Source organism: Vanellus vanellus, assembly GCF_965231255.1.
Source record: "Vanellus vanellus genome assembly, chromosome: 10".
Classification (NCBI taxonomy): Eukaryota; Metazoa; Chordata; class Aves; order Charadriiformes; family Charadriidae; genus Vanellus; species Vanellus vanellus.
In genome coordinates, this window is record NC_138915.1 from 7792747 (window position 1) to 7864457 (window position 71711).

The 71711-nt window shown below is 44.0% G+C and overlaps 4 protein-coding genes across 4 annotated transcripts; 1 reads left to right on the top strand and 3 right to left on the bottom strand.

The window, feature by feature from the left end:
* Positions 1-5393: 5393 nt before the first annotated feature.
* On the bottom strand, positions 5394-7301 carry SLC25A5 (solute carrier family 25 member 5; the record flags this gene model as incomplete). Its single annotated transcript, XM_082488444.1, has 4 exons — positions 5394-5754; positions 6347-6487; positions 6604-7090; positions 7191-7301. 4 exons carry the CDS (start codon positions 7299-7301, stop codon positions 5597-5599), a joined length of 897 nt encoding a protein of 298 aa, XP_082344570.1. The 3' UTR covers positions 5394-5596.
* A 587-nt stretch (positions 7302-7888) lies between these two features.
* SLC25A43 (solute carrier family 25 member 43) lies at positions 7889-28262 on the bottom strand (the record flags this gene model as incomplete). Its single annotated transcript, XM_082488278.1, has 5 exons — positions 7889-10220; positions 11300-11434; positions 23620-23792; positions 24762-25003; positions 27991-28262. The coding sequence occupies 5 exons, from the start codon at positions 28260-28262 to the stop codon at positions 10017-10019; spliced, it is 1026 nt and encodes a 341-aa protein (XP_082344404.1). The 3' UTR covers positions 7889-10016.
* An 11654-nt stretch (positions 28263-39916) lies between these two features.
* On the top strand, positions 39917-45766 carry LOC309676003 (A-kinase anchor protein 17B-like; the record flags this gene model as incomplete). The annotated part of the gene is given in 5 exon segments (XM_082488445.1): positions 39917-40011; positions 40208-40227; positions 40230-40444; positions 41730-43248; positions 43808-45766. Coding segments are annotated over 5 exon segments (1986 nt in total). The 3' UTR covers positions 43945-45766.
* A 2791-nt stretch (positions 45767-48557) lies between these two features.
* Positions 48558-53707, bottom strand: PGRMC1 (progesterone receptor membrane component 1). Its single transcript, XM_082488346.1, has 3 exons — positions 53301-53707; positions 51198-51353; positions 48558-49677 (listed from the first exon to the last, which is right to left on the bottom strand). Exons 1-3 carry the CDS (start codon positions 53626-53628, stop codon positions 49577-49579), a joined length of 585 nt encoding a protein of 194 aa, XP_082344472.1. The 5' UTR covers positions 53629-53707; the 3' UTR covers positions 48558-49576.
* Positions 53708-71711: the final 18004 nt, after the last annotated feature.

Sequence of the window (71711 nt, forward strand, 5' to 3'; positions counted from 1 at the left end):
GCAACAGGAAGCAGGGGCACCTAGTTCAAATGCTTGATTAAATGTCTTATTATAATAGATAAAACTAGCCATTCTGCAGAGTTTCCCACACCCTAGTAGCAACTGGGTAATCTGCAGCGGTGTCCAGACCAAAGAAAAGTCAGATTTTGTGTTCCCATAAAAGCCAACATCAGTTTTTATAAATCTGTAAATTTATTGTTTGTTTAACTGAGCATATTGTACATAAGAACTTGTCCAGATGCAGAGGTGTTGCAAAGCAAAGTAGCATGTGAAATAAAAGTGGAGGAGAGGATCTATTAAAAAAAAATGCCACACATGGCAAGACTTACTTCAGTCCAGTTTCCAAGCACCTTTGCTAGAAACTTGTCTGAATTACCATGTCAGAATAGCTTGGTATGTAGCAATGCTGCCTTATTCCTTATAACTTGTAAAAAAAAAAAAAAAAGAAAAAAGAAAAAAAAAAAAAACCAACACAAAAACCACCATGCAGTTTGTAAACACTGAAGAGAAGCAGTAATGGTGAATCTGACCTTGTGGGTGTTAATCGCAGCTGTACCTGGGGAGCAACATGGGGTTCTCCCCACACACAGCTGGTGCCATCACAGGAGCTCCAGGGTGCTGGATAACAGTGAGGCTTGTTCAGAAGCTGGTATACAGTTTTATTGGCATTTATCTGCCTGGGCTCCAGGCAGGTTAATAGCTCAGAGGGAGCTGGGCCCTGGGAGCCCAATAAGGGCTGTGTCCCAGGGCAGGGTTGCAGGGTGTTTTGGGGAGCCCTGCAGAGCTGCTTGGCCTTGCTGTCCTGGCTCCGTGCTTCCATGGCACGAGGAAGATGTTAGCACAGCTGCAGCAGGCAGAAAGCTGCCTTCAAGGGAGGAAGTACTGATGGTCCCCTTGGCTTTGCACCCATGACCAGTGCCTCATGCGCTGGGATGTGCTGTGGGGAGCCATGCAGGGCACTGTGCCCACCGCCCCGCAGCTAAGGTCTGCCTGCGGGGCATGGCAGCAGCGAGCATCAGCTGGGATGCTCTCAGCTCCCCAGTTCCACATGCATCCCCATGGGGTGATGGCACCATGGTGCCCGGCAGTGACCAGGTGGCTGGACCATGTGCAGAGCTCAGCCTCGAAACCTGAAGGCAAATATTTCTGGTCAGCTATTACAGCTCTCCTTGGGCTGTGCTCTGTGTTTCTGCTATTTAACCTGCTAGACTGATGTACAGATGGTTCGCTCTGACTCCCTAGACTATTGCAATTAATATTAATAAGTGCACACTTTTTTTTTTTTTGGTGTATGACAATGTGATCAGCTTGGGAACAGCACTGACTGATCAGCCTAAATCAAACCAGACTCAGCTTTTGCCGGTGTTATCCTGAAGAGCCCTAGAGGTCCATGGGGCACTGCCACATCCAGGCATTTAAAAATATAAAATACAAATTATGGGCTTGTTTAAAAGGCTGCAGGGGTGTGCTCTGAGGGGTGGGGGAAGAAGCTTTGTAGCACTCTGCCGGGGAGATCTTATGAACCTAGCTGGCCACAGCATGCTGGATTTTGGGGTGGATTTCAAAGCTCAAGTGGCCAATCTCTCCTTGTTTGTCAGCCAGAAAAATGTCGCGCCATCCTTGCAGACAAGGCTGTCACTCCATCCTTGCAGCCAGGGCTGTCACTCCTGTTGACCCCAGCAGGATCAGACAGCGGCAACCAGCAAACCCCTCGTGGGACAACACGTCCCAGAACCTCCCTGATGCTGCAGGTCTTTGTGTGGGTCTTGGCAGCTACTGAAGGCTCAGTGTCCCCAAAACCGCTCCCCCCACAGCAGCTCCATACGGTATCAGGGCGTGCAGAAACGGGGCTGTGTCCCTGCAGGCACACCAGCTTTAGCTCCTGCCCCACAGCCCGACCCACGTGCTTTGGGCAGCTGGTGGGAACCCTCGCATGGCCAGGCAGCAGCAGGATCAGTCCTGCAGGTGGTTTCAACACACCCACCCCACTGGGAAGAACCCATTTTACCTTGTGCGACCCAAAGCATCGCATCTTCTGGAGCAGTGCAGGCAGCACATGGAGGATGCCGGGGCCATGCCTGGCCCATGGTGACAAGAACACGGGGGCAGGGGGACTCCTGGCTCCATTCAGAGTCCAGAGACACAGCCCAGGGTGGCCCAACGCCTGCTGAAGGGGTGAGCTGGCACTGCGCCAGCCTTTTGTGGGTCAGGTCTTTGAGGTGGGACACTCTCCATTGCAAGGCCTGGTGAGATTCAGGTGCCAGCCCTGCAGCGAGAGGTGCAGCGTGTGCACTGGAGGAAGCTTTCAGACAAGCCCCTGTTTCCTCAGGAGCAGGTTTTCTCCATGCAACACAACCAGTTTCTGCTGCTCCTCCTCCAGCCGCGGTGTCTTGGCCCCGGGGCTCAGCTTTGCCATTCTCAGACCCTACGCCGAGCTGTGCCAAGCACTGGGCATGGCTTGGAGGGGGTCAGGCTTCAGCGGCACTTCAAAGGCAGAGATGTGAAGGTGGACACACCAGGTAGAAAGGTGGCCTCATGCAGGCAGAGCGAGCCTGGGGCTGCTGGCTGAGGCAAACTCCGAGCTTCTGCTCCCTCCTGCCCACATGTGCCTGCTCACCCCTGTTACCCTGCCACTCCGGGACATCCCAGGGTGACAGACCCTGTAGTCTCCACATCTCAGCCTGGATGTGGGTGAGATGATGGCTGGGGGACACTGCTGTCCTCCCCAGTCACTGCCTGGCCCTGCACCCATCTCCAGCAGAGACAGCAGGGAAGCTCAGCCATCACACCTCCCTCCTGCAGCCCGGGCTGAGCCCCAGAGCCCCACTCCTACCTCTGCTGCCATTACTGCCTCCCAAATTCCCCTAGGAAGAGGGCAGCTGCCCCTGCCTTGCCTTGCCCGGCACCCAAACTCCAGGAAAAGGTTGTTCCCCACAGCCTCCAGCCCAGCTGGCGAGGTCCCAGCCCTGCAGACCCAGCGGGGGACAAGGGCAGCCCCATCCTGCCGCCCCCCGGCACCATGGCCGGCCCAGCCCGGGGGGGCTGGTGTGCACTGAGCCACGCCAAACCTCCATCACTGCTCGCCACCTGCCCCAGCCGCTGACAAGTGCTTCATACCACCCCGCACAGCCGTACCGTGTCAACAGCTCCTAAGCCTGGGATTTATGGCCACCCGGCCGAGGCGAGAGCGGCGTTACAGGTGCTCGCCCACCCCTCCCCGCCAGCAAAGGGGCAGATACGCCGGGCTGGGCACCGCTCCCGAGGAGGAAATTGTGGGACGAAAGGTGTTGGGTACTCCCCATGGGAGAATCGTGTTTAAAAGGAAAATCCCTCCCTGCCCCTGCCATCCTCAGGGCAGCAGCGCCTGGTGGGCAAAACGCCGGTGTTGGAGGGACGGTGCTCAGCTGACTGCCTCGCCGCTGGCTGCCCGCAGCCCCTCTCCCGTGCCTCAGTTTCCTGGCAAGACCAAAGCCCTTAATCCCTCTGTAACGTGCTCCCGTGGCAGGCAAAAGGAGCCGCTGAACCCCCCAACCCGCTTCCCCAGGTAAAGCTGCTCCCGGGGAGCTGCCAGGAGGGGGAGGTTAAATTCCTGGGGACCCCAGGCCAGAGGGGGCTGCCAGCCCGTGTTCCCTAGTGGTGGAGCGCAGAGAAAACCCGTTGAGGGCTCTGCCCTGCATCGCCCATGCACCGGAGCTAAAAAACAGCTGCAAAACACGTGCTTGTTTCCTGAGTCCCAAAGGCAGTAACTAGCACAGGTAGCTACAACGCATTTCGCCCTGTGTGAAACGCTGTAGGTCTAAGGACCTACAGGTCCCACCACTCGGCTCCTGGGCAGCCAGGCACCACAGCCTGGCTCAGCACCTCTGTCACCACCACTATGTGGAGGGACAAATACCTCACTTATGTCCCCGTGCTGACGGCCTGGCCACGTGTCCCCTGCGGAGGAAAGCAGAGGAAAGGATGGCCCAAGCACACCAACCAGCAGCATTTCAGAACGGACCTTGAAATCCAGGAGAGCTCAGCAGCAGGAGGCAATACAAACCACGGGCCCTTAATGAATTAGCTTGCATTTGTGCCACAGGAGAGGGCTCCCTGGTAAGTCTGCCCCGTGGTGCAGCCCCCTGCCAGGCTGCCGGGTCCCCCCAGCGTGCTTCCTGCACCTTGTGCCATTGCTCTGTGTCTTACGGGGAAACTTTCAGCCCCTTGTGTTTCCAGGCCAGGCATCACAGGGACCTGACACCACGGGAGCCCAGGGGCAGTGGGAATGCACCAGCTCTTGCCTCAATAGCACGGCACTAGACCAGCTCCCATCACGAACTCACACACCCATTCACAGGGACCCAAGCGTGCTGATGCCGGCTGTGGTGGGACGGTGCTGCGCTTTCACGCCCAGCTGCCCCACTTAGATTTCAGCAATAAAACCAACTACTGCCCTTTGCAACACAGGGGCTTGTCAATCCACCTCGGACAGTGGTTGAGATTGGTTTCAGTGATTGAGATCAACTGCTTTGAGCAGGCCTGGGCAGCCAGAAAGGACCAAAGGCATGGGGGCAGTGAGGAAGGACTCGCTAATGAGGACAGAGGACCAGGAGAGCATCCACTCATCACCACAGCTCCCTGGGCAGAAACCAGACAGCTTCACTGGGGTGGCTCACAGACCCACAGAGATGTCTGGGTAGAGGCCAAGCCACATGCATTGCCCAGTCTTGCAGTGTTTTCCCCAAATTGCCCCAGCAGCATGAAGGAATTTCCCCCTTCCCCCAGAATTTGGGGTTGGGACAAGCTTAGCTTCCAGCGGTAAGGGAATGAGCCTGGGGATGCAGGTCCCTCCCTGGCACCAGGGCCAACTGTCTTTGCTCAGCTACTGCCTCCCCACAGCACAACGCCTCCTGTGAGGGCCAGGCTAGCCAGGGGCCCTACACAAGAGCAGCAATTACCTGCACTTATGTTCTCTGGTTGGGTTTTAACCTGCCTGAGCAGGCAGCTGTTCCTAACCCAGAGTATGTGATGCCAGCTCTGCTCCTCTGGCCAGCAGCAAATACCCCTTAGACACTTCTCCATCCTCCCAGGCATTCAGCGCCATGGGGAGGGCTGTGTTTTGCAGAAGGGTTGGGCACTTGGCACTTTAGAAAGTCCTTCAGAGCTGCCAGTCCCCATTCCAGCCCACACTGCTGGCCCCCACTGGGGAGGAAACACTATCCAGCTTCCTCAGCAGCCCGCACTGTGTTTACTTGCCTGTGACTGCAGGTAGTTAGCAAGGTAACAAGGTGCGTTGGATGGAGACAGTTCATCTTCCCCCTCCTCTACAATCACTGTGCAGAGACCCCCACCCCCTCACACCGCAGCGAGAACAAACGTGAGACAAGGAAAGTTGGTTTTAGATTTTTATTTCTTCGTACACTTTAAGCAGAAGTGACTGAAATACAAACCATGTTTGAGTCCCATTAGGGGGAATGACTTAAAGACAGGGCAGGCAGTTACCCCTGCCCCATGCCAACCTGTATAAATAACAACCGTCACTTTTTAGTAACTAGACGGTTTTCATACAAGTCCACAATTACATATTACAACATGCCAGTTCACAACGGGAAATAACTTATGTGTACTTCTTTATTTCATCATACAGGACTAAGACAAAAGCACCACCCATTCCTCGGAGTACATTCGACCATGCACCTTTGAAAAACGCCTTGGAGCCCTCGTCCCGGGCAATCTTCCGCCAGCAGTCAATAGTGCCAGTGTACATTATGTCAGCTGCAGGAGACAGACAGCATTAGTAATCAGATGCCCATGACCCCCAACATTCAGGTCAGAAATGGCCCAACGTATCTGCCAGCTTCATCACCTCAAGTGCAGCCCATTTCTTGGCTGACTTTCTCCACTATTGGACAAGATCGCCCAGGAGATAGGCTGCTCCTGCTGCATTACCCCTAAGAGACACTGGAAGGACCGGTTCGAGCAGAAGGCAGCTACTGTTTGCTTTCACACCAACACTTCCAGACCCAAAAGCTATTGCACAGCCAGCCAGGCCGTGCCTGCTACCAGGGACGCCTCTTCTTGGCCCAGGGAATCTCGTTTGCAACATCCTTGGGCAAGTTCTGTTGTTCCTACCTACTGACAGGTATCTGACTTGTGCACGCCACCTTACAGGGATGCTGCAGAGACTGCCCCCCACCTGACATCAGCTTCTGCAGCCCCTCTCACATCCTGCTGTTTACAAGAGGAGAGAAGAGGATAGCTACATGGCTTGGTGAATGCCAAGCCACTCTGCCTTCACCTCAGCTCCACCACCAACTGTTGATACAGGGATGCCTATCACTTCCCACACGAGGAGCTAGAAACTTACTTCCTTTACGGCCAGACTGCATCATCATGCGACGACGAACCGTATCAAAAGGGTAGGAGGTCAAACCGGCAACAGCGGTAACGGTCTGAGCGATCATCCAGCTGACAACGATGTGGGTGTTCTTTGGGTCCGGAAGCATTCCTGCAGAAGAGAGGTTTTGAGGGGAATGGCAGGTGAGCCACCAGCATCTGCCAAAATAGGCTATGGGCCTGCTGCAGCCCAGCATCTCCCTTTTAGTGCCATTTTGGTCAACCTACCCTTTGCAGTGTCATAGATGCCGAAGTAGGCGGCTCTGTAGATGATGATGCCCTGGACAGAGACATTGAAGCCCTGGTACAGGCCCCTGAGGCCATCCGACCGGAAGATTTTGACCAGGCAGTCACCGAGCCCGCTGAACTCCCGGTCAGCTCCGGCTTTACCCACGTCTGCTGCCAGGCGGGTTCGGGCAAAGTCAAGGGGGTAGACGAAGCACAGAGAGGTAGCGCCGGCAGCACCCCCGGACGCCAGGTTACCGGCGAAGTACCGCCAGAACTGGGTTCGCTTGTCCACGCCACCCAGGAAGATCTGCTTGTACTTATCCTTGAAGGCGAAGTTGAGGGCCTGGGTGGGGAAGTACCGGATCACGTTGGCCAGGTTGCCGCGCCAGAAGGAGAGGACGCCCTGCTCCCGGGGGATGCGCACCACGCAGTCGATGATGCCCTTGTACTGCTTGTCGGCGGCGATCTGCTTGCTGGCGTGCTGCACCTGCGGGGGCCGAGACGCTGCCATCAGCCCCGCGACCCCCGGGCCCGCCGCTCCCCCCCTCCCCCCTTTGCGGCGACCTTGCGGCGGCACCGGCGCTCACCTGCAGCAGCAGCTTCACCCTCTCGATGGGGGCGACGGCGGTCTTGGAGATGGCGGCCGCCACCCCACCGGCGAGGAAATCCTTGGCGAAGGACACGGCCGCATCGGTCATGGCGGGAGGCGGCGGCGGGAGAGACGATGCGAGGCGAGGCCGGGCGAGGTAACGCGAAGCGGGAGGCGGCGCTGCGGGCGGCGGGGCGGGCGGCTGAAATGGCCGCCTTATATAGGGGCGGTGGCGGGCACGTGGGCGGGGGCGCGCCGCGCCGCCGCGTCCCGCTCGCCCATTGGCTGAGGGATGGAGGGGGCGTGGCCGCCGCAAGGGGACGGGGCCGCCGCGGCAGCCGGCGGGGGGCACATGGCCGGCGCGGCGTCCCCGGCCAGAGCGGGGGGCGGACAGGATCACACGCAGCCAAGCACACTCCGTCGCGTCCCCGGGGTGGGGGGGTACCCCGCCGGCCCCACGCTTCCTACCCCCGCCCTATGGCGGGGGGGGGCTTCCGTCCATCCAAAAATGTCACCTAAGTTACAGCTCACCCACCTAAGAGCCGCCCCTGCGATGGTTCTTCAGGATCACACACCATTTTACATGTTAGTGGCCCACTGCTGAAGCACTCCGGTTAAATATTTTAGCGTTCCCTTTTGGGGGATTCCTCACGCATAGACTGGATTACGCAAAGGAGAGGCTCGGTTGATAAGAGGTTCGTTAAGCGATTTATAGGTCGTAGGAGTACATTACAATACAAATACAAAGGTGTTAAGAGTTAAGTTTTTGACTCACTTGACTCTTAACAGGTTTGAAGAGCTGATCAAACATTCCAAATGCACCCATCACTCAATCTTAAAATCTATTTAGAAATACAACATTGGTAAAAAACATACATGGTATGCTTGGACAAGGTAAGGGCACTCTTTAGAAATCCATTCCTCCCCAATGCAGTCATAAGTCACCTCTCCTTATTCACACATCTCAAATGAGTCTCAGCATTATTACCTGCACTGTGTGGATGGGGAAACTGAGGCATGGAGAAACACGTTCACTAGGCAGGTTGATTAGAGAGTCAAAAGCACTTACAGCCTCAGTGTGATGCATGAGCCACCAGATCTGCTCTCTGACATCTTAATTTTTGCTATCAAAGCTTGCGTTTCTTCCCTGAGAAGAAAACCAGGATGAAGCACCACTGCAGCAGAACCAAGCAAGCCCATTAAGAGAGATGCTGCAAGACCTCAGCTGTGGGGCACACCAGTGCTGAGTTCTAGGTGCAAGGAAGGCCTTACAGTTATCCCAAATCTTTCTGCAAATCTCTCTCCATAGTCACAGACTGTTCCTGCATCAACCTGCCATTCCCTCATCCCGCCGTGACCCGGCCTAACCAAGCAGTTTCTGAGATTTCCTTATTTCCACCCAGCAGGGACATAAACGGTACAAAAACCACACACAAAAAGCTGTGTAAACCAGGAGGCAAATCCCATGCACAGCCCCAGGCCGCTGCAGCTAGGGCAGGTGCATGGCTGGTGTGCGCTTCACACGTGGCCACGGCCTGAGGCTGGTGGGACATGCCGCAGAGGGCAAAGCAGCCTTCCCACAGGGACGCGGAGTTTAAGGTTTTCTGTCAGAAGGCACTAGGATAGGGCTGTTCCACAGCTGTACTTCTACAAATGAACTGGAGCAATACTGCAGCTCCTCAGGTGTAATACCAAGATGATCTTTCATTGCCGAAAAGGTCCCTAGACTGGTCCGAAGCTTGTCGATTGCATCGGCACTGGCAATAACCTAGAGGTCTCGCAGAGAAAGTACCTGTGGCTCCTGGATTGCGGTGGTTAAAGTGGAAAAATCATAAGTTGTGTGCACAGTGCTATTCTCCTGGCAAGTTCTGAGCAGCACAGTGCAGGGTCTGTGCACAGCAACTAAACGGTAGTTTAGTATAAAAAATAGCTTTAAGAATACCAAAACAACACGAGAAGGCCTGTGGCTCTGAAATATCTAACACATTTAAGAACTGCATTTTTCAGGAAATATTTCAGTTAGAGAACTTCAGGAAAACTATTTTTCAAAGCCTGAAATAATTCACATACACATAGTAACAACACAGGAGAAAGGAGGGAAGATTTTCTAGTACGCATCTAAGTTTGCAAGATTGTCATTCCAGTGTATTACAGTTCATTTTGCACATTACAATTCTCTCTTAGCAAAAGCACAGTTGCAGCAGCATATTTTCATCTTTACGCTGAGGATTTGTACAAAATTATTATTCTCAAGTAAGCCTCAAAAGCTGAAGAGTGGATTCTGGAGTGTGATTGAACTGAGACTAATTCTGCATCTGCAGAATGCCACGTCCACACAGTATCACTAAAACAAAAAAAAGATATTTCAGTAGAAATTCTTGCACGTCATATGTATGCTAGTCTGTTTATAATTTTTGGCTGACTTGGTATCTCAGATTACTTAAAAAAAATCCATTTCAATTTTCTTAATATTTTTGAAGATACAATTTATATTCTCATCTGAGTTCCCTTGCCTCTCTGCAAGTGCTCTTATCTCAAAATGGTTATTCAGTATTGAAAAGCACCTAGAATAATGTAATTTCAAGTTCCAATAGCATAGTGTTTTCAAACTAATTGCATCTCTCCTCTTCAGCATATGCTTGCTATTCACATTGTTTATATCCATTCAGAAAATGAGATACAAGCTTTATTCATTCCTGGAACTGGTGTCTCTCACTACTAAACCCATGCAATCCGCTGAGACGCTGGTACCTGTACGTCAGCGTGTTTTTCTTGAAAAGTTCCTTAAGAAAGGTATTGTGTATATCTGCAACGGACACTGACATCAGTTTTCAAGAGCCGATTTCCTTGGCTCAAAATTTTCCCTTCGGAGGAGCTTTAATTCTCTCAGTTCTTGTGGCTGTAAACTCTGGTCCACCCCAGGAGTCAGCTTGTAATTTAAAGGAGATTCAATATAACCATTTCTGTACAGACAGACCCGCTTGCAGAATTCAAAGGTGGTAAACATAACACCGAAGTATGGAACAATCTGATAAAATAGAAAAAAAAAAGGCAACATAAGATTAAAAAGCAGTATTAGACTCACTAGTAGCATTTTTAGCTTACAGGTTTTAAAAAAGGAGACATCTAGGACTTCAAATCTGATCTGCTAATAGAGCTGTGCTCATTGATATAAAATCAGAGTCTCACCTCCAACTAGGCTGGCACCTGCAGCATGCTAAAAGTAGGAATTTATTATTGGTACATAACTAATTATAACAATATTGTGAGGAACAAGATCTGTACTAGCCTATAGATGATCACAACTTGCCAAATACCTAAGCAAATCCTAAGTAACCTCAGCAAATCCCAGTGAGAAACGTGGGATTTATTTGACATACAGCAGAGTGACTGAACAATTTTCTTCTCTTGCCCCATACAGAATCAGCAGCTCTGCCGCCATGTGGCTTTATACTCGCCAAGGCAGGGCCAGGCGCAGGCAAGCCATCGCAATCAATCACATTGTCACTCAATTACCACTCATTAGCTGACTTGTAGTACTCCATGTAGGTAATCCTCACTGCAGCACTATAAAATGTATTTATGTAAACCAAATTACCTTCTGTTTAAGCTACCATGCTTTATTTCATGCTTTCCATTCATCAAGGGCTGTAGTAACCAATATGCACGCATTAAACAGCCAGTCGAAAGCACTACTTTTGACTTCTGGGGAAATGGCTTATACAAGTGCAATTTTCTTTACAGCTCGCTACAACCTGTCAAATTACTGCAGCTCAGCTGAGACACAGAACTTGTTTAGCTCTTATAGGTGGATCACCCCGTCCTGGTTTCTCTGTTAGCAGCGCTCCCTGCTCTAGGGACATTCAAATCAACTTGAAGGTAGTGACGTCTAGAAGCCAAGCTCACATTTGGGGAAATACGACCAAACCAAGTTCCAAAGCCAGTTTAAAACTTGCCTGAGGCTATACCTGTTCTGTCACAGACTCTGTCATCTATAATCTGCTAATGAGTATGAAGGCATGTCATAAGCTTTATAACCCCAACTGTCCCAAAGTGTGTCTTGATTACTTCAGGATAGTCTTTGACTGGATGAAAGCAAAAGCTCACCTTGAGCAGACTGGGTGTGAGTCCACTCCAAAGTCCGAGCACACCTTTGTTCTTCACGGTTTGCCGGAAACAGTCAGCCATGCCAGTAAAATGGACATCAACTGCTCCATAGTGGGGAAGCCAAGGACTCTGGGCCTGTTCAAGAGACAGCCAGTAGGATTTAGAACAAGCAAAGGAAAACCAAAGTAATGAAAGATAATTATTTTCTCCATTATGGTACATAAGGAACACTTAATGCCAGGTTTCAACAGACTGATCTGGATTCTTCCGTCAACTCAAAAGAATCAGCTATTTTGCCTTGAAATACAAACTAAAAAGGAAGGGAATTCACTCTCTGATAGGTGCGAAAGAGAGCAGTAACGCAGTAATTTCACACAGCACTTGCTTTTGTGCGATGTCACTACTAGAAATAAATCCCACCCTTGTGAAGAAAAAAACATCTGAACCAGAGGTACATAATGCATCAGCCCCACGCCTGCCAGCTGCTCGGGTTGAGGGAGAGGTGTTTCACATCACTGGCAGCGCAGCACCTAAGAGAGGGATGCTCAGGGTTGGCCCCAGATGCCACATTGCCGTCCTGTAATTCTGATCAAAGAGAAGAGTGCGCTGACTTGACTCCGGCTGCTGAGGCTGCATCCACACTGTGGTGAGAAGGGCGAATGGTACCACAGGCTGAGTAGCAAGAGCACAGCAGAAACACAGAAGAACAGAGATTTCAGCCCAGGCTGTACAAGCCCACCAGGGGCTGTAGGTGAGCAGTTGGTGTCCATGCTCCCCTGTCTTTGCTACGTGGTCGGTTGATCTGGAGTGGTTAAAGTTAGCTTGGAAGCATCCTGCAGCTACATTTCCAACTGCCGTATAGACAGTGTCTGTTCCCATGGAAGAAGTGTAGTGCGTCATTTTTAACAGCAAAATCCTTCCTTCATTAATCTCCTACTGCGTTAGCACAGACAGGATAACCCGACCTTGAATAATCCCATCCTCATCCTCATCCATCTGTGCACATACAGCCATGGGTTTATTTTGCATCGGCAAATCAGGGTTTCACTCATACACACGGCAAGTGACACTTCTCAGTCGGGAGTGTGTGGGGACTCCAGGACACAGGTTGATGACTTGCGTGAGCAAGCTGACCACCACAGGGCAGAAGTTTGATAAAAGTGGGACTTGTACAGTTAATTGATTGGTGAATATGGATATCATTATCCCCTCATTGATCTGAACCACCATGCGGTGTAGAGCTGCTAAGCCTGTGACAAGCTTCTCATCAACTGAGAAGTGGTGATGACATTTTCTAGATGCCTCAGCTATAGCATTTCAAATACTTGGCAACTTAGACGCTGGGAATGGAAACAGATCAAAATTCACACTCCAGGTATGTAAGAGAAGTTGCTAATCAAATAGTTTTAATGCTGTTGCATTTCCTTGCAAGTCTACCACTAAAATTTAGAAGCTAACAAAAAAACCCTAATCACCCTCCCAACTGCATAGTCTTTATCTACAAAAGATCACATATCATAATTTTTTTCTGGCTTTTTTTTTTTTGTGTATGATTGAAACGCACGTGAAATACTTCTTCAGGTAGGTAACAGGTAAAAAACATAGTTTCCTTTTGACAGGGCTTTGGGAGGCAATTTTCGAAAGCAGCTGTCTGCACTGAGAAAGATAGCAATAGGCTTCCACCACATCCTGATTTGTTATCTTCTCGATCTGTACTGGCTCTTTTAGCCGAGATCAGAGTAGGGCTGATGATTTAATCCATGGTCTTTTATGCTTTAAGGAGGAGACAAAAGAAGCATTTGCTTCTCTCTGAACTTTCTCAACAGTGTACCTGATTTGTAAGAGAGGGATCACACTTGGGGGAGAGGAAGAAAGTATTTCAACTGTTCTAATTGCTTGTCCCCTTTATATCTACATTGGCCTTGCTAACTCCATGGGGCTACAGCTGTTTCCATAATTCCTAACTCTGGTGCAAGCTCCCACAGCTTCCTGTTTTAGGACTCAGAGGCAGGCGTTGTGGGATTTAACTGCTGTGATTTTGTCGTATTACCAGCCCTGCCTTTGCAGGCAGTTCAAGTTAATGGAGCTAGTCTGGTAGCCAAGGGTCATACACATGGTCACTTATGCTCATTTGCTACAAGGAAGCTCAGCTGTCTGCTTGGCTTTGTTACTTAAGGGGTGTTAAGAGTTTAAAAAGCAATACCTAAATCCAGTAGTGAGAAAGAGAGGAATAACTTTTCAAGCATTAATCCACAGTACCAGAGAAACTTCTGCAGACTCCCATGACTGTGCTGTAGAAGATACTGGGTGCTGCAACTGAGACTCCAGGGACCAGTTCCATCAGGAATGGTGATATTAGCACCAGGGATGCTTAGAAGAGCACCCAAATGATGTAAGTATCCTTAAAAATGCAACAGCAGTCATAGGAGAGCTGGATTCAAAACCCTGTTCTGCTTTCCGGACTGTCAGCCAGTTTCCACCAGTTTTTTTGGTAAAGGAAGTCACAGGCAGCCAAGCAGTGAAGAGGGACTGGTTTCTTAAACGCTTCAGGAAAGCAGGAATGCTGCTAACGTGATTCCTTTCCTTTTTAAGTCCCTCTATGGAAGGCAGGGCATGACCTGCCAGAATTAACTACATGAGTTTGATTTAATCACCTTCATTACTGTATACATTGCTAAGGCACACATCAACAGGTTTTGATTACAGTACTGCCAAGACAGGTGACAAGCACACTGCAGGTTTCAATGATTCTGCACACAGTAAACACATCCAGAAGACAGTTAAAAAGGAACAGGTAAGTCAAACCCCCAGACTTCTAATTTGCCCACAGACATAGACCTCTTAAGAGATTTACTGAAAGACTACTTATAGTAACATTCACCGCTACTACAGCCATTTTCAAGATTTCAGTCTGTGGGGTGAAGTACGCTTTGCCAGTCTCTCTGCTTTACAGGAGCAGTATGTTTCTAGGACCCTGACACAGTATTTAAATAAGAATTGTCCACAGAATCTCAGAATCACCCACTGCAAAAGAAAAACTAAAAACTGTATCAGTATGTAGTTAAAACTTCAGTATTTTGGAACATAGGTAAACAAACTTAAAATGTATTAATAAAAGAAAATAATTAGGAAGGCATTTCATTTAGCACTGCTTTAACAGAAAAAAATAGATGTGGGTTTTAGGTGGTTCTGCATCATCTCAGTATGTTTACAACATTGCAATCCTTGCAACCGCCCTATGGCACCAGAGCCAGAAAATTGAAGTAACCAAACAGATCGAACTAGTTTCTCTACCTTTTCTGCAGAAACCTACTATGACATACAAATCAAACAGCTAATCTCATACCAAAAAGATCAGGTTTACGACAGGGACGTTTCACGCCATGCACTTCAAAGCAGCTTGAACTGCTTTCTTTTGACACCCCTTGAAACTATGGGCTGCCGCATGGAAACCTGTTTGTTATGAACATTTTTAAAGACTTCATTCCCCGCCAATTACAGCTGTCTCATACTGCAGAAGGCTGGAGATACAGTACAGAGCATGGCGCTGATAACAGAGTGCCAAGGTGTTAGTCATAGTCGTAGCGGGGCTAAGTTGCTAATCTTTTTACCTCTGATGGATGATGGGTTCTCTAAATGACTAAAGCACATCAAATGCAGAATTGGCTCCATTTGCTTTCTCACAAACACAGTCTTTTAGTAACCAGAGGCAACCAAGTCTACTAAGTCACCGTGATATATCCCCAAAGTTAACACTCTCTTCTGTTTTGACAACCTAAACCCAAGGGAGCGAGACGTATAAAAAGAACCCAAAACACCAACTACCTGCACTCACATTTTTTTTATATAAACAAAATCTTTAAATAAGGGTGAAGTATCTCAGTGAACTCAAGTTAATTGTTAAAATTAATTGTTACCTGAAGACTCTTCAGACACCATCTCTCCCACTGTCTGCATCACAAGGTGACTGCCAGAACAACACAGTCCTATTTTGGGAACTAATCTCACAGACCCTTATAAAGATTTCCCCTCTCCTCTTCCTCTCTTCCTCTTGGGATTGAAGGATGGGTGTAATTCACCACAGCTGCAGTGGGAGCTGAGCCCATCAAAAGATCAGTCACTTGAATCTTCCCAAGGCTCACGGTAGCCACTCATAATAGCCACATGTGGACCAGGTAGAGACCACTGAGTCAGGGAATGGCAGATGCGGTGGTCAGGCCACTTGAGCCTGCGCCCAGAGCTGTGCAGATACAAAATTCCCACTTGCCCTTCAGGACATTTTGGTTTGCAGCTATCTGAATTTACATCTATCAGAGATCATTTGGAAATACTTCCCTCTCAATTCATATACTTTTTTCCTCCCTTCTCTGTTCATAAAGTTTGTTGGTACAAAGATTTGCTATTTTTTTTTTTTTGAGTACACAAAACTGTTGTTTTGTGTACTGTTGGCACAGAGTATGAAAGAGCAACCAACAGTAAATAGCTGCCATAGGTGGTATGCTATCCTGATGGCAGATACAGTAAAATTGCTTGTTATTTATATATTTTCAACAGATTCAGGTGTCCTACACTTCTGGCCAATAAATAAATAAAAAAAAAAAAACAGGAAGGCACTTCACAACACAGCTCAAGAGTTCACACTCTTAATCTGCAAGCTAAAATAAGAAGTCTTTGCCGTCTGGGCTAATAAGGACACATGCAACAGGCAAGTATAACTGTAGTTCAAAGGAAACTGAAGGACAAAGATTGCAGTTTTAATTCAAGCTAATGCCACTACAGCCAACAGAAATTTCACTCGAGAAGGCTGAATGCTTGAAAGATTATTTCACTCCACTGAAATAAGAAAGAATTGAAATGTAAGTAAGTACCAATACTGGAGAAAAAAGCATGCATTTTCTTGGGCTAATCAGTCCTTTCTCCTGGAGGACAGCCTTACTCTGTGTCAGAAGTTTGGTAACACTGACTTACCCCTGGCTAAAGTCCACCAAAGGTATTCAGGCATGTAGGAAGGTAAAGGATGACAAGCTATCAGGAGGCGATTGGTTCCAGAGCCGCAGAGCAGAGCAGCTGACCTCCAGCCTCCTGCACTCTAGGAACATGTTGTCCTTTCCTCTGTAACCTGAACTGGAGCCAAACCATCTTGCCTTTCTGAGATCAATGGCACCGATCGAGGAAAACAGTTTTACGCTTGCTCAGAAGTTTGACTGTTACCTTTAAATACATTATCGCCAGGCCTGTTGTACCGTGAGGCTTCACGGCTTGTTGCAGAATCCCTCCTTTGCTACTGAACCTAAGCTTTCTCTGCTCTTAAAACCTGCGGGATGAAGAAATCTTTGATATGGAATACAGAGGTCTTTTTCCTCAAGGCAGTGCAAAGCTCTTGCATGGACACCTCTGAGTGGTTTCCAAATGCCTCCTTAGAGCTCAATCCTTACAAATCGGTACACCATTTTCGTGCACGTTGTCACTAGTTTATTTAATGGTGCAAACCCTCAGGCAGATTAGCTTCATCCCACACTTCACACTAGCAGCACTAGTTCCCACATCTCCTGCTGTCTATGTAGGAACTGAGGAGAAAGTTAACATCTTACAGGATTGGGGCTTTACAGAGGACATATTTCCATTGGCTTCATGTGGACGAAGTAAGGAATTACACCAAATCAAAATAAATCAGATATAAAAGAAGCGAGTGTCCACAACATTTTCACTCCTGTTTATGGAGTATTTTGCATAATTAAGCACCTTACATGTCACAGACACATCAGTCTAAGCACAGACGAACGGATACAAGGGTCTCCTGTATAACTGATGCAGAAGTACTCGTGTTAGGGGTCACAGTGACAGCTGTCACTCCAGAGGCATTCCTGTCTCTCCACTGAAATTTATGGCTCTAGTAGTTGTGTGAGCACAGCAGCACACCCTAACCCATGTCAGGCACCGTCTGCTGGGTGAGCTTATCGAGGTTAAAAAGGTGGGCTGAGTTAACCCATCTATGTGCCCCAAAGCAGATTAAAGGGCTCTGGCTTGTACCACACCACTCACAGAACTGCGGAGGCTGTAAGAGGCCGGCGGCCACGCTCAGCTGGCACTATCAAATCTCAGACTGGGAGTGTGACGGACACTTCAGCATTTGGGAAAACCATCTGAAGAGAACTGCATTCTGCCCTCCCTCAGGCCTCCTGCATATCAAATGGGTACAGTGTGTTTTCCTGCTTTTCTTCACCAGACCACTGTGCTGCAGCGCTAAGCTACTGCTGTAATCCACCTCAGAGTGAGTATTACATACTCATCACACCACAGTTCCTTGGATGAACAGCGTTAAAGACCACTAGACGTAGCACGAGTTGTCACAAGGCAGACCTGACTGTTAAATCAGCCCAGCCCTGCTTCTGATTCCTGATTTATGATTTCTCCCTCTTATCCAGTTTCAATTTCACAGGCGTCAGTCTTCACAATTCTCTCCTCTGAAGTCTGGGGATCTAACAGAAAGGCTTCTGAGGTTTGTTCGGATGCACAAAAACTGATATAGGCTGTTACAGAAGGCAGAGCTCATGTTAGGCACAGCAGCTTTTTTCAGGTATTGCTGCAGCCATTTACTGGACCAAGTACTTCCCAAAGCTGTAAGGCACTATTCTGTAATAGCCTCAGAGAAAGTGGTATAAAATATCTTTATAGCAACATCAACAAAACAATAAAAAATGCTGGTAGCTCAAAGCATTTAGACATAGGGAAAAAGACAAGGAAAGAAGGGATTTTACCAAAACCACAATTTGACATCTAATACCTATGTGCTAATAATCAGAGGAGCCAGGCTGGTCCCAAGTTCAAGTACCACCTAGGACCCCAGCAGCAAGAAGAAGGGGAGCTGACATTATAGGGAGAAGTAAGAAAAGTAAGAACTCACACTGTAGCCTCCCGCTCAGGTGAAATATTTTTGGAGTTTCCTCTCTATCTGTGCACTTGTTTTCACAAAGCTTGAAGGAAGTTAATATCTCTGAAACCTCCACTCCTCTTTCAAGTTTAGTTGAACTTGGACAGCAGAATCAAAAGTTTTCGGGGGCAAGGACAGACAGCTGACAACCACATAAGACTTACTTCCACAGTAAATCAGACTAAAAGTAGTAATATTGCTCCTTATTTGCTTCCACACTATGGAATTTGCCACTCTGTGTGGTCAAAAGGCTCCATCTTTGAAAATTTTCAAGGCTCAGGCTCCTGTGCTGCTCACTATAAAAGGGTCTCCCTGCATGAAGTCTCAGAGCACGTATGCTTTTGAGATGTCGTGTGAACCACATGACCCAAAAAGGATTTCTTATTTTTAAACTGGGTCATGACTCCAATAACTTTCATATATTCCCAGCTGACAAGAACACAGATCTCAAAAGCAGCAGGGACACCACAGCCTGAGAGCTTTCAGAGGCTGCCCTGCCAGCACCAGTGACCCTCTCCAATGACAGAGCGCTCTTTGCAAGTTACTCATATTTAAGCAATGCAGGAGCACTGTGTCTCCTCACTTCAGCAAGGAGAGGGTGCTTTTCTAACAAACATCAAACATTTATAATTTTCTTTTGCAAAGCTTTGTTTATAACCCAGCCACCGGGTTCTTGCTAGACTGACTTTTACCATGCAAGGAACATAGGTAGGGGACTCTTTTTAAATAAATACTTAAATTAAAAGTACTACTTTTAAAGAGAGCCTTCAGTATCTCCTTTAACTGACTTCAGACTAGAAATGTGCCAACAGGGCACAAGGTTGCATTTACTTTAAACAGGCTACCTCACAAAGGGAATGACTGCTTAGTTTTCTCCAGGTTAGTAAGAATTCATAGCATTTATATAATTTACAAAAGATTTCACACTTGCAGAGCATCTTGTGTTTCAAAGAACAAAAAAAAAAAAACCACCATAAAAAAAACCCAAAACACATTGCAGATTTATAGGCAGCCAAGGCCTAATTGATTCACTTCTGTGACTTGACAAGAGGCCACTCCTTGGGTGATGCATGGCAACAGTCAACACTAACCAAGAACAGTGAGCCTGTTTGTTTATGGCAATGGAGGGAATTCAAAGCCTGGATTTTAAAACAGAAGGGTGACTACTGAACAACGCTTTCCCCAGAGAGATGTCCTTACAACTTGAGGATGCTGTACAGTCAACACCAAAAACGTGCTGAATCCTGCAGTATACTAGAAGTAGACTTTTTCTATATTACAAGGATTTAATGGTAAATCTATCCTTGAGTAGCACTTACTGGCAAAGGACATTTCAAACAAGTTTTAGTCACAGAAATGAAAACAAATTATACCAGAAAAATATGGGGACAGGACTGAGTTTCTGCAAACTATGCAAAGTTTGTCCATGTAAGCAGGGGTGTGGAGTAACTGTACAGTCGATGGAGTATCTGTGAAACTTTAGGGTCATCTTTGTGCATTTTGCTTAAACAAGACTACCAAAGTCACAGGTCAATTTGGAATGAAGGCTGAGGAGTGCCAGCCAGGGGTATCTGAGCCTACCTCTGAGGGTCATGTGCACATAGGGAAGTGCCAAACTTGGGTATTAGGTTTGTGCTGACCATTTGCATGTTTGCATATTTTCAGTTCTACACATAGCCTAGGATTGGTGTCATTCTAATAATAATCTTCTGTATGGCATATAATAGCTCTGAATTTATCTGCCCTTACTGAAATGCCAGAGCTCAGTCCAATAGGCACTTATGAAGGTCATCATAGGCAAAAAAGATGATGTGGGGAAGTGGAAACATATTACCAGTGCCTCCCTTAGACCCAGACTCACTCATAGGCAGGTATTTCCCTACTTAAGGTAAAAAAAAAAAAAAGAAAAAGAAAAAAAAGTGTTCTTGTATGCAAGTCTGCACGGTAAAAGTCTGCACTTGAATATCACTTAGATACTGGATTTAACAAAGAACATGATATTGTGAGGTCAGGAAGGAAAGCCAAGAATAACAGTCTCATTATTCTTTATAGTCTTTATATCAGAAGGATATAAAGATCAGTAAGTTTTTGTTCAGAAACTGATACAGCATAAAAGTGAGTCAGGAAAGCATTTGATATAGAACGCCCCTTTGAACAACCCTCTCCTTCGTTAATCCCCTTCTATGGATGCACAACAAAAAAATGTATTTCCATGCCGAAACATGCATACAGTACCTCTTAATTCTCTAACATGCCAATCAGGAGCAAAGTGAAAAAAGGAAGACAAAGGAATAAAATTAGGATAAGCATAACACAGAGGACTCGCATATTCAGTAAGACTCGCTCATATTAATTAACATTTCTTTTAAGAAAAACTTTCAAATATATTTAGCAAACACAGCATCTTTGTAAAAAAAAGTGAACACGATAAAGATAACTAATAGCAGAGGGAGAAGAAGCCATGGTTACAGAGCAAATCTGACATCATAAATTACTAAAACACAGAGGAAGAATTGTTCACTGACAGTCAGCTCCTACTCCCACAGATGTCAGTGACAGAAGCTGCTGACGTCAGAAGTGTAGGATTCAGATAAGTAAAATGAGAAAGGATGAAACAAAATTATTATAACCGAGATTAAAAATAACACCTTATCCTTCCTCCCATAGTAGAATTCATTTTCTAATCTGTGCAAGCAATTCAAGTGTCATCTAGATGAGGAGATGGATGGAGCTAACTCTTCCAAGACTGCCTAGTGTGTCAGGTAAAGATCTGAACTGAATGTTCTGGTCTCAGGCTTGTACTCCATCCCAGAATCAGAGGAGACAGTCTTGTGTCATAGCTTCTCAGTTTTTGAAGCTCCTGAGACTGCCTTACAACTCCCTGGTTCCCCATCACCAGCAGCTTCACTGGAAAAGTCTTCTTTGACTACTCCATCTACTGCTCCATCTGTCAGATCAGTGGGACTGAAGGGAAAGGAAAGAAGAGGATTTGATAATGACCTCCGCAATGTGCTGAACTCCTCTTCACACACACCACCAGTGTTCGTAGCTTCAAAACAAAGCCAGCATTTCCCTTCATGCACTGCAGAGCACTCACACTAGGCATGGGGTAGCTGAAGGCTTTGGTACACCCCTCTTTTTATCAGGTGACTCACTGAACAGAGGCTGATCAGAATATTATGTCTGAGAAAACCTGTGATCAGAAGTATCTGCTTTCCTGTTTTCTACAGAACACTGGAATGTCTTGAAGCTCTGTTTTCTCCTTCTTTGTTTTCCCCTTTTCTAGGTCCCTTTGCATGATACCTTTTCTGGTGCTGTCCTAGACATTCCATTCCTCTCTTCTGACCACCACCCTGCAAACTGAACAGGCCAGCAAGTAAGCACAAAGCAGACCTGGTCCCTGCAAGGCTGGGCCATACCCTGGTGCTAACTGTGAAAACCAAACTTCTTGGATGACCTTACATGAGTTCCAGTGAGCTCTGAGTATCAGCTTGGGTGTGATTTTCAAAAGGTCTCCTTTCTGAACAAGCCTCTGTGATTTACGTCATTTCCAGTACCAAATTATGGGCTTTGCCTTATCCCATGCTTTCAGAATAAATCACCAAACAGGAGGTGTCTCTCTAAGCTTGGGAAATCGCTATTAGTTGTTGCAACGCATCAACGCATCTATGAGGAAAAAAAAAAAAGCTCTATGTTGTTAAGCCTTTTTTCCATCCAAAGTGGTTTTAGCATATGCATTTCCTATATATTTAGGAAATAAATCCAGTTCCCTTCATATTCTAGAAGTGCCAATCAGATGTTTTAAGCATCCCTTTGGTGAAAGAGTACAGCCTAGTGGCAGGAAAATGAAAGATGGGCTTGTTCCACTTCTCTACTTGCCTGTCAAGACAAAGCTGGACACAGAACTAACATCACCCCAGTTACAACTGAAGGTTACTTCTGAACTGGTTACCAAAACAGAATGTTCAATTAGCTGATGTATTGATAGAAAATATTACAGGAGAAACAGCACAGTAAATGCCTTTCTTTTCTTTATTCCTGAGGGCAACAGTATTGCTGTGAGCCTAAGGATGTAAAGAAAAGGAAGACCTGTAAGGAGTAACTGCTTTTCTTAGACTCACTGATACAGCTGGAAAAAATGATCAAGTTTGCATGCTCAGAATCTCTTTCTCACCTGAGACATTTTATGAAATACCTGATGAAAGGCCTCAGCTTAAAGCCTGACTTCTGGACATATCAGCTACGTGAGCTGGTCTAATAAAAGACATTACTTCTGCTGACCTTCTCTGTTACGAGATGGAGAGAGGGCAATGAAGGCTTTTGTAACACCAGATCTGAGCCCTGTCTGAAAAAGGGAACCTGGAGAGCAGGAGAGGGGAATTCACAGTTCCACTAACTTTTTCCTAGCTTGTGACTTATCAACCAGACTGTCACTTGATGAGAGGGACGGGGACATATATAATGCTGCCACACCAAATGACTGCTTTTTTGATAAGATCACAAAAGCTTCCCATAAATCTGCAGTGCTATGAACTGAGCTCAAAGAACACACTCATATGCCACAGCCAGCGACCACCAAATGATAACTATTCACTGTCACTCTACTGATGAAGTTCTAATGAAAAGCTGACACGATCAAATTAATTGTGTCAGTGAGATAGAAGTTGTGAGGTGGTGGTTGTTTTGTTTTGGAGTTTTGTTTTTTTAAATCATTATTTCTAAACTTTCAGGAGAAATTATCAGCAAGATAATATAAAATGATATAGTAACTTGATATAGTAACTCTCGTGTTCCTGATGCTCCACGGAAAGCAGCAGCACCAGCAGCTGGGAAGTCACCTGTTAACCAGAGCAGTCAGAAATAATGAGGATAGTCCTGACCCCTCAGACTTAATACCTGCTGTGCAAGTTCCTTGCGGTTGCCAGTACACAAGGTAGGCATAAATGGCAGATGCACAGGGCTCTGAAAATGGCATGAATCTCATTCATCCTCCCTACCACCAAGGGTACTGAATGCCTGTATTTGACAGAAGGTTTGCCAATTCTGAACTGTGAGAATTTTATGGAATTTCTATGAAAAAGAAAAGAAATAAAACTAAAGACAGAGTCTGAGAGTATACATATATCCCATAATAGTACTTGAACCCACCTTAGATGTGTAACAACATCCTTGTAACAATAATTTTCAGACTTTAAAAAAAAACAAAACAAAACAAAAAAGCCCCTCCAAAACCCCAAAACAAAACGGAAACTGGCCAACCTAAAACAAAGTCTCTGTAGCCTACCGGTAAGAGAACTAAAGTGGCCCTCATGATCACCTGGCTAGTCTCATCCCAAGGTCCTGCAACAAGTGCCTATAACAAAGTACTAACAACATCAATGCTCTGTACCTGCATCTTCCTCTTGACAGTCTCAAAGGGGAAAGAAAGTGTCTGTGCCACACCAGCTGCAACACAGCCATTTATGAAGTTCTGAAGAGGAGTGAAATGAACTATGGGTTCTTGCCAGATTTTGTCCAGATTGATGTAAACAAAGAATGAGCCCGCAGAAAATGGGACAGCACCTAGAAAGCAAACCAGACAGAAGGTTTGTATCAACACACTGTGCACTAAGAAAACAGAGCTGCTCATCACATAACCTAGAAAGATGGGATGAGCCGCTGTCAGTTTACACCTTGCATTGCTCAAACCTGATCAGTATTTGAAGAACTTTACTTTTTAGTCACTGGTTTACCACAAATATTGTAGCATCTAGATGTGCTGATAAGGGCATATATTTACATATTAAAACATGCATGCTGTCAGAATTATTAACTGCTTTAGTCTTATGACAGGTCATCTCTTTCTCCAGGTCCTCTCTTTTGTGACAAGCTCTTTCTACAGTCCCACCCAACCCCAGCAGTTGTTCAGAGTTGCCTCTTCAGTCAAGCTGATGGGGGATACTTCTGTGCTCTTGCTTGTTTCATGCTCTCATCAATTTTATAGTGGGATTATACATTATTATTGCTATTATGCATTTTTTTATAATGTCGTATTGTGAAAAAGTGGACTGAAAGTTAAATGGCATTTTTAAAAGCCATGGAGAGTAAATAAATAATTAAAAAGACATTTCACGTAAAGGGAGACTATCACTAACCTTCTCATCATACATTACTGCTCATACTGTTTTCACTGAACAGCCAGGCAGACACTCTCACTAAGAATTAGGAACACTGTGTATAAACATATATATTTTTTTTTAAGAGTTAAATGGTGGAAATCTTGCATCCAAGCAGAACTAGATCATCTATAAAAGAAAGAAGAGTGTATTTTGTTGAATGCTTAACCATATATAAAATGCTATGCACTTGGTCATAATTTGAAGCAATAAAGCTGCAGCAGAGGTAATCAGTATTGTCATGTCTTGTAAACCTACATACCTTTTACAGAACAACATTACTATCTGCTTTTGGAATCAAGTGAACAAACAAACACACTACATAGCGGCAACAAACAATGTGCAATGAGGTGATTTTCCCCTGTTATTATTGTACCTAATATAGCTGGTGAAACGCCACGGTAGAGTGCAACGAGTCCTTCTTGGTGATAAATTTTGTAGAAAGCATGAAGAATTCCTTCGTAAGATGGTTCCAGTCGGTTCTGCACAATGAGCCGTGTTTTAATTACGTCAGTGGGGTAAGTCACGATGGTTGCAACCATACCAGCCAGACTTCCTGCCATGATGGCTCTCCAGTGGGAAATATGACCCAATTCATCCGTGAAAAGTATAACAAGTCTAGAGTAAACATATAAAAGAGGTGCTATTAATGACAGTACAAACAAAACACATGAAAAATTAAGGCAGGTTATTCTCAATGTAATTGTTGTTCTGCCCACGGGCCTATCCAGCAGCAGGAGCTGAAACTTTAACATGTATTTCATCCAAGACCACACAAGCATCAGAACCTCTGTGAAACAGAACATGTGCGTGGGCAAACATGAGCAGAGTCCAAAAAACATGCCTAAAAGCCCAAAGAGTTTTTGGGTAAATCCCTGCTGCACAGAAGTGTGGAAATGCAAAAGTTATAGTTAACAACTAAGTTAGAGACTGGAATATGTAACTCTACAAACGCATTTTGCTTTGTTTTTAGTGTTACTGAGCTAAAATACTTCCAGTACTTGAAAGAGCTTTTTGAGAGGCAGCTTGCACAGCTCTACCTGCACCACAGTTCCCAGCACAGGCTAAGCTCACATCGCTTGAGTTGTGGTACTGTGCTGCAGGTCCACAGCACCAATTCAACAATGAAAAAATCTTCAAAGATATGGAGACTAATTGTTCAAACGATTTACTTGTCTGCTTTGCAAGAGACTTTTAAAGTAATTTTTGACCACCAAATCCTCATTTATATTTCCACCTACAGGATGAAAATTACCATGACTTAAAACATGTCTGCAAGAAATTCTCTAATCAGCAGTCATCAGCTAGAGACATTGGTCCAACCCTCCCAGTCAAAGTTATCACGTAAGAAGAAAGGGGTAGATAACATCATCACAGGCCTTCTGAGAACAACTGAACCTTCCTCTGTTGCTTATGTTGGGACAGAAAGGTCCACAGGGATACATGACATGTTCAGGCACTATTATGCTCAGGAGGTTAAGTCTAAATTTGAAATTTTGTAATTGAAGCACAGAGTTTTAAAGGCTAACCTACAACTCGTGCATTTGTGATGCACAGAAGGACTTTTCTATGTATGCAGGGCACTGACATCGGGGAGAAGTGCCATGGAAGCAGCAAGAAATGGGTAAAAAGACTTGAGAGGAGAATATTAGCTGGAGGTAAGGAAACATTATTCTATTTTGGAAGCATTAACTAAACTGCCTAAACAACAGATTTACTTTCAAACTACACGGTGTTACCATGTCCAGAACAAAATAATTTGCAAAGATTTACGTGTCACTGCTTGCTTAGTTGATGTTTTTTCACATGAGTGTGCATCTTCTACTGCATGACAGATCCCTGCATCTACTTGTCTCGTGGCCTGGAGAGAGCCCAGAGGAGAAAGAGCAGCCAAGCAGAAGTGAAATGGCATAAACTTATTTTCCTATGCGTCTTGTACAGTCCCTAGAGCAACACAGCCTGATTTTCTTGTGCGTGCAGAAATGCATGGGGAGGGTGGTGGGGTGTCTCTAGGCACTACCCAGATAACATTTAAAACCACCACAGAAAGACAGAGCCTGTGCACAGTGACCGCAGAGGGAGTGTGGAGTCAGCTGAACCCCTCCTTCCCCAGCCAGCTCCCCCTGTGCCGCCGGTCCTGGGGCTGTGACTGTGCCCAGCCCAGGTCCTTCTGCAACCGGTATTACTATTTACTTACATTACCAGGTAACATTTCTCTCTTTTTGTGTTTCTTGCCTTTATATACACCATTCTCCCACTAAAAATACATTTAAAAATTCCCAAATAATATATCAAGAAATATGTGTAGGTAGTTTTTATTTAATTTCCTGGTAGCCTACTTCCATTTGTAATTCAAAAGAACACCCTGTACAAACTAGAGACAAACTATAGCCTTGCAAAGGGAATACACTGTTTCAAGCTGAGCAAACAAGTTATTTTGCTCAAAATCATCTGGTTTATACTGCTGCAACACACTGACTTTTCTGGGCACTTTAAATTACATTTAAATCACTGTTTCTGCCGTCCCACTGCCATTATCCCTCCCTCTGTTTGACCACTGTGTAGGAGGATGCAACAAAGCTGCCCGACTCCAGGGTCACTCCATCTATCATTTCCCGAAAGGCACAGGCAGAGCTGGGAGGACGACTCTTGCTGGGCCAGATGAATGACAAACCCCAACCGGCTGCACAGCATCTGCCTGGCCAAGCACAGCAGCGAGTTAAGCGTGGTTGGCCAGCGCAGCTGAGCCCACGCTTCTCCCCAGCCGGCACGGCCCACGCACTGGAATAACCCATCGCCCAGCCAGGCAGACACGTCAAGTGCATACCATGCACACAGCTGACCTGAAAGACACCCAACCCTCTCGGCAGCAAAACATGCCGGTGCGTGCCAACGGTCAGGCACGCCTTTCAAAGGCTGAAAGATACTGACAGCAAAAGGGAATCCTAGGAAAGAGCCAGTGCGGGTGGGCAGAGCTCCATGTTGATCCTGCTGCTGTCCTTCCACCGTTTAACTGAATTTGATGCCTGTTTATTACTGCAAACAAGATCTTAAACCAAATGATGTCACATGCTGACTTCAAAACTGATCAAATTTGCATAACAACTGCTGCATAATAGGGTAAAAGATTTGAATAATGATTTTGTCGTTATTTTCTTTATACAGGCAATAGAAACACTTGAAAGCATAAAATAAATAGGCTGCAAAGAACAGGTGTTGCTGTCACACTGTAGGTAGCCGCAGCTTCACCTCTAAAGGAATCTACCTGAGCAGAAGGGATTTAAGCGACTGCCAACCCTCCATCGGTTGAAGAACACCTATGACTTTCTGAGCAGTTGCTGGCATATCACCAGGCCCTAAGAGTTGCTAAGCGCGGGATAAACTAAATAAATGAAGTTAGCAGCCAGGGTACATGCCTTTGCGGGGAGGGGGCACGCAACCCGCTACCCACCCAGCTGGGGAAGAGGCATTAAAGAGCCCCTTTACCGGCCCGAGGCCCCCACTCCACCCCCTCCCCTTCCGCAGCAGACACCAAGGGCGGGAGCGCGCCCCTCCCCTCCCCGCGGAGTCCCGTCCCGGTCCCGGTCCCGGTCCCGTTCGCTTACCGGCGGGAGGCGGCGAGCTGCAGCGCGCTGTACGGGAAGAGGCGCAGGCAGGCGGTGAGGTTCCCCTTCCAGAGGGCCCGCAGGCCCTCGGTGCGGCAGAGGCTTCGCCCGGCGCCGCGCAGCCCCCGCCGGCAGTGCCAGCTGCCCACCTGCGCCAGCACGGTCAGCAGCTCCAGCGGCGCCGTCAGGCTGAGGCTCAGCGCGCCCGCCAGCCCGGCGCAGCCCAGCCGCTGCAGGGCGGTCACCCGACCGTCCCGCCGCCAGGTGGCCATGGCCGGAGCGGCGCGGAGCGGAACGGGGGCTGCCAGCGGCGGGCTCGGCCCAGCCCGGCCCCGGCCCGGCTCGGCCCGGCCCGGCCCGGCGGGGCGCGGCCAGCGCGGGGGGTGGTGGTGGTGCCTCCAGCCTCGGCCGGCAGAGGGCGCTGTGAGCGTGGCCCCGCCCCGCCCCGCCCCGCCCCGGGTGCGCTGTCTCCGGGCGCGCTGTCTCCGGGCGGGTCTTGTTTTTAAAATTAAAAAAAATAAAATGGCCTCACAACAGCAACTGCTTATCAGTTTGCAGTTTAGCACTCTTTATACCGCTCAATAAATGTCCATAATAATTTCCCTGATTTTTTTTTTTTTTGTATTTGAAGGGTTTTGTGCAGTTGGCAAGTCAAAAAGTGGATCCTTCATTGGGCGTAAGGAAGGATGATTCCTTCTCTGAAACAGCATTAAAAGACTACATCAGGAATGGATTAACCCCCATTATGGTCGACAAGCCTGAGGGATGGGATGCTATCCAGAGGGACCTGGACAAGCTCAATAAGTGGGCCCATGTGAATCTTGTGATGTAAAAGTGTGACTTTAGCAAAGTTCTATGGCGAAGTTCACTCTGTTACTGTATGGCACAATCATTTGAACAATGATTCAAAACTACCACAGCACAAATCAAAGTTACCAATGACAAAATCAAAGTTACCAAGGCACAAATCAAAGTTACCACGACACAATCAAAGTTACCATACTACAAGGTTCTGGTCCCCGCGTTACAAAAAAGATGTGGATGGGCTGGAGAGGGTCCAGAGAAGGGCCACCAAGACGATCAATGGACTGGGAAGCCTGTCATATGGAGAAAGGCTCAGAGAACTGGGTTTGTTCAGCCTTGAGAAAAGAAGGCTTAGGGGAGACCTTGTCACCATGTTCCAGTATTTAAAGGGTGGCTACAAAGAAGATGGAGACTCCCTTTTTACAAGGAGTCATTTGGAAAAGATGAGGGGTAATGCGTACAAGTTAATCCTGGGGAGATTTCAATTGGAGATAAGAGGAAAATTTTTCACAGTGAGGATACAACAACTGCCACAACTGGAATACTGTGTCCAGTTTTGGGCTCCCCAGTTCAAGAGGGACAGGGAACTGCTGGAGTGAGTCCAGCGAAGAGCAAGTAAGATGATTAAGGGCTTGGAGCATCTCCCTGATGAGGAAAGGCTGAGAGAGCTGGGACTCTTGAGCCTGGAGAAGAGAAGGCTGAGGGAAGACCTTATTATGGTGTACAAGTATCTAAAGGGTGGGTTGAAGGAGGATGGAGCCAGGCTCTTTTCAGTGGTTCCCAGTAACAGGACGAGGAGTAATGGGCACAAGTTAGAACACAGGAAGTTCCGTTCAAATACACGGAAACAGTTCTTTACGGTGAGGGTGACAGAGCACTGGCACAGGCTGCCCAGGGAGGGTGTGGAGTCCCCTTCTCTGGAGATTTTCAAGACCCGCCTGGATGCAGTCCTGAGTAATGTGCTCTAGGCAATCCTGCTTTAGCAGGGGAGTTGGACTAGATGATCCCTAGAGGTCCCTTCCAACCCTGAAAATTCTGTCATTCCGTGATTCTGTGATAATCAGCCATTGGAATAATTTGGTCACTATCAATGAGTTGCTTCAGGACAATACAGTTGTGGGTAACATCAGAATGAGGCACAGCACTGAAATCTGTCACACACTGGTTTTATTAGTAAAGGTGGTGTTGGAGCTTGCTGTCATTTCCTAAATTAAATTTCATTCTACTCTGATACCGTCTTCCTTGGACACATCAGTACCTAACAACAATATGTTTAAAGTCTCACGGGAAACTTCTGAGATCAGGGAGGGAGAATGAACAAAGCTGTCAAAGAACTTGCTTTTCTGCCCATGCCACCCCCACATATGAGTTAGAAAAGCTCTAAACTCAGCGCTGCTCTGAGGTGTTCAGTTGCCACTGCTTTCCAGGACATTTGCTGGAGACTCCCAGAGTACAACATGCTCTCGGTCTGTTCTTTCCTTGGTGGTGGGAGGAGAAGCCACTCCAGCAAGCGGTTGGGTTGTCCATATGACCGATAGTGAAAATTAGCAGACTGGCCTATGATAACTCAGAATGTCTGCGAATGAGCCACAAATAGAACCTCGCACTCCCACTCCTGTGACTTAATCCCAAACCTGCCTTTCTGTACCAAGAGCAACTCACAGTGCCAGCTGGCTTTGTCAGTTGTAAAGCAGACTTTAGCAAAAGGAAGCAACCGAGAAACTTCTTCAATCTCTGTCTCTATAACAAAAAGCTCATGCTAACGTTAATGCCATTGATACGCATTCTAAGCATAGCTCAGAAATGCTATAAAATGGAATTATATTAAGAAGGATTGTGTATTCTGGACTTTATAAATTATTTACTATTTATAAACTAATTTATAAACTAATTCTGCTTGCAGCCAAAACTTATCTGTTGGACTAAGAACTTTTTCTTTCTTTCTTTCTTTCTTTGGTAACCTTGTTGTAGATTAAACCCATCATCATACAGGCTGATTAGAAAGTCCTGACAGGGAAGTTAAACGTGTTAAAAGAGAAAACAGCACCAGGTGTTTTTAATTTTCCCTTAAAGAAATTTAAGTTCAACAAGTTTTCTGTGCAGCCAGCCAGTGGATGGCAGTATTCAACTCATCATTCAGTTGTTTCTGTCTAGAAAGTGGTCGTGGCAGTGAGCTGCTTCTCAGTCAGTAACCGATCCCATCAGTACCTAGGGAAAGAATATTTCAGCACTCCACAAATTAGTTTCATAAGTCAAACCTGCAATGACAGCCATCTGCAATAAGCAGGGTTGTATCATTATTATTATTTCTGAAACAAAACTATGCAATTTTCCTACTGTTCCTTGGAACAGGTCTTGGTGTTCTATTTCAAAATTAAATACAAGACGGAGGTTTGATTTTTCCTATAGACTGTGCAACCTAAAGGTAGGGAGATATATAGTCTCAGTATGGAAAGTTATCTTAGCTTTTAAATTACTTGAGCAGTACGTAACATCCATAGTTCCTGGAATGACGCGACCAAGCCACAAGCAGAACCATAGCCAAGATTCTTATTTGCACGTACTTAAACACGCTTCCTGCCCAAAGCTTCTTCCAACCATCCTCCTCCGCAGCCTACTCCTGAAGCTCCCAGAGAAAGCTTGTCCACGCGCACTGGTTGCCAGGCTTTAAATCAAACCTATTTGAAATGTAGTAGGTTACAATGTTGCAATCTGTGTGAATGCTCCTATGCATTAAAGTTGATTTACTTCAAATCCACTTTAGCTAAATCAGAATAAACCCAGAATTAACAAAAGACCTGACCCTACAGAGTCCTTTGCACCAGTTTTGCCTAAACTGTTTTTCAAAGACATCACATGACTTGTGCCGGCAGGGTTTCACCTTTCCTTCCTGTCCAGTTTTAAGAATAAAGTTTTTGTAAGGCTGGAGCAAATCAGGGGTCTGCCCAATCTGGGTAGATAATAGATGGGATAAAGCCTAGAAAACCGCAGGTTGCAGAGAAAAGTGTAACTATGCTGAAAGAGGGAGATATAGGATAATTATGCCACTCAAGATCTCTTTCTAATGTCTCAGACATTTTATCTTTTGCATAAAATGAGATAAATAATACTGGTCAAATTGTATCAGCAAAACAACTCTGTATTTTCTTGTTGCCTCTAGAAACATCAAATCCAATTCTGAAGCAAGGTGCTCATTCTCCCATATTTTCTGTAGCAATAATTTCCATAGTTTTATTATTCATTGCGTAAAAGTGAATCAGTTCCTTAATCCACTGTGTAAAAGTGAATCATCCTTTTATCAGTTTTGGATGTGGCCCTTTTAATTCATATGACATGGCACTTCTCAACATGAGAACGTTGCCAGAGTGATTTCCTTAACATCAGTTTTCCCTGTCTCCTTGGCCAGAGGAAATACAACTTACTGTTTCTTCACAGAGTAACTCACCATACTGCTCCAGCAACGTGCGTGATCCTAGTAGGCAGGATACTCTGCAGTTGCAAAAGACCACAGTTTCCAGTAGTTTGCTCCCTGAAATACAGAATATAAAATTGATTGTACTTTACATATAATTTGCTTTACATCTAAGTAAGAAACTGGGGTTTTTTCTGCAACACAGAAGAGACTCAGGATGAGTTTTTTACCTATTTGTGTGAGTTAGCACCTCTGGTGGCAGAGATGCTAAGATGCGACAATGTTAGGTTGGAATGCGTTGTGCGTAAAAAGGAAGACACTATTCTTATGCCAGTCATAACCCTAACAAAACGAAACCAAAAGCCTCAAAACCACTGTGCTGGTGACCAGAAAATTATAGATATTTGTGTCAGAGTTTAACAGAGCTCAGTATAAAAGAAAATTTAAACTCTATTCATTGTTTGTCATTTCATTCTTACAAAATAATTGCCAATGAAATTAGAAAATGGAAATGTACTTTTTGTATAACCCCTCTCATAATAGGAAAACCAAAATATTAATAGCATTGTCTCCTAAATTAGTAGGTGCATATCTTCTTAAGTCTTATTTCTGTACCCCACTCTCAGATCTTGAAAGAAATAGCTTTGTATGGCTATACTAAACTTTTTATTTACGAGTTAAAACATGAAAGTTTCTCAACTTATTACATCTTTGGAAAAGCAGCAGGTACAGAACAGATAACTATAAAGCCCCTGCAGCTGCAAACTGATCTCAAATTCCAGTTTGCCTGTTTGGGTTTGGAAAAATATACGTAGAAAGGAAAAAAAATCACATAACTTAGGAGACAGTTTCTTTGAAATTTAACCTCTTGTACCATCAAAACACAATTTTATCTTTTAAGATAAAACCACAAACCAATGTCAGCGTATAACAGACTGATAGAAAACCTTCCTAACGCAAGGAGAACCAACAACTGTGGAGAAGGTAAGTAGACCCAAGAAACTTTTGTAGGTAAAGGTGGTATCTTTATCGTATCAACTTGTATAGTGAGAAAACTCAGGCGTGCTTTTTGGCACGCAAAGGTGTAACAGAAATAGACTCCCACACTAAATATTCCCTTAAAGGTTGTTCTCAGGTTGTAATTGCATATGTAGCAATTAGACCATCTGAGAAAAGACATGCTGGATACACATGTCTACCCGCAGTCCTGGCCTTGCATGCGTCCTACGATCATCACCCACCGCAGTTACAAACTGTACCACCACAAGGGAAGAAATAACGTGTCTCTTTTTAAGAAGAGTGAGAAAGGATATAAAATGTACCATGTTTTACAGTTGTGTTTGCAAGATGACAAGAGGCAGAAAAACACTGAAAACCAAGGGAGTACTTAAGCAACTGACTGCCCTAAATGGAAATCCCTTGGGGACCTTGAAAGAAGAACAACCTGTGTGTTGGAAGTGCTGGAAAGTGTGGATGGTACCTTCAACGGTGTGCTGGTGAGGTGCCGGTACCCTCGGGAGCTGCTCTGCTGCAGGGAGCTGCCTGTGCTAAGAGTCATGGGCACCATGTTTCGGGTAGTTAAACACTGACAAGGTAGTGCTAAAACAGAGAAAAGCTGACGTTAATCCTCACACACACATCGCTTGGTGCTGGACGAGCTATTTTTGATACAGGAAAAAGACAAACCTGGTACTACGCCACTCGGCCTTCGCACCACCTAAACGCAGCATAACTCTTTCTCTTGTTGTTTTTTGGGTTTTTTTTTAAGACAACGCACATACGTGATGCCCACGGGCCGACGATGCCCGGCAGCGGGCAGGCACCAGCCAATGGCGGCCATGGGCCTCTGCCGCCTGGGCCCTCAGGGGCGAACCGCGGGGCGGGAAGGCGCAGCCCAGGCACCCTCCGGCTCCTCCTGGGGCTCGGCCCTGCCCCGCTTAATCGTTCCTCAAAAACACGCGTGAAATCCCCAAACACCGCATAGCCACGCCGCCCCCGGCCACCCTTTCCCCGGGGTCCGGCCGCCACAAAATGGCCCCCATGGGGGCGGTGGCCCTCCACCCGGCCCAGGCTTGAGGAGGGCTACGGGGCCCTGCCGCCGCCGCCAGTCCGGCTCCGGGCGGCGGGAGGAGCGGGCAGCGCTGGGCCGCGCCCCAGAGGCGGGTCCCCCCCGCCGCTGCCCAGCGTGCGCCACGCTCCGCTCCGCCCCGGGGCGGTGGCGGGAAGGGCGGCCGGCGGCTGTGGGGGCGGCCGGAGGGGTAAGGGGGAGTCGGCGGGCGGCTGGGCTGGATGCCCCCGCTCCTTCAGGGGAAGCAGCCGCGGCTAGCGGAGGGCGCTGGGTCTCCGGCGCCGGGGAGCGGCGGCGGCGGCGTAGCCCGTGTGGGGAAGGGGCCGCGGCCAGGGAGCTGCCGCTCCCCTCCGTGCCGGCCGGGCCTGGTCCGCCCCCGCCGGGGCACCGGGGAGTGGAGCTGTTCTCGGCAGCTCCGATGGGGCCCTGGTGGGGGACGGTCCGGGCTGGGTTGGGCTCGGGCGGTGGCTATGCCCCGGGCTTGGGCGGGCCGGGTCTCCTCTCCCCTTTAGCCGCCGGGGCGGCGGCAGGCACAGCCGAAGGCGCGTCCCCCCTCGCCTCCTGCCCCGGCCCGGGCCGTGAGCGCCGCGGGTCGCCGGGCCTGGGGGGACACCCTGGTGAGGCCGCAGAGGCGCTCCGGCAGCCCGGAGCAGGGCCCGGGGGTGGCGGGGGGCGGCTACCCTGCAGCCGGGGCAGGAGAGCGGGTCGGGGCCCACCGCCGCCTCCGCCGGAACCGCCTCCGGGCACTGGTCGGGGGGGGTGGGCGGCAGGCAGGCGGTGGCGGGGCCCGGGCCCGGGCTGCGGGGCTCTGGCTGGCTGGTGATAGAAAGTGGTCTTAAAGGAGTCAGTTCGCCTTGTACGGCACTGACCAAATGAATACTGAGTGCCGATTTGGGATCTGTATGTTGGATTGGAGACTGTTAAGAGTATTGCAAGAAAAGTTACTCGGGGGGCTGGAGAAAGTGCCTCAGCGTGAGAGTGCTCTCAAAGAGCTCAAGCTGTCTATTCTATTTGAGAAAGATGATTGAGAGGCACCTGGATTATTGCATGTAAGAGGGAAAAAAAAAGCCACAAAACCATCTAGATGCTAAAAGGATGTGAATCCAGTAGAGGAAGGCTTATGAAAAATCAGCATCTGGAAGTGGCTTCTACTTCAAATGGTAAATGAGTGCAGAATGGAACCAACTGCGCATGGAAAGTGGCAGGTTTTCCTGTCGTCGTGTTTTCAAACCAGAGCCAGGTGCTGTCCTGGAAGAGATGCTGCAGCCAAATACGGTTAGCACAGGCCAGAGTAAGTGATCCGATGGCCTGTTGTGGTCCTCATCAGCTTGAGTCTGTTCTAAAATACTATATTATTCTAGGCCCCTGAGACATAGGAAGTTGCTGAATTTCACAGGAATTCCTCAGCAGAGTTGAGGAATTGGTCACAGGTCTGTAGAGTCCCAGGTCAGTATCTTGGTTCCTTTTTATACATTTAAGTAACACCTTTTTTTCTTTTTATTTAGAGCATCTATCAGGGTCATCAGAACACGTGATCTCAGAATAAAGGCATGCAGGTAGCAATGGACAGTTCAGCCTGCGGTTATCGTAGTAAATGCTAATGCAAGGGCAAATGTATTCCTGATGTAATAAACATGGCAGAATGGTTAAAAGGAAATAATAATTTGATAAAGGGGTCAAATGTCAGATTCCTTGTGATTTGTCAGTTAGAACAGTTAAAACCTGAAGTTCAGATAACAGCTTAATATGTCAGAGTTGATTCCAAAAGGCTGTGCTGCTGAGCAGCAAGCCAGTGGATCAGCCAGTGAATAATTCTGTGTTTTGTATCCAGTTACATGATGAGAAATACATTTCTGATGCTTGAAGAGCGGGGAGGAGCAAGAGTAGTGGTCTGCACTGGCAAACCACTATAGCTTACTCAGCTCTATGAAGAGACTTTTGGGCTTACTTTTAGGTGACTTATTGCAGTAGTAGGAATATGGTTGCAGCTGTGATGGTGTAAGGATGTAAATGAAGAAAGATTTACAAGGGCAGGGTAATATCAGTCGGTTTAATAGAAAATGTACTTGCAAAACAGAACAAGTTTTTGGGTACACTAGCTCTTCTTGAGGCTTGACTTTCATGTCTCTACAGGTTTCAACAGCAGTGTCCTGGATGTTTTAACCTACTGCACCTCAAATCTTAGTGTGATGGAAAAAGTGTAGTTGATACTAAGATGGCTTTAGGAAGCTCTTAATGCATGATGGGCAGAAAGGATTCTGGAGACTACTTGCTTTTTCAGTTTTGTAGTAAGTACTTTGAGTGTATCTGCTTTGCTTATATGAGATACTGAAGGTGTGTCTGTATATATACACAGCTGTATTCAGAGATTGTGAGATATTAAGCCTTGCTTGACAAAGTTGTGGTTAATTCTGAGTGCATTTGGCAGCAATTCTTTAACAGGAGCGATTCAGTGCTGCAGTCTGTGCTGTAGCTGCTCCTTCTAGAGATTCCTGTTGTTTGTTGTTGTTTGTGGGTTTTGTTTTTTTTTTTTTTTTTTGTAATTACATTAGCTTTTCCTTCAGTACATCTGTATTTCTTTTCCTCATCATTCTGAATAAAGTGTATTCACCCTCTTTATCAGGCAGCTTCTTTCACTGCACTTGTCTTTCCCTGTAGGTTGAAGGCAAACAGGCATTCCTCAAGTAATGGCAGTAGAGTTTTTAACCTGTGATAACAGTCTTAGAGACTTTTTTCATGTTGATTCAGTGGAAGCTTTTATGTGGTACTCCTGCATTTCTCTGTGTATATGTATCTCCCTCCTCCCCCCCCCTTTGGTTTAGTCTGTATTTATGTTAGTATGGCAAAAAAGAAAATTATAGCATATGGACAGCATTAAAATATACTAACCTTTATTTTTTACTAGCTGCTGAGATTTTTTGGAAGAAACTGGCACAGATGGTGGTTTGCCAACTTCTGCTCTTTTCTTCCTTGAAGTTAAGCCTGAGAAGTCCTTGCTAGCCTGTGGAAGCTTCTCTCTAAACTTTTTGGACACTTAAGTATGTGAGGGGAAAAAAACCCTTATGATTGTCCTGTTTGTACTGGGTATAGAGATACTGATATTTGGAGTTCATGTATCTGAACTTAATTCCTTTAACCAAAAAATGGCATTTTACTGTTTTGATTTCCTGAAAAATTGGTGCGAGTAAGGTAAAAGTTATAAATATTTTCAGTGTGGTTAGCACTGAAAGTGGGAGACATCTCAGGAGCTGGCAAGACTCTCTGAAAGATAGCTGGTTTCTTACTCCTAAACATGAAGTAGGTGCAGCAGCTGCCCTAATTTAGGTGGTCCTTCGCTAGTGAAGGGTACCCTTTCTCTTCTCTGTACCTTTTTGCTTAAGTATGTTGAGGGATGAATCCATTTAAGTACTTGGGTTAGTGTGGCATTATAAAAGAACACTTGCCGTCTCTGACCTTAAGTTCAGCAGCCTAATAGCTTACCTCTGTAAGTATTAGGGTGTACCCCATTTCAGTGTTTTTTCCCAGCAGGTAATTTCTAAACTGTGACCCTAAAATATACATCTATGCTGGAAATAACACTTGGTCTTACTTATTTTTTCAGTGTAGGTAGACCTTGATGCAATTTGCTTGAGTGTTTTCTTTTAATGAACTCGCATCTGGGCATTTGAAGCTGATTAAAGGCAGTGTGCATCAACAGAATTCATCAATTTTTAAGCAAGCAAGCATTTGATCCAAAAGATGTTGCTCTGAGAGTCAGTGAACTCTAGTTTTGGCAGAACTGCACAAATCCTGCAGCTGGGAATGCTCTGCTGAACATACTGAACTTTGAGTCCCCAGAAGAGCATGCCAGGAATGAGTTTGGCCAAAGGTGTGATGTCAGATTGTGAGCCCCTGATGTCATGGCAGGGAGAGACATTTGGGACTGGAGTGTTTGAGCTTGACTGACAAGCCAGTGTGAACTTCAGAAGAGATATTCTAGTATGCCAGGGTAGAGAGAGACATTCTCACAAGTGTCAGTAGTATTTGGTAGTTACCCGGGGTCACTCATTTGCTGAGCAGGTTGTCTGTGTTTGTATAAATACAGGGCAAACTGGGCTGCTAAGTCTGATTCCGCTTCTTCTGTGACAGGTGACTTTTGATACAACCAGTCATTTTAGTGAAGGAGCCATAAGAAAGGGAAGCCTGGAAGGCCTAAAGCTTCAAGAACAGAAGCACGTTTGAAAAAGGGGGGGGAAAAAGAGAAGGGGTTGAAAGGTGAGAGTACATTTTTAGACAATGTCCCATTTTATTGAGCTGTGTTACGCTACATCATACCAAGTAAAATCCAGGAAGAGTATTTAATGTAAAAATCCAGGTTTTGAGGAAATAGGAGTTGGAGAACTTGAAGCAGTACTACGTAGTTTTTAATTTATGTGTTACTGTCAGAAAGAAAAGCATCATGATAATTCTGTGTGTAAGGCATCAGATGGAGGGGTGTGGGTTATGAGAAAGGTTGGACTAGAGGCATGCTGAGGTCCCGTTCAGATTGGATTATTCTCTGATTCTGGGCCTGGAGTGAAATCGGAGAGCTATTGCTCTCAAATTGCTCTGAGGCTTGATTGCTTAAGATTCTGCATGTGGGCTTTTTGTATTGCTCTATGCTGCAACATCACAAATTAATGTCTTTATGCCCTGAAGTAAAATCAATGTGAGGTGCATTTCTAGATGCCTCCCAGTTGACTGGGAGGTCCAAAGCTTGAGATAAACACTTTTCTGCCTTTACCCCTTTTTACATGTTTTTTTCATTGTTATCTTTAGGTCAGTGTTCTTAAACTTTGCATTTGAGTAACAGTAGTATATTGAAGTTCTAATTCTGTAGATAATGGGTTTGGATGGTGTCCTAAACTGTCACTAGTAATTAATCATGTTACAAATCTTCATATCTTAAAAACCCCCAACATCTAGAACGCAGAGCATAGCGACTCTAACGCTAGGTCCCTGGAAACATTGCTATGCTTCCATTGTTAACTCCTTCTTAATCAAATACTTTTAAAAAATATTTGTAAATATTTTAAACACTTAATAGGTAAAGCAAAAGCTGCACGTGCATGTAAAGCAAAACAAGGAATTCATTCACTGCTTCCCATCAGCAGGCGGGTGTTCAGCCATCCCTGGGAAAGCAGGGTGTAACTGTGACTTGGGAAGACAAATGCCATCACTCCAAATGTCCCCCCTTCCCTTCTTCTTTCCCCAGCTTTATATGCTGAGCATGACATCATAATGGAATATCCCTTTGGTTAGTTGGGGTCAGCTGTCTCTCAACTTCTTGTGCACCCCAGCCCTTGCTGGTGGGGTAAGGTGAGGAGCAGAAAAGGCCTTGACTCTGCATGAGCACTGCTCAGCAGTAACGAAAACGTGTCTGTGTCATCGACACTATTTTCAGCACAAATCCAAACCACAGCCCTGTACTAGCTACTGTGAAGAAAATTAACTCTACCCCAGCCAAAATCAGCACACAGCATCAACTTTAATTTTTAGAACAGTGGAAATAGTCTTGTCGTATCTCTTAAATGGGACCTTCATGCTAATCTGTAGGGGAGATTTATTAACTTAAGAATTAGATCTAAATGATCAGTCTTTAGTTGTGCCCTTGGAGACAAACGATGATGTGGCTCTGTCATCTTGGTGTTGCTTATAAAGAAACGCCTGGAATGCAGATCATTGGAAGAGAGGATGAACTTTCTAAATGTGTGCATCAGTTGGATGCATGTGACCTCTGTGCCATGTTGGTTTTTTTTAAACATGTTATTCTTACAAACAAGTTTTCTTGTTAGCCGCATGCGGATTCTTGGCAACTGGTTGCTGCTGGTTAGCACTTCAAAGAGATGCATCCAATTTCACTCAAAATGTCAAACAAGTGTCATCTAAATTGTCCAATATTGATAATTACCTAGAAAAAGGCGTGGTGATGAAAAGAAGTTCAAGAGAGAAAAAAGAAAGCTAAGCTGCAGAGGAGAGAAGAGAGGCAGATAGATGGAGATGAGAAACATCCCCCAAAGCAGCGGAAGGTACCAGCTGAAGAGCAGCAGTGGCCAGAGAATATGCCTGAATGGGAAGAAAGGAAATCCCTGCTAGCTCAGAGAAGAGTGGAGTCTCTCAGACTGCTTACAGTGCTGTTAAACCATGTGAAAGTAAGACTATTTTAAAACATATTTTAAATTTTGAAGGGTATTTATCAGAGCTGGAATAATTCACTAGATATTTGATGTCTTGATGCTATTCAGAAGAATGCTTTGGGACTGACTGAGCACTGAGAAGGCCTGAGGTCTAAGTCTTGTGACAATCAGCTCTCAGTCTTGCCCTGAGAGCAAAGGTAGCCCATTTCCACCCAGAAACTTTGCCTTTGATGCTTGTCCAAGGCCTTGTTGTTACTGAGTAAAAATAGGGCTGGAAGGGGTATATCAGCTCTGCTAGATTTGGTCCAGCATTACAAACAAGGAGTTTTGGGGTGGGGATGCAAATGATGCTGTCTTTGCTTGTTTTGGTCTCAGGTCTGCAAGAGACAGAATTAAATTGACACGGATTATGCCATTTGCATTTCTAATAGCCTCTCTTCTGTGGCCTACACTAAGCTATCAGTTTTATTTCAGTTTGATTCAGCTAATGTCTTGAGAAGGTTAGCAGAGGAGTGATAAAGTTTGAGTGTTTTGCACATAGATTAGTGTTTGGAGGTTTATTTTAGTACTTTGGGCTAAAAAAAAAAGTTTTAAATGAAAACAGGGGTTTTCATTTCTCAGGAGCGCTAACATGGCTTTGTCTTCACTATATGCCGAGTGAAAACTTGCTTGCAGCCTTTGACAAGTGTATGTTTTCCCCAATCCTTAATGTTATAGATGTCTAAAAGACTGTAATTTTCTAAGCATTGAAGTCAGAGGCCACCCTTGCCATTCTGTGTGACTTTAGGGCCCCTGACGTCTGACATTGGCCTTAGTTACGAAGGTGATGTGTTAAATAAACTTCTGTTTTCTTGGTTTCACCACTTGGAAAGCTTTAGATTGGTTGTATTTGGACGCATTTAAAACAATGTGTAACAAAGCAATTTATTATAAATAAAATATTCAATCTACAAAACTGTAGTAATTCTAATACACTTGCACATAATACTAGTAGTTGTGGATGCTGTGATCAAACAAAGAATAAATATTTTCTTATGCAGCTGCAGTGAGACAGATGAATTAGTTGAAAGGACCACTTTCTTATTTAATTGAGAATGCAGCTTTCTGAGATGACAAAATACCTGTATTATAAACTTGGGAATAGTTAGATTGTATGGTTGAACTCTGAACTAAACTGAACTTATCCCTCACCTGTATTTCTTCTGGCTGTGGGACTGCTTAGTTATGAGTTTGCAGTTTAGCACTCTTTATAGCACTTAATAAATGTACATAATCATTTTCCTGATCTTTTCATTTGAAGGATTTTGTGCAGTTGGCAAGTCAAAAAGTGGATCCTTCATTGGGCGTAAGGAAGGATGATTCCTTTTCTGAAACAGCATTAAAAGACATACCTCAGGAACTGATTAATTCCCATTATCATACGCACAAAGATTTGAAAAATAAGGAGGACTTTAAGTGCCCATTAACCCAAAAAGATGGCAGCTTATGTAGCCAGGAAGGACATGTGAGTAACTTCCATGCGTCTACTTGTCATATAGTCAGGACGATTGTAAATGATCCCTCTACAGCCCTGAGTTCTGATGGACTGCCTGGCAGAGATGCATACGATTCCTTTGGCTGTGGATCATTACTGATTACAGTTACACAAGACTGCAGGGTCATTGAATCTCTTGATGGAAGGGACTACCCAGCATGGAATGTAATTCACACGCAGACGGCGTCTGATGAAGATGGTTGCGAAAAACGAAAGGTCTATGAGACTGATGAATTCATCCATTATTTACTAAACTACTATCAGACCCCTGGCTATGCACGTGTTTGCTTAGAGCCTAAAAACACTGCCAACAAGTGCTGGTGGAAGAGAGTGGTGTCTGATGATGATAGTGACTTTGACATCAGCTTGAGTAACAAACATGGTCAGCACTTCAGAGCAGTGAGTCCTGTACCAAACCTCAACAAGAGAAATTATAGTAATGATGATAATTGTAGACTGGTGATCACTGTTGGGGAACTTGAGTCAACAGACGCAGTGTTAAAAAACAAGACCTATGGGGGTAGGTTTGCAAAAAAGCTGCAAGTGCAGAGGAATGACTCGCTGACAGTCAGTGACTTACCACATGCTGAACTGAATCATTCTTTGGATTGCACTGCTGTTAGTCACGATAAGGAATTCAAACAAGAAGATGGTAGCGATGAAGGTACCGTACCATACAAGACATGCAAATCTGCTTGCGGATTAAAAGATTTGTTGGAAGAGATCAGTGATTCCAAGTACTTTAGAGAGGCACGTGGTGGCTCAATGAAGAGAACAGAAAGAAGGTGTGAAGAAATTTACAGCAGTTGTAATAAAGGGTGCTTGCCTGCCAGAGCCGGGGAAAGAAAATTACTGGCTTACCTTAAAAATGTAACTCTGGAAGGTCAAAAAAGGGAAAGCAGCAAATGTAGCTTCTGTTCTAATTCTGTCCATGAGGGCTTAGGAAGGCAGCATGAACATAAGCTTAAAAAGTCATGCAAGAGGTCTAGTAGTAAATTAAGACATGAAGGACAGAAAAGTGAAGGGCAATCCAGGGAAGAGGAGAAAAATGCTCACAATATGAAGAAAAAGCAAAAAAAGCTTTCTTCTAATCTTTTATCTGATGAGTGTGGCTTTTCAGAGGTGGACACTTGCATGCAGCTGGAGTCGTTCAGAAAGATACAAAGAAAATGTAAGAAAATTCTCCACAACAAAGTGAAATTCAAGACAGTTCACACTGCCACGGCAGCACCAGATGTTACCCCTCATGATGCCTCACCACTTCAGGAGACCCTCCAGAGCACAGGTGAGAAAGAGAGGCACCAGAACTAAGGTGACTGAATTTGACAGGTCTTTGGCAGGTGAGGTTAGTTGCCACAGATCTTCTAGTGATGAATGGTAAGTGTTTTTAAAAAGAGTTTTTAAATGGCATAAAAAAAGAGTGACTTCTCTGCAGTTAAAGTTTGCTCAGTTTAGCTCAAGAACACTATGCACAGCTGCAGTTGAAGAGTAGTATTGTCTACTTAATGTATAGCAAACATCTGTTATGGGTATTAGCAGATGGATGGTTATATTGTAAATAACAACATGCATGCTAACATCTCAACATGCTTTAGACAAGTAATGTTGTTAGGCAACTCAGTATGTGGGACATCTGGGTGGGAAGTACTGTCTGGTTAGTGAATTTATACACAGGTGGTCACCTGATCTCCATGCAGGATTTCTATGTTAGTCACAGCCCTTTCACAATTTATTATGCTTTCAGTTTGTTGGCGGATACCTTACAGCTACCTCCCCATACCCTTTCCCTCCCTGCCCCCCCAACAAACTCATTTCAAGTAACTTTTTCATATACTTATCTACAGGAGATGAGAGGAAATTAATGTTGAGAAGAGAGATGGATGCAGATGTCAGAGGACGCCCTCTGTTTCCTCTTGAGATAATTCAGACAAATCCCTGCTCAGATACTTTCTGTGCAGCAGAGCCCAGAAGAGGATGCTGAACCACTACTATAAAATGGCTCTCAAGTTTTTATATAGAAGTCGGAGAAGAAAACCCTTTGACCATCAAAAGGTATATGAAATAGTGGGTTTTTTTTTTTTGCTTAGGTAATTCCTTTGGTTGGAATATCTAACTGGTGTAGTGAGCCACAAAACCAGAATCTGTTTGCCTTTTGGATAATAGAGGACCAAAACTTTTTCCAGGGCCAGACAAACTTTCATGGACCAGTTGTTAAGAATTTGAAAGGTCAAGGATCAGATTGAGATCTCGGTGTGTTATATTCTGATTAAATGTAGGGAACCATGTAAATATCAAAGTTACAGTATTTAGTAATAATGAGTCCTAGGGGGAAAAAACATAGCTATGTAAATCTTAGAGCAAGCATATGAAGTGCCTCCTCAATCAGATTGTTGAAATGATAGGACTGGAAGGTGCGGGGGACATTTATACTCAATTGTGTGAAGTAATAAATTTCCAAATACGGAAAAAAAAAATCTTTTGTAAAACCCACACCGGAAAAATGCTTGTTTTCTATTTACAATTCTAGAGGTGTTTCTGAAAACTTGCTGGTCTTTGGGAGGACGGGTTTCACTGAACTTGTGCTAGGTGTAGGTGCTTCCAGGAATCAGAATGATTGTCTAAGCAAAGCTCTGAATGTTGGGTGGTGAAAGGGCGATGCTTGTCAGCATGCTGACAGTCCCCATATATATATGTAGGTTGAAAATTTGTTCACAGGATTTCAAAATGTGCCCTTTTGAAGGCATGTGCAGTGAGATAGCTATTTAGTATGAGTTTCCTTATGAACAATTTCCAGAGGAATTGTCAAATGTTGTCAGATTTGTGCTGCATGTAGGTAAAAATGTGAAAATGCAGTTTAGGAGCTTGAGTTATATCCGTATTTATTCAGCTGCCTATATTTAGAAGATGGCCATAATTGCTTCTGGACAAAGTCCCTTAGCAAGATAGAGAGGACCAGTTCTAAGTTCAATCAAACTGATTATTTAAGCTTTCATTTTAGTATGCTTTATTTATTACATGTCAATATAATAAGTTAATGTGATGATGTTGCCTTCATTACAAAAAATCTTACCCATGTTTGTAACTTCTGCTCTAATAAATAGTAATGAAAAAAACAATAATTGTAATTGTTCATGGTAGATAGGTTTTCCCCCAGTGTTCAATACTGGCGATTCCTGCAGGCTTCTAAAGCCAGGTTTTATCAATCTCTCTTCACACGTTCCAATGTTGAGTGCCTTTTCAGGGTCATGAATGACAAATGGTTGCTACTCAAAGTACTGTTAATCTCTTACTTTTATCTAAAAAAGATCTTATTTTCTTGACATAAATATTTTCTGACTTTTGGAGAACATTTATGCCCCTCATAAGTCTCCTTTTTAGTATTTTATAGAGTTCTAATGAAGATCAGCTATTGTATTTGTTGACTGTGTAAAATGTTTCAGTTGCACTGATATGACATACCAGGGGTGTTTTTTCTCTGTGCAATATTTGCGGATTAAAAATGACAAAATTCCCCCCTCTTGTCAATCTGCAGACAGTTCTGTGTCCATAAGGACCCATTTCCCATGAGACAGGCCTTTCAGTTACAGGTGAGGAAGTATTTCTTTTTGTTTATCTGGGGAACTAAAGATTTCCTTTGGTGTAGGTTTCCAGTGTTTTACCAACATGTTGTCACAATATTCAATAACAAATAAATACACCAGTTCTGTAATTGCTTCTTGTCTTCACCTGTATTGAAACTGATAATGCAAATCCTCTATCTTCTAAAGTCCTTATTTCATCTACAACATTCTTAGTAAATAAAATATGCGTACACTTCAAAATGTGAGATGCTGTTGTAACACAACTCTTGTGTTTCCTATTTATTTACAGGTGGCATTATTTAGAACTTGTTTTCAGACGTTTTAATATTAACTCCATACTTTTTCCTATCAGTGCAGTTAATGTCCTTTCACACACTGGACTGTTTGGGATAATTTTATTATCCTGAAGGCTAATCTTTAAAAATAGTTTGCTTTGGAACTTTTCAAATAGCTTTGTTGATTAAATTTCAACAGTTACAGGAATAAATGTCACTTCTCAAGTATGGAAGTTACAGAATGTTTAGACAATCAGAACATTAAATAGGTGAACAGATGCATTAAAAGCAGGATTTACATAGTTTGGCAATGGAAACATGTAACATTGCTGGCATAATTTCACACCTTTCAGTTTGAGCCTGGCATGTGCTGTTGTACTCAGCTGGTGTTTCAAGAGGTTTATTTTTTTAATGGAAACACTGTTTACTCTGACATGTATGAAGTAGGGCCCTGAGACTGCAGATTTGCAATCAAATCTGACTTTCTGTACAAAACTAATGAAAATGCCTCCTAATAGAGCTAGTGTGAACAGAAGTCTTCTCAGGGGAGCTGTCTGAATGAAGCTTGTTATCAGAAATCGGTGGCCAGTTGCTTGTACCTTGTGCTGAATGCTGAAGTCAAAATCCTACAGGCTGTTTTTAAAGCAGAAACACACTATGCCCATTATTATATCAGTCCATCTGCTTGAAATACAAGAATACAGCAATTACAATATAAATCCCTTTCTTCTTAATCTGGAGATTCCAGGTGATGCATAGAAACGCCTCACCTTTTGTAAAACCCCTTGCATAACTCTCCACATGAGCATTCGTTACTGAACTTTTTTTTTGTTTCGCTGAAAGAGCATGAAGTAAGAGGTAATAAAGGTGATTAAGAGCAGGTAGACTCCAGACAAAAGAATATCTGAGTTGTACAAAGCAGCTGACAGCATGCCAGAACTAGTTGGAAGCGAGATGCTACTCGATTGTTTTGATTTGTCCTAGAGCTCCTCACATATGCCTTTTGACACACACAAGTAACAGGTGTTTGGACACTTGAGATGGGGGAGATTGTTGACAGTCTCTGCTCTTAGTTGGTCATCGTGTCCTACTTGGTTAATGTACAATCTGTTAAACTACCTGCCATGGTTCTTTTTGCTTAGTCATTGCAGCCGGTCACTGTCGAAGGAAGGGATCAAGTTGCAATGAACAGAGTAAAAAAGAAGCTGAAACTCATCCATTTTCTCCAGTGCTTTAAAAGAAAATAAAATCCATGCCTGCTGCTTCATGAAACCACTGCTTTTGTGACTCGCTGCTTCCCTTTTCACAATAAATTCTCTTTGTTATCTCTGAAAAAGTAGCCATACCAAAGCATAATACTTCCTTCCCAAGAGGCACAGATGCCTAACATTAAGTTTTGCCTTGTGTTGCTGCCAGTTTTCTGGGTAGTTTTTATTTGTTATTCTTTGTAATGCATGATGTTGTGACATATTGATTAATACTTAAACTAGTGTTAGTTCCTCAGGATATGTTATGGACTAACTGAAAAGTGAGATGGCTGGGCCACCACAGGGTAGGATACAGCCTAGCCCAGTTCCACTACACAACAGCCTTCCAATGCTCCAGCTTTTGCTCAGTTCACCATTACTCAGGCCTTTTTATGCCTATGTTTTTGCAACAGCAAAGCATATTATACAACATGAACATGTTCTAGATTTAATATTGTCTTAAAGTTATACTACAGAATCATATTGACAGGCATTCAGCTAGGACATATTATACTCAATCTTTGCACTAGATAATGTAAAGCATTGGACAAAGACAACATAAAACTTGAAACATTGGGGGAGGCTTAAGTATCACATTTAGTTGCAGTAAATAAAACCAAACCACCATTATGCAAGAGTATTTTATTTTCTGCCTTAAACAAATAAAAAAGCACACTTCTGATTTGAGGTAAACCATTAGTAGTAGTTTGCAAATAGTATAAAGGTCTCTAAAAATAAAATAGCAACACAAAGGTCATGACAGGATTTACATGTGTCTCTAGACCTTGATTAGGTAGTTCATACAGTACCACTTTACACAAACTCAAAGTTCAAACCACCGCACTCTTCCTTTGAAGGCCCAGTGTAACCAACAGAAAACACCATGACAGTGTTAGGACTCGGGGAAAGTAATTCGTTCTCACTACAGATGGTCTCAGGCACTTTAACAGGTTGTGTCAACTTGTTTATGAAAGCTGCTGTTGTGCAACACACTCCGACTTCCGATCAGTTTTGCCTAGTTTACACCTTCCCACTCAGGACTCGGTTCATCATTTCAGTCATGTTGCCAAATTGAAACAACTTGGCTGAACAGCTGCACCAGAGAAACTAAATACAAGAAACTATACCAGACAGGTATACCAAGCAGAATCACCTGGACCAGAAACATGTTTATGAGTAATCATAAAATCATTAATTATCTCCTTGGAATTTCTGAGAAAGTTTTGCAGAAGTATTTTGGATGATGAAGGGGCACATTTACATTTTTCCTTGGTCAAATCCATTTACCCAGCCCCCTCTGGTAGGAGACTAGGTTACATACTTGGAACAACCCAGTAATTAAGCATAGATGTGAGCTAAGAGAGCAAATAAGTAAAAAACAGTTCAAAGGTCAGGTCCCCCAGGTATAGCATTGCTGGTTATGCATGAGTTTGTGCCGTTTCTTTTCATGGCAACGTTCCAAAGCAACAAAGGCCTCAACACAGAAACAGCTTATACCATGTTATTTTATTTTGTACAGGAAACCTGTATAAGTTACATCAACCAGTAACATTTTTCTGCTAGTTAAAGCTGCATGTACAAGAGCATTTGTTAATCATGCCATACCAGCAAGTCTGGTTTAGGCCTAAGAATCAATAGCAGCTGATCTTCCCTATTTAATATAATTTCATTAAAATTCACAGAAGAGTTTTACTAAGAGGAAAAGTGAATTAATAGTAGTCCAGTCGAATCACACTTCATGGTGCACCTGTTTTTTTAGGGATGCCTAGTTACACTTGATATCTAAACCTTTGTAACACTTTAGACGTGCTTTAAAAGTAAACAAAGAATATTAATTCATGCATAATTATGCATGACTGAATACATCAAGTATTCATCAGTCCTTATTAATTTTGTAAGTATCTAAAAGTGATTTAACCCCTCAAAAATTCTTATATTTTCTTAAAGCAGTTAGTGTAGCCATTATGTAACTCCTTAAAAGCCAAATTATCTTACATAATGTTGGATTACATTGCACCACAAATGAGTATGATGCTTCACCGACAAATAAAATATAGTCCCTTTTCTAAAGGGATTACAACCCAAGGCCCAGATCCTGCAGAAGCTAACACAAAACAAGATTTAGTGGAATTTGTGTTGCATATGCTAAGTTACTCTTGTGCTTGTGTCCACAGTGCTAGGTTGTTAATGAAAAATTGGATTTCAACCTACTCTGCACTAAATGGTGATCAAAGAAAAACATTAATAGTCCTTTATTGCTAAAACTGCAGTTTACTTTAGCACAGACATTTTCTGTGCATACTTCAGATTATGCAGGTTTAAAGGAAGACAGATCTTAGACCTTTAGTAGTTTATCACTGAATTTGAAAAGGAAACCTTTGAAAAGAAACAATTCACTGTAACTCTGGACCTTTTACAAGCATTGCTGCTGTTGCAACTTGTAAAACAGAAGTAGAATGTCACAAATGATCCTTTATGATTCAAAAACATTTTGTTCCTCACTGCACTCTCTAGTCTTTCTTTGCATCCTGGGCATCTTTTTCTTCTTCATCAGAGTATACAGTGGGTTCCTCCCCTTCCTTCAGCAGCTTACCAACATGGTGATACTTAACTGGGAAAAAGAAAAGAATCCAAGTCATTATTCCGCCCTGAAGATGTACCTTTTTTAACTCCTTTGTCTGTTTCTTGAATTAACAAGATGCCTATATTATAATAAAACAGCTCTCAGCAATGTGTTCCAAGCACTAGGGGGAAGGACAAAAGCTGAAATCAACTACCTGAACTACTACTAATGTTGTAGTAAGCGTAAGAAAAACACAAAATGAATGTAACTATAGTTCTCCTTCTATTGCCTAAGCCAAAAGATGAACGAATGTAAAGACACATATAAACAGAGGGACTCATCCAGCTAAAGATGCAGAATCCTGGATTAGATTATTTCTCTTGCCAACATCAAAGCTAGGTTTTCAATCAATGGGCTGTTAGAACATTTACATTAATCATTATAAAGGCATGCACATCCATATGTGCACACATGTACACAACTTTCAAGGGTTTTTATTTTTTGTAATATATGTTGAAAATATGTAATAGGACAGAAGAGAGATCCTTTCTCCCAAAGATAAAGATGGATCTGTTATCCGATTAGGCAGCTAAGCCTCTGCCTTATTTTATATCTCTTTTTGAACATGTAAAATGCCAAGATATACGTGTAAGAACTGAAAGCTATGCTATCTTGCCCATCTGTCAACTTCAACAATGCAAAAGATGCTTCTGACTACAGGTATTTCGGACTAGCGTTGTTGTTATAATTAATAAGAATTTGAAGCAACTAATTGCCAAGTTTACTAGAAACATCATAATCAAAAGAGTGCAGTTTGCTGTCAGTCCTGATGCCCAATTCTTGAAAAAGGTAGATTTAAACACTAGTTTAGGTCAGATATTTGGTAACATAGTTCTGTTTTTTGTGACACACTTGTTAGCATCATAAAACAACCATTCAGTGTGGCATGATTAACAGTCTTGATTAAGACAGGAAGAGCGCCAATATAGTAGGGGCACATCAGGTCAGGACTGAGATGTTCTAATGACATTATGTGAAGGAAAGCTCCATTCTAGCTAGTGATAGTAAACACTTAATACCGAACACTAGATTTAAAAACAAGGGGAAAAGCTCCAAGGGGAAAAGGTCTAGTTTAAACAGTCTTCAAAACTCAAAAAACCCAGGAAGCAGTAATTCAAATGTTACTTCTATTTCTAAGAAGCTGAATGGGACTTAGGCTTCATTTTTCAGAGCATTAAAATCTAATCATCTCTATACGTGGCATCTTAACTTATCAAAAATGTGCTCTTCATTTCCAATTCCTGTCAACTTTTTGGGTGGTCTTATAGATCTTATCCTATGACATCTCTCGTTTGATTCTGTAAGGAGCAGAGGGAGGGGGAATGCATAAGGAAAGCGTGACATTTCTCTTAATTCTTTTGAGTAGCAGTAATTCTAGTAAACTGAGGTATTAATTCAAAGTAAGTTTCCAGACTGACGCTTCCAGCTGGTAAGAACCTTTCAACCATTGCTTCCTTTATTATATGCTAGTTAGCTACTTCTTTGTAAATAGGTTTAAAATTGCTTACAAGTGAATTGTGACTCCCAGTCCCTCAAGGTCTCTTGCTGTGTAGCGTTGAGATCAGAGAGATCATCATAGTCATCCCTCAGAGCCTCCTTATCCAGGCAGAAAGTGGCGAGACCTCGGGATGCATCTCTTCCAGCAAAAATCCCATATGGGCCCTCTTTAAAATAAAAACATAAGCAGCATTATTACAGAGCTAATGGATGCTGTATGATCTTCATGGATGAGAGCCCCGAAACAGATGACGAGTTCCTCCTCTGACCTGTGGGCCAGAGGTGACTCAAACTTCTGAAATGTTTTAAAGTTTTATTCTACTTGCTAATAAAAAGAAAATGGAGGAAGAGGACAAGAAACAAAACCATGAAAAGAGATACTGAGTTTGCTGAAACATCAGGACAATGAATCACATGAAGGTGCACGGAACACATAAATGGGGTAAGAATAAGTGTACAAACTGGGAAGCACATCCTCAGAAACAGAAGGAGGATTTATAAGACTGAGGAGAAATGGAAGTTTTCTAAGAGATGCTTCTTACTTAAAGAGCTGAAAGGATGACTTGACAGAAAATGTGGTGGAGATACTAGAATTACCAACTTGGAAGAAACATCTATTAAAACTTTCAAAATGCAAGATGAACTCAAATGCTCAAAACATGCAGCTCACAGTAGATCAGAGATACCTTATCAAGACAGACTCTTGCTAAACTTCATTAACGATTAACTAGCTTGCATGACAAGCCGAAAATTGAGGTATCTCATGTTGCAACTAGACACTGAAAGTTCTTCTTAAGGGAGCTTAAAGAAGTTCAATGTGACCTCTGGTTACTGTAGAGAGCATGCCATCTTCCACACCTCCCAGACTAAGCTTTTTCCTAAATTCATCAGAAGAATCTTACTTTTCCATTAAAATGAAAACCAAAGTAGCCAGACACTTTAACAAACCATTCAGCCATTACCAAATTAGACACAGCGGGGAGCTTTTACTGTTGTGAAGGAAGGTAGCACCCAAAGCATGGTCCCTAAGTCAAGTGGTTTTCAGTTGCACAAACACAAAACCGCACATCTAACTCAGCTGCACTTATCTTGACTGCTGCACAATGCAAAGTTACAGTCCAGCATCATTCAGCGACAGTCTCCAGTCTACGTTTGGACCAAAAGTAATAATCTCATCATGCTTCCAAATACCTCTCCTGCACTATTCTCCTTGTCTGAGTAGCACTGGCAGCTCACTACCGCAGCCACCAGCGGTCTGGATGGCTCAAGAGTGGTTATGCCAGACAGATCCTGGTACAAATTAGCAAGCCTCAGTGAGGCTTTTTAACAGGAGGCCTTTGTTAAAAATAAAACCCCATGCCCTAGTGGAGGTGATTAAACTCTTACACCTGGGTCCACATGCTCCCACCCACCTCATTGATAGCTGCTCTGTAAGCCTCCGCGCAGCTTATTCAATCTTTGGATAGGAAGTTCATTTAATCTAAATTGCTAAGTATTTAGTATAAATGTTATGCAATAGACTGATGTCCACTGAAAGTTGGGAATGGAATGTAAACAGCTGAGAGAACATTTAGCTTCTGCTGCCCAGCATCAGGCAAAGGCACCCGAGGCCAACGAAGCCGCCCAACCCGAGAGCGGCACAATCCCTTACGGTACTTGCGGTCTGTGTAACCTGCCCTGGGAAAATAAAGAGAATAATGAAGCAACGTCGGCTGGCAAAGCCGGACTGTTTACAACACGGAGGCCCGACCCCGGAGCCCGGGCAGCAGCGGTAACCCTGCCCGCCGCCTCTCCCGGGCGGGCAGGGCTCCCAGCGCCGCGGACCTCACGGCCCGAGCTCTGCACACCCTTCCCGGCTCCAAGGAAAGCCGAAACCTTTCCAAACCTCCGGAGCCTGAGCGGGGCCGAGAGGGCGCGGGCAGCTGAGCCGAACGCTTACCCCACGGGTTAGGCACTAACGAGGCGCACCGCTGACCGCCGCGCCGCAGGGAGCGAATCCCCCCGCCGCCACCGACCCCCCCGGCCAAGCCGCCCAGGCCCCCGCCATCCCTCCGGCCAAGGAGCCGGGGGTCGCCAGATGGGGCCCGCCGGCCCCCGACCGCCCCGGCCCTCACCGGGCCCGTAGAACTTTCTGGCACGGGTCACGTCGAAGACTTTGCCGTTGATAGCCATGAGGATGCGGGGGTCGCGCACCCCGTCGTAAGGCCGCAGCTCCGCCAGCGTGAAGTCGCGGCGCTTCATCTTGGGCAGCGGCGGCGGGTCCGCCTCGCCCGCCGGCGCCGCGGGCCGCTCGCCCCGCAGGATCTGGTAGAGCAGGAAGAGGCACAGGCCCAGCAGACTCAGGTTGAGCGGGGAGCCCACGATCTCCAGCAGCAGGCCGCCCCCCTCGGCCGCCGCCGCCACCTCCTCACCGGCCGCCGCCGCCACCTCCTCGCGGGCCATCGGGCTCAGCTGCGCTCCGGCACGGCGGGCTGTGGGGCGCGATGCGGCCGGCGAAGGGGCGGAGAAGGAGGAGCCGGCGGCCCGCGGGCGGCCCGGCCGTGTGGGGAGGAAGGGCGGGGCCGAGGGCGGGAAGACGCTGAGGCGCGGGCGCGGCTGCCGCCCTCAGGCTGAGGGGAGCTTCGGCGTCGGTCGGTTCTTAACCCGTCTTGGACAGCAGGTGGTGGTGTGAGCCCGGTGATGGCGAAGGCCGCCCGGAGAGCCCCCGGCCCGGCGAGGGGCGTCGCGCAGCTGAGGCGAGGGCGGCTCCGCGGAGGGCGCCGCCGGCCGCTATTCCCCGCCGAGGCGGCAGCAGGTGGGGGTCAGGCCGCGGCGGCGGCGGCGGTGGCGGCTCTGTGGCGCACTGTTTCATGGAGATTTGGGCAAAAATAACCTCGGAGTTGTGTTACACCCGCGTCAAAGCTGCCTGTGGGAGCCAGCCCGTCCCTTCGCTGCGCTCGCTCCTCCTGTGCTAGGGCACATCTTCACTTTCCTGACAGGGCTATACTGGAGTGCTTACTAGCCATCGTGCCGCACTCAAAGTAGGAGAAAAGGGAGGAAATTACCAGACTTGTAGGTTTTCCCCCTTCTGGTAATAGCTCCTGGCCCCTCAAAAATGCAGCAATGACAAGGCACTATTGTAACATGAAGAAGAAAAGTGTCTGGTTGTTGACTTCTTCAGTCAGGCTTCTTCTCAAAGGAAGTTTTGGTGAAGTAAAACTTGAGATGAAGGAAGTATTAACTTGATGTATCTGCTCGATATGGTGTTCCCATGGAGCAACTGGAGGCCTAAATACAGCAAAGTACTACTGGTGTCCTCTGCGCCTTGGTGTGAGAAAACACAAGTGACGTTTTTGGTCTGAGTAGTTGTCTCTGCAAATTGCGTCCTCACCATCCTTCAAAAAGAATTCAAACCAATGCCCAGGCAGAGTATCATCGTTCCCTCTGCACTGGTGAGTAATATCACTCAGGGTGCATGGGGAGAAGAAATGCAGTGTACTAACCTTGATCTTCTGTTGTAGCTTGGCAGGTGGCTGAAGGCCGCTTTTACTGAATTTATCGTTAGGACATTTAGTTAAATAACATCGAAAGCAGTGCATTTCAGTTACTTTCTAATTTTCACTGTTATGAAAATTTTAACTGAGTGGGCTACTGGGGCTACTGATACAGAGTTTTGCCTTTTGGGATACGCTCAAGCCCTCTCAGTATTAAGGTGTTTAAACATGTTGGCTCTTGCTAGGTAGGGTGTTTGGTTCCACCTGCTGTCTGATTTGGGAAGCTCCTTGTTTTATTGATGAGCATTTGGACCTTGATCTGTCCTTTCATGGTATACGCTGGCTTTTGCATATATATATATACTTCCACCTGCTGTGTAACTTGCAAAACTCATTATTTCATTGATCTGATGACTGAGATTTGTGTTTGGTAATAAAGCACGTCTGGATTTTGACCCTATTCAGAATACTAGATAAATCTCAAAAACTTTAGAATTATTCAAACTAGGAGCTGTAGTATGATGTAGTATGATGTAGTATGTAGATGACAGTTAATTCTGATCAGTGTAGACATGAGACTATTAAACTTCATCATGTTGGTATTACAAGTTAGAGGAATAGATGTAGAAAAAACAGACATTTGGAGGGATATTTTTCTTTGAATTTTTACAATACATTTTGTTTAAAAGAGAGGAAAAAAAACAGACTCCAGAACAACCCCGACCCTGGATTTGACCGTGAACCAGACGTTGAAGGGAGGGAAAAAGAAGCTCTGTTTATGCCTAGTATCCTAGAGAAACCATCCAAGAACAGTTCATTCTTAGATAAAGAAAGGCCAAGAAACATTGCCAAGATTGATAGAATCTCAAGTTATCTGCCACATGAGCACTGGTACTGCAAGTTACAGTTGCCCGATGTCAAGTTCTTTTTTTTGACTTGCAGCATATAAAAAAAAAAATCAGATGCCACAGAATGCATCTTACTTAAGAAAAAATAAGAAAGATATTTAGAAATAAATAGGCATAAATAAAATTATGATACATCAGTCAGAATTATCTGAACTCATGGATCCTTTGTTATACATTTCTTGTTAGCAAGCTTACTTGGCAATTCCTTAAATGGAACTGAGGTTCTAATCAGAATGGAGTTGGCCCCAGCTCCAGTTAAATACAGCAGGCATTAGCTATGCTGCCACACAGGTTTTCCTCTCCGTTCTATAGAGAACGATAGTTTCCTCCTTGAAACCATTCAATACCAAACCATTCTGTTAACATAATCTATGAGGTGGGTTGATAAATCAGTTCTAATATAATTCTCTCTTCTTATTAATTGAAGAAAACATTGGAACTCAGAAAACTTTCATATCGTTGCAAATCAGAGTAGTTCAAACAGTTTTAAAATATTCCTACTTGGTTTTTTGTTAACTAGCATAAATCTGTTAGAGATGAAGCAAAATTAGCTCTACTACACCTCAGTGTTCTTTTTTACTGCTCTATTTCCACTTTGGAACTTGTCTGGTAGATTTAATGAATCTTTTAGAGCACATTTAATGCTTCTAAACAAAGTGTGCTTTGCCTAGGTTCCCCGTGATACGATTTACCTTGGCTGAGTACACGGGGACCATTGTTATCAAGCTGGTTTTGGTCCTCACGTTCTCTCATTGTTCTTTTGGAAGCCCTCCACAGGAATTATTTTCTCTAACTTACCTGACTAACAATTTTTAATTCAAACTATGGCTGCAAGAAAGTTTTCAGAAGTTTGCAAAGATAATGATGCCTAATTTGCATTACTTGTGAGGAGGTTCCCAGGGCTGCTGGTCACCTGGAACTATTGCTGGCTTTCATTTGACCTACAAGAACCCAGGGCTTCTGAAGTAGAGATGAGATACCTTAGTCTCTGGGCTTTCTGAGAGCTGGTGACAAATAAAACCACTGCCAAGTTAGATCTTCACTGTCCAGCCTAAAGTCTGATTTGTAACTTGAGAGAATTTGGTAAAGTACCATAGGATTGCATTACAAACAGCTTGTAACATCAAGTAGCAGCCGTAGAGAGAAGTTTCTGCCTTGTGGTCTAATGGACTGCTGGAATCTGTAGACTTCTCAGGAAACTAAGTAAAGAAACTAAAAAGCAAGATTAAATGTGCCTTACAGGGAGACAAGGAATTCGAGCCCTGTAAGGAGAGACAACATATTATATGAGACCATCCAATACATTTATATCGGCAAGCTCCATCATACCTGCCAGCTTCTCACAGCTGGTGTAATATGGGTATTACTTCTCCTTCTCTCCCCCCACCCCCTGCCCCAGTAAAAATTTAACTGACTAACAAGGAAAAAGAAAGGAATGATGAGGAGCTGTAATCTCACTCTTCTTGGACTGACTAGTACCAACCTATGCCAAGAAAACAGAACCCCTCCCTAAACTGCAGAGGTCCAATAGGTCTAACGTAGGCCTAATGTTGGCAGCAGGAGTTTATATTAAGCTGTTGTTAGAGTGGGTCTGTTCCAGGTGCAGGGCAGGCACCTGACCTAGGAATACCCTGGATTATGTCTAGTCCTCAGATAAAAAGCATAGATCATCTTTCTTCTGGACTTCCTCTTTTTAGTTTTTATTTCCATCTCTGTCACATTTCTGTTTATTTTTCAGTTGCATCTTCTGACTTTCTAGCTGTGTTCTTCATCCAACTAAGTGCTAGAAGAAAGAACTTGCAATGTGAAGATGACACTATGCTGAAGGCTATCAAGATCCTGTCATTCCTGGAGATGTATGTGTAAACATCTGCAGCATAAAGCAGATCCAGATGGGAATTTTTACCAAGTTTTAGAAAATGTGTCAGAGAGGGGGGTTGGAAAGGCAGAGATTGCTCATGCTGGAGAATTGCTTTCCTCGGAAACATACTGAAGTGAGCTTGCAACTAGAATCTCCCCGCTCCCCCCGCAACCTCACCATCCCCCTTGCTCGCTTGTCTTTTAGGCTGCCAGGACTATTGGGGTTTTCAATTCAGTTATGCCAAACAGGACTGACAGTCACTGTGACAAGAAAGCTTGCTTGGTTGGTGTCTACAGCAACTACGCTAGGAAGTTTTGGAGATCTCTTAACTATAGATGAAAAGCGCAGTGTGAATTCTCAGTACAGGCTCCTTTTCTGAAAGGCAGCAGATGTCAAAAACAATCTGGGCAAGCTGTAGATACTTCTGGAATAGGCAAGGAAAAAAGAAAACATAAGTCTGCTTGTGGTTCTTGCAATGTAACAGTCTGGAAAGCACGCTGAGTGACATTGAAAGAGTAAATAAAATCCCTGACTTCCTGACAGTAAGTCCTTGGATTTGCTTACAGGTCTGATGAGCCAGGAGGGTTTTATGTATCAAAAATAGCTGGATGACATGAAGGAAACTTGGTGCGTTCACAGATTGAGTCAAATCAGTAGCACTGTTAGAGGGAGTAGGAAATGTTATCTCTGCTCTGTTAGTGCCGGATAGGGATATGGTATCTATTGCATGTACATGTGTTCTTCGCAAGGACCAATTTTTACTTACACTGGAGACCTTCACTTTGCATTTTGGAATGCACGAGCCATCTTCACTCTTGTCTCTATATCCCTGAAGTAGGGCCTATTATTTCTCTGCTGCTACGGGGAAGTGCTAGTTCTGCTACAGAGCAGATCAGTCAGAGTGTGAATTGAGAACCAACTTCAACGTTAATAGGTTTAAAGGTTAGAAGAAGGAAGGTATCAATAAACTAGGGTGGTAGAGTTTTCTAGGTGTAACCTTGCAACATTGTAGTTGCAGAAATGCAACAAGATAGGCATGGATTCTTATCTCAGTTTGAGTTTATTGAGCTGAAATCTGCTTCTGACACCCCTAGCTGATTCCAAAGTGCTTTCGCTGACTTTCTTTGGTCTGCCTTAGTTAGGTGGTGAAATCCAAAGCAGCACAGACAAGATGGGGGTGACCGAGTAAAAACAAGAAAGCAGCAGACGGCAGACAGACATGTGGAAGGACCATCGCTTCCTTTTCTTCCAAAATAATCTAAGCGTCTCATTCGACTAGAGACACTTTCAGGTGCACACCGAATTTCTGTCTGTCCGGACCGGTGCCCAGCAAGCCTCAGCGATAGCGCCGGGTGCCGCTGGGCGGCGGCGGCGGGTGCGGAGCGGCGCGGGGCGCTCGGGCGGCGGCCGGTGAGTGGCGGCGGTGGCGGCGGTGGCCGGGGAGGGAGGGCGGACGGTAACCGGGAGGGAGCACGGCCCCAGCCCGGGAGGCTCCGTACCCGCTGCCCCGGCAGGGAGAGGACTCCTGCCCGCTGCTCCCGCTGCTCCCGCCCTCCCTGCCCCGTGGGGCCGTGCCGGTTAGAGCTCCTCGGGTCGGGTTTTGCACACGCGGAACTCTCCGTGCTTGGCAGTAATGGGATAACTCTAACGAACGGGTGTTTTGTGGCGTACGCGAGCGGCGTGAGCTTTCTGTGATGCGCTCTTTGTTCAAATGCTTTATTCACCGACTGCTGGCTGACGTCTCCTTAGTCCTCCTGCGAATGTAGGGTCTGTCGGGCTAAATCGGCATCCTTCTCCTTAACGTACAGACTCGCAGGCTTTCAGTGTCAGATCTCTACATTTAATGTCCTAAAATATATTTTTTTTTTTAACCTCTGTTAGTTTGCTGGAGTAGTCACAGTTATTAACAAGAGCTGGACTTCATTTTGTCTTTTGCATTGTGAGTGGAATTGCTGGCTGTCTCCCAATAGCGAAGTCTTAACACTGGTGTCGGGCACTGGGAGAATCCATGTGATCTCAGAGTGAGTATGCAGTGATGATGAGGGAGAAGTAGTAAGGTCTTGTAAAGGGAGCCGATCAGATCCATAACCTGTAGTAGAATGAAAAGACAGCCTCTGTGTCATTTCTTTCATGATTATTTTGCTGATATACTCCATAATTTAAGACCTTGATCTTACAAACAACTGTATGCAGAATTAAAGCCTTAATCATGTCACGACTTTGATGAATTTCCTGTGATAACTAAACTTGTGCAAGTAGGAGTGGCTCATGTAAGTGCAAGTGCTTTCATCAAGGTAACAAGCTTTAGGCTGGGCATGAGCACAGAGTATCCAAGAACCCCAGTGAACCACTTCCAATCTTTTCCATAGTCTAGTCCAACTGCTTTCTTGGAAACATAATTTGAAATGTCCCTTTCCCCTTCCAGCCATTGTGCCACCACATCCTACGGAGATCTCTGTGTGAGTGGATTCCTCTCCCTAGACCCATGCAATCATCAGAGCTTGTCTGATGCAGATTTGGACAGGGCTTTATTCATTTCAGACCTGGTGTAGCAGATTGGAGAACTGGAAAAAGGTAGCCTAGTACATGTATTCTGAACTGCTTGGGATTACACTCACTGTGGATCTTTTACACTTTGTGTTGTCCTGGTATTTGGTGGAAACTGAAGGAGGTTATAGGTAACAAGTATACTGTTAGGAACCTTTAAAACAGAAAGAAAAGTTTGATGGCATTATCTTTTATTAACAGCTTTGTGAACATGAGTTTTCTGTTTCTTTTTCTCTCATGCAATATAATAAATTATAATTAGGACTCCAGTACCATTGCAGATACATTATGAGAAATGCAAATATATATTTGTCTTGCTGTTATAAAACAAATACAATGAAAAATTAATCTAGTGATTTCATGGGCATGGAATACCTTTTTGCACTGTTTGGTTGATCAGTTGTTTATAGTTTGGACTTCTAACTATATAAGCTATATATAGATATATATACAGACCAAGTACATTGTTAGTGCTTCAGGCCAATTCCTGAAGAATACTGTACCTGAAAAGTTACATTGACTTGGTGAAATTGCTTATCTATTTCTAAAGAATGTCAGTAGATGACTTATCACAAGATCAACACAGTTACACTTCTCCAGGCTGAGCTCCTATATAGTCATAAAAAAATGCAGCCCTATTGCACAGGTGGGGTGCGAGGTTTGCAAGGATTCCAGAACTGGAATTTGGGCCAGAGTTTCTCTGTTGGGAATTTCCCAACAGAGAATTTGGACCCATATCTGGAAAATTCAAAGTTGGCTCGGTTCTTACTCACTATAGTATAAACACATGCAAAGCACTTCTTCTTACCTTGGGCTTTATGACTGACTCAAGTTTAGTATATATAGAGATTTATGTATTTATGTATGTTTACAAATGCTTTTTCTACCAAGTTACTTGGATGTTACGTGAACCAAAAGTAAACTCCTCTGGTGTATTTTGTATCATTTAGATCATTGTGAGTTGGAAGACTTTTCCACTTAAGCTGTTTGCTTGTGTTTCCATCAAAGATTTGATGGAGTTTTTCTGAAAATGAAATGTCCTAGATTTCTGTGACCTCAAAGATGGAGATATGCCTGATGTAGATTTGATGACTTAAAACCCTTTGTCCTTTGGAACTCACAGTACAGGTTTGTGGCTGTATTCAAACATTTGGGAAGTAGATCCCCTTTTAGACTTCTTTTTAGTCTTCCCAGGAACCAGTAAGTGCAGACTTAACAAGCAAAAAACTTAAGTTTTACTGGTATTGGCTTCTGTTTCAAAGTTAGTGTTTGTCTCTACTTGAAATGTGTCTTAGTGTACCAGTCAGAATTTGCTGCAGGCAAATGCACAGCTATGTTTTCTTTTACCAGAAGATGTATGGCAATCAAAAAAGAAATGAGGAATTGTACTTGGTCCAAAGACCTGCTTAATACAGGCCCATTTTTTTAGATTCTAAATACATTTATTTAGAGTCCAGGGGGTACTTAGAATATTTCACAAGAAAGCACTAGCTGCAAGTGCAAATACTGTGGTCATGCATATGCATTAAGAGAAAGACTTAGATGTTACTCAGTTTTGAACAGCTGTGAAAGTGGGTACTCAGTGAACAATAGTTTGTGTACATGGGAGACAGTCTAATATGTTTAATACCCACAAACACATCTTTAATTGTTACTGCTTAATCTCTCCTAAAATCCACAACTTTGTCCAGAATGCTTACTGTATCTGATACTGTTGAAGTGTGTTAGAGAGTCATTCATATTTATTTATATGAACTCTGTCTATATAAACGAAAAGAAAGTACACATTGGTTTAGCAAACTGGAGAGTTGATTTTTTTTTTTCCTGAGGATTTTCAGTAATCCTTATGTTTGTGCTGTGGATGGTGTACGTGGTGTGGTTGGTCTCAATATCTTTAGTTATGTAACACAAACATCAGGCTGCGCAGTAAGTCACACAGGGAACAAAGCAGCGTGACTGCAGTTCCTGTTGTACATCAGACTGCAAGCCTAGGCTATGATAGGAAGAATTGAACTCAGTGGAAAGACTGTCATTGATTTTAATGAGCTCTGGATACAGCCCAAACTCAAGAATCGGTGGCTTGACTTTATTGGAATGCCACCAGCATCATGTTGAGTCATGCGTACACAGATACATGTACATCCTCTTAAAGTTTAAAATAGCTTTCAAAAGCAATGCCAATGCCACAAGCATAGATGCCATTTGAATTTCGTCTTTCTTCTAAATGAATTCACATTGCATGGGATTTTGTTACTTGATATTGGTTTTAGTGGAAATGTAGTCCTGTCCCCTCAGCATTCCCTCAGATGAGTTTCTCTGCCAATTCTTCTGTCTGTTTAAGGTCCATCTATTGTGCAGTTAAAACATAAAACTAAACAGATTTCTCTCCATCTGGAGAGGTTTATCTCCACATCTTTGGTTGACAGCTTATATGTGCTATGGAAGGAGTGCTACAGGTTAGAACTTGAAATCACCTCTTTGGCGAGCAGCAGACACTGAGATTTGCAGCTGATGTTATTAACAAGGATCGTTTTAACTACTATTCCTCCCTCACTCCTGCTGACTATTGCAATTCCCCCCATAAATCTCATGAGATCTCATCAGGTCATAGCTTGCACAGCCAAGCAATCATGAAAGACTCTGAACATTCTTCTGACCAACCAAAACCAGGCAAAACTGCCAAAATACATACTCAGCCAGAAAGCTTGAAAGCAGGATCTTTAATGATTCAGAAACTGAAAATGAAGAGAGGACCAAATATTATTTCCAATATTCCTGCTTGTTTAATCCATCACATAGTTTTGCTGACTCAGGAATGCACTCCTCTAAGCTCTTAAAACTGTAGGAAGTAATGAGGATCTTATTTCACAGCTTCTTTTTAAATTGCTGCTTAAAAGCCTGTGGGGGAAAATGGAGGTTAGTGCACATACTTACTTTGCTTACAACTTTGACACCCTCTGTAGAGCTAACCTCAGCAAAATGGTATGTCAAGGAGTTATACAGCCTCTGTTGCTTTCACTGCCATTCTTTGGCTTTTCATCTGCTGTTTGAGCCCTTTCTTCTTTCTGCTGAACGTGCATTTCTTAAATTTAATTGATATTTACCAGCAAGAAGAAGCTGCCATCATTCATAGAAGTCTGTTAAATATTTTTACTATAATTTGCCAGAAAATGTTACAGTAGCTTGCAGTCAAGTGTATCCTTTCCTTTCTCCCAGTTTACACTTTACAAGACCATTTTTATATTCCACTAGGTTACATGGGAAGGATACCCGCCAGCACACAAAGGGTTAATGCTGCTGTAGTCTGGCTGGTTCTTTGCCAGTCATTGCTCTTTTGAGTGCCAAGACTTTTTTAAGACTTAAGCTTAGGAGAGTTGGAGCTGCAGCCCTTACCATGCAATCTAGGGACATTAGTCTCACCCTGGATCATGGTATCTGGCAAACCAGCATCTTTTCCCAGGCCTGTTGCTGACTTGCTGCTATGACTGTAGCCAGATAACAGGGGTCTAAGGCTCTTTCTTGCAATGTCAGGATAAATTTTATCCCTATGGTTCAAGAAACTATTTGTATATTCCTAAGCACTGATAATGACAGGAGGGGGAAGGTTTAGAGAAGATGCATTCTCTCATCTTATTTTCTTTCAAAGCAGTGTCAGGATTTCTGAGTTCTCCTGAATTTACCCTCTGTTTTTTTATATGATACATTCCGTTACCTCAGTAGGAAGAAGTGAAAGGACAAGGGAAAGAAAGCAGGGGAGGTAGGCTGTATGGTTTACTTGACATTTGAGAAATGGTCCAAGAGTTTCTCTATACATTTAAACTGTAGACCGGTAGTATAATTACCCAGGAACATGCTGCAAGTGGGGAGTGTGTATGGACGGTGCTTGCTTGATTTTGCTGCTTTTTCAATCTATACATTATATGAGTGTCTGCCAGCAAATGATTTAACACCTCATAGGGAACTTGTGGATTTATATAATTGAGTCTTTAAATCTTAGTTGAAAAAAAGGGAGATGTGAACACAATGTTACAGAGAATGAGGCATAGAAAACCTCCTGTGCATTAGGAGAGTAAACGCAGCTGGAGATGCCATTTCAGAATTGCCTTGTGTACAATACTAATAAAAGTTCTTTCCAAAATCCTTCATTCTTTCTTTGTAGATATGTTAAGACAGACCTTATTTGCAGATACAAAAAGCCTTACATTTTTAAAGATTTTGTTCCTTTGAAAGAGACGTAGCATGCAGCTATTCCACGTCAGAGTAAATTACAAAAGCACAATGCAATGTGTTTGTGTGCTCTTAAGAGTTCAAGAGCAATACAGTGAGCAGAAGAACATTAGACTGTTTATACACCTGTTGTTAACTACCAGCATATACTTCTTTAAGCATTTTTTTAATGCTTATTTTCTTTTTTTGGATCTATCTTTTGTACATTATCACTTTGTTGCTACTGTGCTGACTGAAGAGTGGATTTAATGACAGTTAAACTCCTAAAGCTGTGGGTTCTGCAATAATTAAAAATGATATCTTATTGTACAAGAAAATACATTAAAATGTTAAGGTTCTTACAATAAATCAGCTTAAAGCAAGAAATCAGAGTCAAGGAAAGACTATCATTTATCTTAGAAGTTCTTGATTTGTCAGGCTTCTAGGCTAGGCGAATGGTTTTATATTAGCTTTTTAATGCAAACCAGTGTAAAATCACGTTAAATAGAGGAAAGAGGAATAAAGGAACAAACCAGCCATTATTATTGCGATGATTCTGAAGAAACTATGTTAGAAAGAATAGCACCACAACTTTTGTTGATTGGATTAGAGGGAATAAAGGAATACACGCAATTTACATGCTCTGATTCTGGTGATCACATTTCTTCTGCTCTACTGGCCTTCAAACTCTGGCCATTGCCACTGCTGCTCATTCTGCAATTACAAGAGGGATAAAAACAGTCATAGGAAGTGACTTAGATTTTATTCTACTATACATTACACGGCATCAACACAATCATGTGCCCTCATTCCTCCAAAGGAAAAATATGTCAGATTTTGAACAGGTTTTCGTCTTGGTGGAAGGGGTGTTATATATTTGTAGTGTGTATGGGACTCCTCAGAGATAATGTATTTGCTGTTTTTGTAACTGACTGTGATCAAAACAAAAGCTTGATCATATCATCACTACTACCATTTTTACTGATGACCAGTGGTTATTCTGCAACATTCAATGGCATTTCCTTTGCAAGTTTTTTACTAATACCCCATTATATTTAGTAATTACGTATGACTTCATGGTGAGAAAACTTTGCACAATCTAGGAAAAAAAAACAGAAGTTTTATTAGACTTTAGCATGGTTAGTTTAGACTTGGTTGCAGTTGCCTTTGTGAAATAGTAAATCTCATCTGCAGTGAGAAAATATTACCGTATAGGTATTGTGTAATCAAGAAAGCAGTGCAAATCCATCTTGTAACTTAGCTTATCAACCCTTAGTTGCTTTAAAATACTATCTGGTCTTCTACACATTATATATAAATAGTCCTCAGTAGATGGAGGGCTTGCTTAGTATTTTCATGAACAAATAGATCTCTCTGAGTGCAGAACAAGCATAGCTAATCTTTAGACTTCACACTAGTTTATCTCCAGGCAATGTATCAAGACCCTTGAGGACTCAATTACGACCATGCCAGGCAGTATCAGCTATATTAGCCTCTATGTTATATCCAAAGGAGCTGTTTCATGAGAGGATCTGAGTTTGGCTTCTTGTGTAGGTGCTGATAAAACCTGTAGAAGGGGTAGGTGACTTTTCAGCTACATAACACATGGTGACAATTGCTCTGCTTCCTGTTTGGACCTGCAGCATTGGCTGGTATTTCACTGTATGGAAACTACTTAAATGGAAGGAACTGCTTAGTAGCAAGGATTCAATACCTGAAGCCAATACCAGTGGATCTCAAGTCTGTTCTGTTTAAAGGCTAGTGACAGGGGCCAAAGTAGTGAGGCTGAGAGTGGCATTTGTCCTAAGAAAGCTGTAGGTATCCCCTAATCTGCGTGGTAAAGCAGAAAGATACTAAAGCAATGGACTTAAGTTTGTTATGACTCTTAACTGTAGCTTTTTCAGATACAGCTGATCCTGGGATGATAGATAGATCCATCAGCTCAGTGCATTACTTAAGTGTGTGCCCAGCTCTGTGTTTGCACTGTTTGAAATGGGAAGGACCAAGCAGAGATCCAATTTAGGTATGTGATTATGTGACTTAGTGACACAGAACTGTGGTTTATTCAACACTTTGAAGTAGAATTCTTCTGCAATTAGCTTATTTCCTGTCTCTGGATATTTATTAGATATTTTCCCTTCCCATTATAACGGGAACAGCTCCAGCATATTTAAGAGACAATTGGGAACACACTGGGATATTTAAAGATTCCCAGAACTTGGATCAGAGTAATGTATTGGGTTGCTGTGTAAGGACTCTGCTGTGCTATGGGTCTGTTCTGGTGAAATTGGCTCAGTGTGCGGTATTTTTTATTCTGTGATGATTTTAAAACTCTGGACAGGCTGGGCCAAATCATGTACTGCAGTCATTGATTTCTAATTTAACTCAGCATTTTGATGCCAGTGATCCTGTAAGAGTTCCCACGGCTGCAGGCTGGCTAGCGGACTTGAAGTTATCTTGGATATTTATAGGGTGCCTATTCTTGTAGGGTCTTTCTGGCTGTCCTTATTGAGTGAGGGAGGATGGGGAAAGACTCTAAAACACAGTTCCAGGCACCAGGAACTTTGGGTTCAGTTGCAGTTTATGGATTCTGGAATAGTGACTGAATTACTCTGCCTCAGTTCTCCCAGCTGTATCTGCAATATGGAGTAACATTATATTCTGTGCAGAGGGACACAGGTCTGGTGCTTGTGATTAATCTTGCAGATATCAAGTGGTAGGAGTAAATTTATTATTACTCAATACTTTCTACTTATTTTGCAGTTTGTGGAATGAACCAGGTACTGTATTCTTGCCTTTATACAGAGGAAAGTTAACAAAGAAAGCGAGATGTTGCCGTTGCCTACTAATTTGAGTTAAATGTCAAGAGCATCCAGTTTTGAGTTTTATTTTTCTATTCATTTCCCCTTGGAGCAATAAAGCCTGCAGGCAGGACATTCTGGGACCTCACTGCCCTTCTCTGAAGGTTAATGGTCACTTTATCTTTAGCCTTGTGTTTGCAGGCACTGGAGTCAGACAGCCTTTTCCCTAGAGCTGCGCTCCTGTGATTTCCCGTGTTATTACTTCAGCCGACAGCCAGTGAGATGGTATCAGAGATGACCTTCGCTTTTGAATTTTTATTTCGGTCGCAGTGGAAATTCAGGATGTTGATGGTTTTAGGAATATTATTCCAGATGTGTGAGTCCCTGGTTCTCCTCTTGCTTATACCTGTACAAACAAATCAGGACTAATTCTGTTGAAGAGGTGGGCCTACATTAGTGCAAAACTAATATACATGGGAAGTCATTAAACTTGATTGCTATTCACAGCACAAGCATTAGTGGCAATGTCGGTCTGATCTGTCTCCAAGGGAGCTTGGCAAGAGTGTTGCAAGGACATTGACTGGATCTATCCCTAGAGGGGAATTTGGGAAGAACAGGGTGTAGAAAACTCAATTCATTATTCACATCGTCTCAGGATATTTGTTTAGACTCAGTAGCTGTTACCTCTGATGTTCGACAGCTAGACTAGGCACTGGTCCATGTGCCTGTAGCTACATACTGTGTTCTCACATTTCTTTCCAGATGGTCTTGCATATTGGTGCCTGCCTGGACACTGAGAAGGAAAAGTTGTGTTGTTGGAACTCAATATTTTTTAACATGGTATTTTCTTAAGTCAGAATGTGTAGAAATAGAGCTCCTTTGTTCAGCTTCTGCACTACCCCCCTTAGACAAAAGAACCACAGTTTCCCAGTATATAAAATATTGACCGTGCTAGTATTTTCACAGGAAATACCAAACTCTTCCACTGTGTCAAAAATAATCTGCTTTTCATTCAGGTTCATTAAAATCTTAGATTTTAGATTTATGATCTTGGATGAAAAAAAACAGATATGTGAGAGGCAGCACATCCTGGCTATATTGTCTGTGTATACAGGGATGCTGTTACTTTCTCTATAAATAAATGACATATTTATGTGCAAATCAGTCCTTGTAGATTTGTAAAATGTCTAAAAAACAATTCTGTCTCTTTGTCTGTATTTTTTGTTTGGCAATTGATATTTTCTGACACTGAAGTCTAAGGTTACATCTGTGATCCTCTGGCAAATCTAGGGGAAATTACCTTTTGAATGCCACATGGCCTGCCCTTCATCTCCAGATAATCCAGGAAGAGTTCACGTTCAATTCTAAGGACACAAAGGACAGATTTAGCATACCAGTATCTTTTAGGCCATATTTTAGATTTCAGTAATGCGCTGGATACCCCATACCAAAGTTTATCTTCACTCCTTCCTCAGAGGTGAAGTGTGTTTGTGGTAAATTGCAAGAAACAATTCAGACTCAGAATTACCAAACACTGGAATGAAGGAGATTACATGTGTTGCTGCTTTCTTTGAAGTACTCTTTTTATTGAAGGAGCTTGCAGGAAGTCCTCTAACAGGGAATGACAACAACAAAAATCCCCCAAATCCCACACGTTGTACATAAAGTGTAAAAATAGACATAATTAGAGCAACATACAGTAATTAGACTCCAGAGCAAGTATCATGGCAATTTTTCAGGCTTATATGCCTGAATAAAAAGCTGATACAGTGCATAGTTAGAGGCCCCTGATTACACTTTCTACTTTCAGTTTCAAAGATAGGCTTTGACCCTCATTTTCCTCCTAATATTAATCACAGATGGATGTATAAACTCTGCAAGGCAGAAATCCTCTTATCTCCACTTCTTTGTTTTCTGCAGAGTACTGTGTTTGATTCCAACCCTGTTTGTTTAAAGCTCTGATACTGCAGCTTTTAACAGTGATGCATGTTTAGTTGTTTCTTTAGTATTGATGGGTTTTCACTGAAAATTCCCAAGCCAGGCCCATTTACCAGCCTAGGAATTTCACTTGTAAGAAAGCTGAATACATTTCTGTTTCAGGAAAATGTTTCCTGAGAGTCACATTTATGTTAGCACACAGATAAACAATCCACAAGCCAAATGCAGAGAGAATTGTGGTATGGGAAGAGTGACTTGCAATGTTATGGTTAGATTTCTGTGCAGGGTTTATTCCAGGTTATAATGGAAGGAGTGCTTTACATGCGGGTCAGCTGGAACAGCACATTTTTATAAATACTTGGGCAAGATCAAGTGCAGCATAAAATCTAGTCTGAAAGTTCTCAGTTAACCTAGGCTTCATTGCTTAATGGTAAAGACATGAGAACTGGAAGCTAGACTTGGATTCTGCTGGATTTGCCCCAGATACCTCATTTGACATCCAGACACTGACAGGGTTACTTTTTCAGACTTAAACAAATGAAGAGAAAATGTCAGTTGTTTGAGGGTGTGCAGCCCTGCCCTAAAAGGAGGGGAGGGTCTGTGCAGCTGCATAGCTTCAAGTGCCTTATGGGATGCAGGTGGGCACGTGGTGCTCAGGCTGACAGCAGCTGGGAAAGGTAGAGTGAGGCAAAATAACTGAAAATGGCAAATTGTTGCTGGGCTACAAATACAACACGCAGGAAGATTCTGTGTATTTCTTACATTATATAAAATCCAAGTGCATATGGGTTAGTATATGACAGCTCACCCCATCACAATGGTGACAGGGGAGCTGCACGTGTCCTTCAGTGAAATGTCACCTGATAGACTCTGTATTTTTCGCAACAGCAAAACTTACTACAGGAATGCAGTCAAAATGTGACTTTGTTACAGGGACTGGGAGAGAGGCAAGTAGACTGGATTTTGGTAGAGGCTAAAGACTAAAAATGAGAGACCAAAGTCTGCCTTGGTAACAAGAAGGCAGTTCAGAGACACCAAAATTTCAGGAAACCTGAAATGCTGCAGTCTATCAGTTTGCTGTAGGATTGTTACTCCTACCCCTACCTTTGTTTGGTGAAAAATTCACATGAAACTTTTGTCCCTTTCTGAAGGTAAATAAATAAATAATAAAAAGAAAACATCCATGTTTAAACACAGTTTGTGAATCATGGGATTTCCTCACTGTGTGACATGGTCCATCCCTGCTGCTTTGCACTGTGTGTGTGTCCTGATTGCATGCAAGCCAACTTTGAATGGACATTTTGTGAAGTGTAAAGTGTTCACTTATTTGAAAGCTGGGGAGGCAAGGACATGGTGAGCCCTTAGAGCTCTAGTTGCAAGAGGCTGGAAGAAAAGCAGTAGATCTGCTGGACACAAAACATACTTTGAATTGCTGGTTGTATGTGTAGCTCCTAACACCTCTGCTGTCAGGCTGCTGGCATGTACCCTGTGTACGTGTATACGTGTAGAAAGTGACTGTGGAAACATGCCAGTGTTTTTTACCTCACTTTGAGTTTCCCCCATTGGATTACTAGTTGCTGTTGGTTACTTACATTGAAGAGGTCTTTTTTTTTGCAATGACACAGGTGCCTGTGAAACAAGTAACTTGCTGATTTTAGGACATATATTTTGGTGCAGGAATTTCTCAGTGATTAGGTTGCTGGGCCTTGCTCAGACTTGCCTCCCTCATTCCCTTTGGAGAAATTAAGAAACTTGTTGGGAAGTTTACTAGGTGCTGGGAGCTCCGTAGCTACCTCTTCATCGCTGCTGGTACCACTGCGGGAGGGCAGCTTGCCACCTGGATTGCTTGTTCTACCTGCAGACTCAGAAGATGCAGCGAGGCAGATTTGGATATGCAGTGTTCACAGGAGGTGGTGCAATGTTGGGCAGTTGAGGGAAAGCAGTGACAGGGAGTTTGAAGAAGCCAGTGGGAAAAGCCATAATTTTCAAATGAGAGTGGGCCTAGACTGGGCTATTTCAATCAAGCCAAGCCACAAACTTTAGAGGAAATCCAGATCTGATTCAACTTCCAGGTGTTTGAACTTGCTGTCTTCCCTATCTTTAAAGGACCATTTATACTTTGCCAAAGTCAGTATTCTGTGGTTATTTGGCATTTGTCTACTTTCCAAGCTGAAAACACCTTTAATTAATGAACTGTCAGTAGAGCAGCCCATTTGCTTTAGCTAATGTCAGCGTGGTGACTGTTTGGCTGTCAGACCTGGGGTATGGTACATAACTGCTTATTTGCACTGATTTACCTGTGGATGTAGAGCCATGATGTTTATCAAATCTAAGATTTCAGATCTGTACCCAAAAAAGTTCAGTGTGTAGCCATTTGGAGCTGCACTAGTGATAAAGAGGCAGAACAGTGAATAATAAATGTTACCATGAAGTGGCTTGGAGACTGATATGAAGGTAGAGAATGAAAAAGTATTAAATCTTGAGGTGGGGCAATTATTTTTAATGACTGTTTACTAGTCTATACTTCTTGGAAAGTAAGGGGGTTTCTAGATGGCGCAATGCGTGTTGCTAAACTGCCAGTTCTTGGGAGCAGGACTATATTTGACCTAAATGTAACCCAACAGATGAAGATTTGCGTGTTCAAGTAAGTAACTTCAAGACAAAGATACATGAAAGAAAAAAGAATAATGAAAGGAAACATATTCTGAAGGCAGACTATCTGAGGAGGTTAGGACACAGGGAATCTGCGTCATGTTAGCAAAAAATGTGATCTTTTGAAGTTTGTGGACCG

Bases quoted from the DNA above. Each gene is read 5' to 3' on its own strand.
- PGRMC1 (XM_082488346.1), bottom strand. From the start codon at position 53,628: ATGGCCCGCGAGGAGGTGGCGGCGGCGGCCGGTGAGGAGGTGGCGGCG. The intron at 51,354-53,300 runs GTGAGGGCCGGG...TTTATTTTAAAG, and splicing joins CAGAAAGTTCTACGGGCCCG to AGGGCCCATATGGGATTTTT. The intron at 49,678-51,197 runs GTAAGCAATTTT...TCTTTTTCCCAG, and splicing joins CTGGGAGTCACAATTCACTT to TTAAGTATCACCATGTTGGT.